At 27.4% G+C, this 52,608-nt stretch overlaps 3 protein-coding genes across 4 annotated transcripts; 1 reads left to right on the top strand and 2 right to left on the bottom strand.

Moving 5' to 3' along the window:
• Nucleotides 1-6,643: 6,643 nt before the first annotated feature.
• LOC135931881 (profilin-2-like) lies at nt 6,644-7,837 on the bottom strand. Its single transcript, XM_065469189.1, has 3 exons — nt 7,606-7,837; nt 7,390-7,564; nt 6,644-7,346 (listed from the first exon to the last, which is right to left on the bottom strand). The coding sequence occupies exons 1-3, from the start codon at nt 7,723-7,725 to the stop codon at nt 7,249-7,251; spliced, it is 393 nt and encodes a 130-aa protein (XP_065325261.1). The 5' UTR covers nt 7,726-7,837; the 3' UTR covers nt 6,644-7,248.
• A 9,935-nt stretch (nt 7,838-17,772) lies between these two features.
• Nucleotides 17,773-26,228, bottom strand: LOC135931809 (general transcription factor IIF subunit 2-like). 2 transcript variants are annotated; one of them, XM_065469106.1, is made up of 7 exons: nt 26,201-26,228; nt 20,324-20,403; nt 20,205-20,281; nt 20,081-20,165; nt 19,945-20,035; nt 19,745-19,899; nt 17,773-18,319 (listed from the first exon to the last, which is right to left on the bottom strand). In XM_065469106.1, the coding sequence occupies exons 1-7, from the start codon at nt 26,211-26,213 to the stop codon at nt 17,939-17,941; spliced, it is 882 nt and encodes a 293-aa protein (XP_065325178.1). In that variant the 5' UTR covers nt 26,214-26,228; the 3' UTR covers nt 17,773-17,938. The 2 variants fall into 2 exon arrangements, with proteins under 2 accessions (XP_065325178.1, XP_065325179.1); XM_065469107.1 differs by lacking the exon at nt 26,201-26,228 and adding an exon at nt 21,263-21,291.
• On the top strand, nt 21,043-52,031 carry LOC135931808 (serine/threonine-protein kinase OSR1-like). The gene is made up of 15 exons (XM_065469105.1): nt 21,043-21,203; nt 22,717-22,829; nt 30,241-30,349; nt 31,536-31,677; nt 31,832-31,887; nt 34,539-34,648; nt 37,730-37,831; nt 38,463-38,596; nt 40,180-40,303; nt 40,546-40,689; nt 42,365-42,526; nt 42,615-42,778; nt 43,089-43,141; nt 51,211-51,347; nt 51,452-52,031. The coding sequence occupies exons 1-15, from the start codon at nt 21,134-21,136 to the stop codon at nt 51,707-51,709; spliced, it is 1,878 nt and encodes a 625-aa protein (XP_065325177.1). The 5' UTR covers nt 21,043-21,133; the 3' UTR covers nt 51,710-52,031.
• Nucleotides 52,032-52,608: the final 577 nt, after the last annotated feature.

Below are 52,608 nucleotides of genomic sequence, written 5' to 3'. Positions count from 1 at the left end.
TAACTTTAATTAAAAATACTTTAAAATATATAAATAAAGTGCCAAATCCGATATTAAAATAATGTTTAAAGGGCGGGTTAAACAAAATCTTTAAACAAATGGGAAGGAGGGCAGATAATTTAAAAAACTAAGGGTGGGAGGGTAAATAAGTTAGAAAATTTTATAATATCAATTTGGCCCGAGTGTAAACACCCGAAGCAATAAAGAGATTTGGGGACTTCTAAATCCCTCTAAAGGCTGCGAGAATTTTATAAAAATGCGAAATTGATCTATATTCGATTGTCTTATACCGTAAGATGCTTTCTTAAGGATAAATGTTAATTTTTAAATTTCGTTATTTTTTTTATTTGCATATTTGTCAATTGTCATTTAGATTTTTATTATAAAAATAATTATAATTTTTAGGTAAGCTATACCAAAACTTATATGTTTGATAGTTGTCAACTCCCCCAATTTTCTCCCATCAAAAGGGATAGATTCATATTCCTCACCTCTTATTAAATTTGACACTATTCATAGGTTCTAGATTATTCTTTAAGTTTTCTAGAACTTTAATAGAATTTCTATATAATTATTAATTTTTAAGGTGGGGTATGGGGGGGGGGCAAGCTTTCCCCCATAAATTATATATAAATGGAGTAAAAAAAATAATTTACACTTTCAAAATAAATTAACATCTTAAAGCACCCCCTATTTTAAAAAGCTTGCGAAGCCCCGACTTTTGGATATTCACAGTCTAGGTTGAGGTTGAATTCAAAATACAGAATTTGATTCGAATACTGAGTTTACCACATTTTGATATTCAGAAGATTTTTAATTGGAATGAAAGGATATGGGAATTTTTTTAATACAATGTTTCGGCAAACCAAGTCTTGGAGTTAGGATGTTTGGATAAATGATAACTAAGTGTATCTACTATAAAGATTGAGGGCTGCAACCTCAAACCGATAAATTTGATTGGGGTGGGGGTAAACCATTTTAGAAAGACTTAACTTGAGTGATTTTAGTTTAATTTTGAGGTTTGCTAAAATATAAGAATATAAATAAACAAAACCTTTTTAAATAGGTAAATTTCATATGTACTTAATTCTTTCGTTATCAATTGGTAATCGAAGCATGTTAAACTCTTTTAATAATTATGAAATTGTCAAGTTCAGAGATGATATTTGGATTTCAACAGAATTTACATTTGTTCATATTATAAGGGACAAGTAGTCCATGATATTAATTTATGATGGCAAAACCTTAACTATTTCGTTGTAGGTGAGGTAGCGCTGAACTGGAGCCTGTTCACACTTATACAAATGGGTTTCTGTCATTTTATTCCTCCATTATGGATAAAATGCGTATATATAATATAAGGAAGTTTATCATACACAATTATTATACTCATCATACATTATAAAACATAATAAAATATCCATATATATAATCATTAGTAACTGACAATATAACACATAATATGTAAATAAAATATTACAATAAATTACTCCTTTGCTACACACACCAGTTTACCCAAATCAGTTAAGTTTTTGCAATGCTTTTCGTTAAACAACAATAATATTTCAGATTTGATTAAATCATCTAACTGTTTCCTCTTCCATTCAAAAATCGGTTATGGTATTTTAGACTTCATGATATTAATATTTTCTTACCAGACCTCAAGATTCAAACTTTAAACATTATTATCTAACTTCACATTCGTTTTCTTTCTTAAATATGAAATCAAAGCGGTTATAACCCTATTAATGTTTTTGTTAATTTGTAGGAATTATTCTTAAACAGCCAACACCATTTACAATTTTTATAATTAGTTTAAATCAACATCTATAAAAAATATCTTGAAAATTTTTTAAATTGCATTCTGTTCTAATGAGGTCATCATTATGATTGGATAATAATATATATTATCAAGAAAATTCTATATAGTGTTTATATCATGATAAAATTTTGTCAATATTATCAAACAAATTAAAAATTTCAAGATATTTTTAGGGATAAATCTATGTCATATAAATTATCATCAATCTAATAAGAATTATATGAAACGGCACTTCATTGCTAATGAGCCTGATCTCAAAATTATTAAATTAAACGATTAACTGACTTTCGAGTGGCAGCTTGTAACATTTCACCCCAAAAGAGTTTGGATAGCGTATTCTGCGTTATAAAATCATTCTCAATAAAATAAAAATTCTTCAGAAATGCCTAGGCAATTAGAACTTTACCTTTTATTGTAAATTGTAAACGTTTTTAAATCGAAATAAAATATTTATCACATAAAAAAATAATAAAACCGTTTTTATAAACGATTTATCGTTAATGGTCGGTATAGATTTATATATTTTTAAAAAACTTATAAATTTATAAGATCAGGGCTTGGGTAATTTAAATTATTTAGGAACTTATGAAAAGATAGGTGTCAAATTTGATTACAATATGAATCTATCTATTTTGATTGAAACTAATTTCCATCGTTTCCAAGAAATAAACCTAGGAGAAAGTTATCTAACACTATAAACCACATTATTAATGACTAAATTATAACCAATGCCTCCAAGTTTTAGCCATTTTGATAAAAATTAATGGGAAATTTTTGATTTCTTTATCAAACTTTTCAAGCTATTAGAGCCAATATCTTGGTTAATCAAAGGGAGAAAAAAAATCTCCTTGAAAAGAAAAAAAGATACATTTGAAATGCTTATTCGACTAATTAGTTGTATTCAAATCAAATAATTTATTAAATTATTTGATTTGAATTATTAGGAATAACAAATGTGTTTTATAATAAAATTTAATTATTTGTCATTTGATTTTCCATTGATAACCTAAAATCTAATGGGTCGAATATAGTAAATTATTCCATTTGTTTTATGTACTCTTCGATTCGTAATCGGTTTTATATAGACCTAGTTTCAAATATAACTTTCTATGGTTCCTTTTTGGGATCCCAACTAAAAAATAGTTGACCATCATATTTTATCATCCATTAATAAGTTATTTTTTTAAAATCATTATGTTTGAATTTTTTCCATCAATTTTTATACATACGTTTTTTAAGGTAAACATTTCATTTTTTCTCACTAAATTAGAATTTTTTTAAAAAAAATTTAAGAATTTTGAAAATTTTATAATTTTACATTTTTTAAATTATTTGCATTGTTTTAATTGTATTACCAGTAAAATTAATAATTAATTAAATTGCCAGTAAAATACATTCTTCTAAACCTAGTAGATTAACACCCATAATTTAATTAGGCTGAATCGAACAAATTTAAATTTATAGCCATTTCACGTAGACTAATTTTAATCCCACATATCAGGCCTAATCTTAATTTAATTTTGATAAAATAAATCATTTTTCAAATTAGCGTATATATATATATATATTTTCATAAAATTAAAAAGTAGTATAATTTTATTTTCTCCATTAAAAACACTCCTTTTTAAATAGTTTTATTAAACGGCTAGCCCAATATTTTAGCCTAAAAAATAGGCAAGAGTGAAAATTTTGCTCATAGATGGCGGAGAGGTTTGGACTTCTTTTAACGAAATCTCGAGGTTTGCGTATTATGATTTTGTTTAAATCGGATTAAATTGAGCTTTTTTAACAACACCAAAATTGTTTTCATATTTAACTCAGCAAATTAGTTGTTTACCAGTCAAAAGTTTATTTTATTTTTCGATAATTGCTGACCAGCTGATTTATTAAATACTGACCAAATAAAAATTTTGCACTGATAAGATAATAAACAGGAAATTCAAACTCAATTTTTTATGGCCAAATTATAATCAGAAATTTTTTTAACCTGCTCAAGAACAAGGTGAGCAAAAAGAAAATGACTTTTAGTTCACTTTCAGAAATGTAAATTTAATTTTCTTAAAAGTAGCATTTAAATATGCAAAAATACTAATCAATTATTTTTTTTAAATCCATTAGTGAAATTTAATTTTTTATTTTAGATAGCATTCGTTCAAGGATATATGGGACAAAAATCATTATTCAATATGGATAGGATCAGTGAAAAATTTGTGGATCGACATAACGTTAATATTTTTCAAAAAGTAGATATGGTGCTAAATTTTGGTGTTTTAAATTAGTAAAAAAAATTATCTAAAATAATTTTCAATATTATTGTCGACCTGGCTGTTGGTAGCGTGAATCAAAACTTCTGGGCCCGTTTTGTGGTTGATATATTTAAAAAAATTTTGTTGGACATTTTAGAAACATGGACTAATTTTTGGACAACTAAAAACCAACGGAATTCGGGTGGATTTGTTTGATCCCACCTGGAAAATCGTCGTCATTAATTTTTTTAACAATATTTCCTCCCAAAATCTGAACTTTGATAACAGGGATTTACTACACATAAAAATGATAATAACTATCATACTACAAATGTATATTTATAAAATAATGATTCTATTCAAAAAGGAATGGTTAGAATATCTTCAATATAGCAACATAATTTAAGTAATTTTTCTACTTTTTATTTGACTAAATCTAATTTCTAGCCAAAAATTCTCTTGGAATTTTTTTGTTAATTTAAGAAAGCAGAAATAAATTAACTTCCGTTTCAAAGCATTTATGGGCAGATGATGGAGGCTGGACTAAATTATACGATTCTTAGCCATTATAATTTCCTATAATGCACAAAAAATCAATGATTCAATAAAAGTTAATTTTTTAACAAAAAAGTTTTTAATTATCGGCCAATAACCAGTATAATACGATCTAATTTCAAACAATATGGGTTGTTGTTATTAGTATATTACAATCTTCATGGAAAATAATCTTCCAATTTTAATGCAATTTCCCCCGATCACCTAATAATTAACAAATTTTTATTGGAATATTTTCATTATCACAATCATTTTATAATTTCGCTATTTTTCGTATAGAATATCTTTATTCGCGTTTTTTAGATTTGAAATAAATAGCGTTTTATAAACGAAGTTCGTTTTTTTTAAAAATAAATAATGAACGATATCCCTTTTATTTTGGAGGAACTACGTGTTCTTTTTTTTGACGAAAGCGGTCATTCAAATTTAGAAAATCTTAATTTTATTCATTTGAAAAAAATAATTTATTAATCAAAATTTCTTAAGAAAAAAGGGTTATTTTTTAATCAGCTGTTTAATTTTATTAACCAGCCACTATTTCTGTCCTATGGTATTATAATTTGAATTTGCATCAATATCATCTGATTCCGAATTAACATTACCATTAACCAAATATAATAAATAACAGTAACTTCATATATTCAATAAACTAATTCTATCCTTACCGAATGTAAAACCAAAAATTATAATATCCGTTTAAAGATCCTTTGGACATCTATTAGCGAAATATCGAGACTTAGGCAATATTTTTCTGGCTAAAATATTGAGTTCGCCGTTTTTAAAAATCGGCTCAAATATAGTTTTGAACAAACGTGAAGGTGTTCCTTTTTTGAAGGCTAACGTTGAAGGTGTCGATTTTTTTTTAAATGTAGACAGCACTCGAAATAAGTTATTTTTGCTGTTCTTTTACATCTCTAGGAAATACTTAAATTTTCTTCAATTTTTTTTATGATAGGCTTAAAAAACCAAGTTATTATTAAAAAAACGAGAATTAAAATTTCTTAGGGATTGAGAAAGTAATTAGTAATTTTTATTACTCAATAAAAAAAATGTGTGAAATTTATATTTTCCAATTAAAAATTTTGGTCTGGAAAATTCTACAGGTTGAATTTGTAAAAAAATTTTTAATATAGGTGGCCCCTAAAAAATAAAGGTAGAAAGCAAATTTAAGACTTTTCGTCACATAAGTTTTTTTTAACAATCATCATTCAATTTTTCAACCAATTGATATTTATTTTTTAAAAATTTTTTTAGGCCCAACCTAATTTTGAAATTATATTTACTGGCTCAGCTCAAAGATGTAGTAAATGCCCTTTTCTAAGTTTAAGGATTGATACTATTTAGAGCAAAGATTTATTAAATAACAAAAGTATTGTTAAAACCAAAATAATTTGAATAAAGTTTTAAAAAAACTTCTCAAATGTATATAAATTTTTTAGCCAATAACATGACCATTTCATATTATCAAACCTGCCTCAGCCTTGAGGTAATTTTTTTTCTATCTTTAAATTTAAATAAAATTATTCATTTCGTTTTTTTTTACTTTCATCCTATTAATTAACTTTTTTTCCTAAATTATTAAAAATATAATCCAATTAAAATGTTTTAAAAAAATTCTAGAATGACTTGTTTCTGGAATATTACACTTATAATAAACAAAACAGAATCTAGATTAATTACTCTACTAATTAACTATAGTGTTTAAAAATAAATAATTTTTGTATTGTTTAGATAAATTAAATTGTAAATTTTTTTTTAAAAAAAAATACTAATTTTCTCCTTTTTTATGCAAAAAGGGGTGAAACAATTATTTTTTTTTCTAACTAATAAAAGCTTAATCAAATTCTTAAAACAGTTGCCTAATAAAAATAAAATAATATTCAATATTTATTGGCCTTGAAATAAATATAAGACATTTGTTATTTTTTAAATATGATCCTTGATATTGAAAATTATTTCAAAAAGTTAGAACATATGTAGATAATCCTTGGGTGACCTATATTTTTAAAAAATGCTATGGCAATTTATCTTCTAAATTTTTTTATTCACTGCAAATATTTAAATTTTTTATAATTGTACAAAAAATTTGGTAAAAAAAAGAAATTTATCAATATAAACAATTTATTATATAAGATTCACATTTTTGTTAAATGACTAAAGATAAATTAATATGGTGGTGTGGAGGAGCACTATATAACTTAAGGGTAAAAAAGGATATGGGCTGAAAAAATTTAACTTTAAATGATTTGTCTAAGAAAATTTTTGGTTGACAAAAGTTTTACTATATTATATACAAAAAATAAATAAATAGATTTCTAGAAGGATCTTTATTACATTAAAATTGTATAAAGAAAAATTATTAACAAATTAAATAAATATATTTATTAAATATTTTTTGGTTTAATATGAAGTTCAAAAAAATGAATTTTTTACGAACATAGAAATTGCTGCAAATTAGATAAATCAAACATACATTATTGCCAATGTGCCTTATACTATATTACAAAAGCTGGCTTAATGAATTTTAAAATTATGAGCAAAATTTTCTACAATTAATTTATATGGGCGGCAATTAAGTGACATGTTATAATATAATGGTAAAATAATTAACCAATTATCACAGTTTTAAAAATTAAGTCCTCTTAAATAATCTCCCAAATTTTCAACAGTTGTCGAACATTGTCCTGGTTGTATTGATGAATCATATGTTGCAATTATGATAGCTAATTTGACAATTTAAAATATGAAATATATCAATTAAATTACTCTTGCAAGTCTTTACTACTATAGCTCCACCACTTCCTTGTTTTAATCGAATAACACCAGGTTCATTTAAACTAATAAAAAAATATTTGACACCACATAGTTTTAAACCATTAGCAGCCAAAGCTTCAGGTGAATTAAATGCATTAACTGCTGCTTTAATTTCAGATGTATCTGGCTTTAAAATTACATAAATATGAAGAGGGTATATAGTTTTACCTTAAAATTCGAAGTTGAGGCCCAAATCGAAGCATCGTCAATACTACATATGGCTGCTTCCTTTACGGTATTTGTCCCAATTAGTTGAGTGTCAATATAAGCATCCCAACCATTAGCCATATTTTATATTATTATAATATTAAGCTGAAGAATGCACTACAGGAAATTGTTTTGTGGTAGACTAATTCACGAGCGAATGAGTATTGTAATCAATCAATTATCTTTTTGTTTCCACGAAATAAATAGCTATTGAACAAAATTGATCCAATCAAATTATATAAATTAGATAATATGAAATCTATGTTTAATCTTAAAATTAAATTTATATTTTATCTTAAAATGAAATATATATTTAAAAATTTCTTTGGAGTTTTAATTTTGAAAATAAGCTGAATACAGGTAAAGACACAGGATGTAACTACCGAATATATGAACCTTCCTTAACACATCTTAGGGTGTATTAAAAAATTTCTAATTAATTGATATCATATCTCTCAGTTGTGAGGCTTAGGATTTCTTTTCTTATTCTTTGGAATTATTTACCTCTTTCATTATGTTTCACTTCTAGAAGAGCTGTTATACCATGTCGGGGGTTAAATATTTTATGTCTTACCTTTAGCTTCTTTAGTTCAATATATTTCAAAATTAGTTTTCACAGTTTTTGGTAATTTTTCCTCATCATTTCTTATGGTAAGCTATACTTCCTCTACCTACTGTACCTTCCTGGTAGATTTATTAAGTTAATTATCTTCACGCTAAACTCGCCATTTAAAATATACTAAAAATTATGAATACATTATATTGAATGGGAGTAATTAGATTTAAAAATAAATAGACTAAACAAATAAAAGAGAATTATTAAATTCAAACTGATATTTTAACAAATCTTATTTAATATAGCAAAATATTTTAGTATAAAAATAATATACGCTGATAATATAGAAAGAAGTCTGTAATAGAAAGTATTTAATATGAAAATTGAAGAAGAAATGAGTTAGGGAGATTTTATCCTTTCATATTTATTTGAATCCTTTAAATATGAATAAGAATAAAACTACATTTTAATCATGTGTATTTTTTATTTTAAATTGTTATTAAAATGTAAATTACAAAAAATAGGAAAAAAATATAATTTTAAAACTTTAAATCTTATATTTTGTTCTTCTATAATCTCTTTTTTCTCTGCTTATATATTATGTTATAAATCGTTGTTAATCAATGATTTAATAAAAAGTAAAAGTTAATTTGATATAATAAGATTATTTTAAATCGTTAAGAAAAAAAATGCAAATTTTAAAACTTTAACATAAAATATCTTAAGGACATATAAAAAGAATGAAAAATCAAATGGATCACGTCAACAAAAATAACTTAGGCGGAATATTTAGAAACAAAGGGTCTATGATATAAAAATATTTAAAGATACAAATTCACATAATTTTTTAGTTCTTTCTTATCAAAACTAATTTTTTAAACTCGTTTTATGTAAGCGTCGTTGGCAAAGGAAAAAAACTTTATAACAGTTGCTTATGGCAGGGTTGCAATATCTAATAAAATCTAGATTTCAAAAGCGGATATCATAAATCTAACATTATTAATTTTATTCCATTTCATTTTTATTAACATTGGATTGTAAAATAGTTGAATTAAAAATAATAATAGTCAACATCGTTTATGACTTTTAATTATCAAATCGTGAATAGAGTTTATTACTTTTTTAGTTGTAAAGTTAATTGCAAATTATTTTAAAGCGTTTTAATCCATGGATTATGAATATTGTTGATAAAAGATACATTTTTAAAAGTAACTAGTTATATTACAAGAGTAGCGACAGTTACAATTAAATGTGATTTACATTGTAGAAATTTTGTTTAAAGGAATATAAAATTAAATACAGTTTAAAAAAATAAATAATACAGAAAAAAATATGCCACGTAATTAAAAATAAATATAATAGAGAAGTATTGCGCTAAAAAATATATTAATATAACATATTACTATTTATATTCCATAAAAATTTGATAATTAAAATAAAACAAATAAATTCAATTTTTAATAAAAATTGAGCTTAATAAATTGTTAAATAGTTTTCCTCTTAAAATAACGCCAGTGTGTACGAGGTTGGCTACGAATCCTTTCCAAATCTTAAGGAAAGGATGAGCACCTACCTCCGACCCCTTTCAACTTATTATAGTTATAAAAATCAAAATTTTTATTTAGTCATATACATTTTTATATTACATAGAAGATTAGAATTAAGAAGTTTTCATTTTTCATTATTTCTTAGAAATATTTATAAATCGCTGCCACTTCCTTATGTAAATTAAAGAGTGAGATTTCCTTCGAACAAGGGATAAATAACTCCATTTATTAACAGGTTTTGAGCCAACTCAAAAAATGTCAAACAGAATTTTTAAACGAAAACTATCATCTTCAACCTCAATCTAGGTTCAAACTAAAGGATAGCTCAGTTTTGAAATAAATATACTCTTGGCTCAAGATGTGAGAATTTTTTCGACTTTTAGGATTTAGCCTATTTAATAACACTACAGTCAAGAAATAGTCTATTTTAATAAAATCTTTTAAATGTTCACAAAGGAATCAGAAATTTGCAAATAAGTAGGTTGTTAGGATTAATCAATTTAATATGAATGACATAATATATTTTGATATTTGTAATCAGCTTCTTCTGCGTCCTTTTGTCAATTAATCCTTTTTTTTAATGATAGACTTTTTAAAAAAATCATTAAAAACTTTGATAATAATATAATATTATGTAGACGCGTCTACATGAAGAAAGTTTAATTAAGGCAAACCACTCCTAAATTTACTCTTACCTCCTTTAACAACCCCATGATATAAACAATTCTAATTTAACTCTTTCGACACATGATTATTTTGTAGTATAACAAATAAACATTGTTGGTGATAATAATTTATTTATTCCTAACTATATTCCAAACATTAGCTGCGAGCGTGTATAGTTTTAATATTAAAATGATATATGAGGAATATATATAGATTAATAAATTAAAAAATTTTTATCCGTTATTTTTATCCTTAATCAATAAATAGTGTTTATTTTATTTTAGCCCTACTCCCCTTTAGATACGAACCCGCTTCCATTTAAAGAAATTAAAGGAAAATCTCTCCAACCCCTCTTCACGTGTAAACGCTGTATGTAGGTAATTATTTACAGATGTCGCGATTAAAATATTCTATTATATCTAAAAATATACCACATTATAAAATATAAAAAAACTAGAATGATTAAAAATAAACCAATTTATAATTTATCATGAAAGCATCATGTAATCCCGTATGATAAATAACTTTGAAAAAGAGAATAAAATGACTTGAGTAAATTTTAATAAAACTATTATTTTTTATTTTAGAAATTCTTTTCAACATATTATCAAGATATGCGACGGACGGGCAACAAATATTTTTAAAACAATTAGGGGTTAACAAATTTATAATATTTTTTTGTAACGAAATGAGCAGAAAGACTGGAGAATTTATATTAAAAAAATGCATATTTTAAAAGTGTAAAATAGTGCCAAACCTTATTAATAAAATAATTTTTAGACAAATGAACGTGCAGAGGTCTGCATTCAAAAGCCCGCCCACCCTATGTTTAAAAAATTTTTTAACCCACCCGCCCAGCCCGCCCATAGTTTTCTAAAAAATATATACCCGCCCGCCACACCCATTTGTCTAAAATTCCTTACCCGCTCGCCCGCCCATTAGGCTAAAATTTTTTACCCACCCGCCCATTATTTATAAAAAAATTTTAACCCAAGCCCGCTTATAAAATTTAATTATGGCCATTCTTTCATTTTTTTAAACATCTAATAAAAATATTACAGAATTACACCTCTACAAAGAGTTTATTATTTAGGAAATTGATATAAGCATAAAAAAATAATCAATTTAAATTATGGACAATTTATTTGATAAAATTGTATATTTATTTATGAAAAAAATATAATTATAAAATTGATATTATATGTAATTATAATGAAAAAATAATTATGAATCGACATTTTCTGGATTCAAACTCGTTCTTTGTTCTAAAACCTTCCAGCAATGCTAAATTCTCGTTCAGAAGAAGCACTAGTTGCAGGAATTGCCAATATTTTTCTTGCTATTCTTTATAGCTTTGGCAAATCTCTTTCTTGTCGTTTCCACCAAAGTATTATATCCGTTTGAAGTATATCCTCTTCCTCAAGTGAGATCTTTAAATAAAAGTGAAACCAATAATAATAAATTTAATAAATTAATTTAAAATTTAAATCAATTGTAATATGCGGCTTAAAACTTTGCTAAATTATCCATATCAAAACTGGTTATTTAGGATTTAAATATTTTGTTATGCCATTAGGTACAATACTCTCCTCTGTAACAACCTAAATCCTCCTATGTTGGGGTTTAATTTTGATACGTATGCTATTTATTTCAAACATTGCATTTAATATAGCTATGCAATTTTATAATTTATTAATACCCTTTAATTTGATTCTCTTTGCTTTAGGGGAAACGGGTAAAATCCGATTTTCATCCACGTCGATGTCATGTACTTCGATGCAAATATAACCAACATGTTTTCAATATGTTTATTATTTCATTAATTTCCTCCGACGTCAAAATCCTCATTTGTCTGAACTTTTGTATTAAAAATGTTGAAATTTTATGAAGCATATGGATTTCAAATTTTCAATTATAATATTTTTAGCTCTTTTCTTTATTTCTATTTCTTACAATTTGTTTTTCCCATTATATCCATATTTAATTGATTATACTCATGTAGAAGAAGATTATACCTATTTTTTTTATAAATAAAGAAATAATATGCATAAATCCCAAAATATTAATTTTCATACCATATAAGAACGTTCTGTAGTGTAGGCCTGCAGTCGCGCTCAAGAACATTAGTTGCATCCTTATATGGCTCCAAATAATCTATCAGTGTTTATAAACCTTCCTTCCCCATAGATCCCATTTTTTCACTCATATAACGAGATTGTAAGAACGATAAAATCTCATCATACATTATATAAATGCTTTGTAACATCTTATGCTTTGTATTCCATCTTATATCAATATTTTGTTGTAACGTCTTTCTCAGATATTATGTGTTGCCACTTTGTTTGAAATAAGTGGTCAACGATTTTGCAGTGATCAAAATGTTATTAATCTAAGGAGCATTTTCCAAATTAAAAATTGGCTGGAATGCATTGCGAAGAATTGTGTTCAACATATGTGCTGAACAGTTTAGTCTATTAATTCTAATATTTGAAAAAATAAACGGAAAATATTATTCTCTAAATAAATTTGGCCTTCCAGCGCTTTTTTAATATTTGCTCCTTGGCCGGTAACAAAGATGAGCTTGGAAAAGTATTCCCAGGGAACATCAAGTTTTAAAATTTTTTTTAATAATTCTTTAAGAATATTTTCTCCCGTCTTTTTTTCCTCTTGAAATTGTAAAATAAAAAGAAATTTTTTTTTAATTTCCAATTTTGTATATAATGGATTGATAAAAATATCTAATCGGTTTTTGTAAAATCCTCGCACCACATATCTGTAGTACATGAGCAAATAAATTTTTTTATCATTTCTCCTATTTTACGAAATAATATTTCCTTAAGATCCTCAGTAACATTGGCTATGTGCTTGCTAACGGTTGTGGGGCAATGAATAATTATTTTGGCTTCCAATTTTCCATATGTGTCCACTAAGTCGGCAAATCTTTGTAAAATATTTACAAATCCTGGTCCTTGAATGGCTTGAAATGACCTAAAAAAGATAAAAGAATATTTTAATAAAAATAAATACCTATTATCTAGCGCAATATTCTACAAAATTGGCGATTAGACCCGATTTTATCATTTTGTTTAAATGAGAATTGTCTTTTTGAAAATATCCGGTTATTTTTTTATTATCTATCAAATCTTCATAATTTGCAGATGAACATATGTCAAAGGAAGAAGGATGTGCCACTTTTGTTATTATATATATAGATAGATTTGCAATCATTGCAGCGAATCCAATTTAGCTTTTTGTCATTTTCATCGAAAATGATTTTAAATTGTTTCCACATTAAAGATTTGAGTTTATTGTCTGATTCATTATCTTTAAACTTGTATAAATTATTTTTTTAGATATATTTTCTTTATTCATAATATAATTTTAAAATAAAAATTAAATTAAAATATATATTTTTATTAAAATATATTTTTTTATTAAAAATTATGTTATAAAAAATAAAATTTATATATTATATAATAAAATAAAAATGAAAAGATCAATTATAAAGATAAACAATTATCTAAAATAAAATAATACAATGCATATTGCAGACCCATAAAAGGAAATTTTAAGAGAACGTTTTATTACATTCCCATAAAAGGAAATTTTAAGAGAAAAGTTTTATTTCATTCCCATAAAAGGAAATTTTTAATAGACAAAAATGTTTATTTATTCTAAGAAAAAGTTTTATTGTTGTGTTTATTACATAATATAGTTAGGTAAGTGTTCTTCACTTTAAAAAAAACGATTGGTATACAATAAAAAAAGAAATATAATTATAGATCATTTAAACAATTATTTTCTTTAGTTTATTTTTGAACAAAAATTTAAAATTTCTTTAACCCGCCCGTCCATTGTTTAAATTTCTTAACCCGCCCACCCACTTAGATAGGCGGGCGTGGGCTGGCGTGGGCGGGCGTGGGCGGGCGGGCCGAAACCCCTCCCAATGCAGACCTCTAGTTTGCACATAAATTATCGCCTTTCAAACGTGTTTTTTTATATACTATATTTTGTCATCATATACGTCATATTTTGAATCTATGGAAATTCCGAATATCTTCATTTTTACTTATATGGCAATTTTTTATTTAAAACATCTAATTTGGCCAGAAATGTACATTCCTTAATGTATAACATACACTATGAATTTCAGACGTGCCATGAACTTTAATAAAAAATTTTTTAAAATTTATATTAGAAAAAATTGATAATAAACAGAGTATTTCTAAAGTTTAAGGCAAAATTGTCTGAAATTCTACAACGCTGATATTTCTGTCAAGTCAGGCATTTTAAACTTGAAAGTCATCGGATTCCATATCCTAATCCGAATAATATACATTGCTACTTTCAAAAAGAGATTCTGAGTGTCATCATAATTTTTTTTTAAATTTTTTCAACTATTAAAATTTAAATAAAATAAATAGTTTATGAAATCATTTAACCATTCAAAAAGATATATTAAGTATAATAATTATTGAACCAAGTGCTAAAAGTGTAATTGCATCGAAAGAATTTGGTTCAAGCAACGACTTATCTATTCACGAATTGATTAATTTACTATTCGGAATTATACCAATCGAATAAAAATAATACAACTTACTATTCGTACAAAAAATTCGAATACGAATATTCCTTTATTCGATTCGTAATTAAATAATTAATTTAAATGAAGAAATAAATACAAGAAACATTCCTAGAAAATTGAAAATATGAATTTCTTTAAAAGTAAAACGTAAGAAAATAAAATAGTATTGTTCGAAAACATCGTAGAAGATATTTTTTGAAAAAAAACTGCGAATTCAAGATTTTAGATAAAAAAAAATACATATCCCTCGAAATTTAGTAGAGAGATAAACCTTTCTCGTATCTATATGCGAATCCCAAGGATAAAATAATATATTTTTTTCTGAGTAAAATCTTGATTTTTATTTTTTATAAAATTGACATAAGTCAAGGTTTTAGACCACACTAAATAAAGACCAGAGTTATGGAACAAAAAAAGGCTCTAGTTCTGAATATTAAAAGAAATATTATTCTACTTCCAGTTTCCTAAAATTTTTAAAAATGTGGGCTGTTTTCATTTCTTAAATTTGACGCAGTTCGGAGGTTTCCAGTTCTTGCTCGCGGCTTTTCTGCTTTAGGCTGCATTCATAGTGGGCTCCGATCCAAAGATGTATTTTTAAAATTAAGTTATCTTTAATTCCATCAGTGATAATTTAAGAATTAATAATATTAATAAAGAAAAATTGATCTCATAAACAGATTTTAAAAATAGATCAGCTGTTATCTCACTGTGAATCAGCCTAATGAGTAAGTATAGGTACACATGAGCAGCAGAGATATTTAGACACGCCATGGCCAATTCTTGATGTTCACCGTGTATATAGCAAAAACTTGTTAAAATAGGTTTCTGGAAGTTTTAAAATGGTTGTTTCCTATAAATTTTAAAAGATGGTTCCAATTTACCTAGATTTGTCCAAGTTCATAAAAACTCTGCATAAAACCCTTAGAAAGTGTATATATTTTTCAATCAGATGAGGAAAACTAGAAGTGCATTTGCCCCCTCCTCCCATGGGCTTATATCTCAAATATCTATGTATGAAACTGTGCAGAAATATATCTGACTTCATTTTAAAGTTTTCCGTGGTGGTTAACGTAGTAGAGATAAAATCGTAAACTTTTTATTCTTGACCCTTATAAAGTCAAAATATACATACTCTGAATTTCGCTGTTATGGCGATAAACGAATAAATTAAATACTAAGGCCGTGTCCTTGTTCAATTTATTATTGAACTTCGTCGTTTAGCATAGGCTAAACAGCTTTCGGACTGGGACATCCTATTTTGATTTGTTTTAATTGTGCATTTTTTTTCTTACTTTCGATACAGCCTCCTGCTTGATGAAAATGTATCGAACTAAGACACAGCCTAAGGGAGTGTCAACCTCGGATTATTTTAATCGGTCCTAACTATGACACCCTATTTTGACTAAATTAAATAAATCTTATTTGTCATTTATATATTTTTTAGGTACAAATAAAACAGGTGATCGATCCTTGTTCCATAAATCAATATCGCCTCTTTCTTTTTTATGTTTTATTTAGACGGCTGTTTAGAAACAATCCACATTTTTTGCCACCCAAAATTTAAGATGAGGATACAATATAGTATGGGCCAGTTTTGGACATTTTAATTGATTAACATGTGAGACATCGGCATGATAATTTATACCAGAGTTGTTAAGGAGCGGTGCTACATTTCAAAAACACCTGGACCTCCTTTTTTAAATTAAGGTGCGGGAGCGTGAGCTAGCTCTTTTTAGGGTTGGAGTGAAGTAGCGCCCCACCACTTCTTTAAATTTAATGTATAAATTAAATTATTTTATAAATATTAATAATATTTGTTAATTAAAATTCAATAAATACAAATTTTATTTAAATTTATCCATTATTAAATGTTTAGCCGAGTTTTATATTGGTTTTTCATCTAATCATTTTACATAATAAACATCAAGTTTTTCTTTTTATATTGAAAATTTTTTGAAAAATCTTGTAAGTCATATTAATATTCATTTTATAGACAAACAAAAAATAGTTTTATTATGGATTTAGTGATCATAGATGAAGAAATCGAATTTCCATTTCCATCATACAAAAAATATTTTAAACTTTTAAAAGATATTAATCCAAATGATCAAACAAATTTAAGGGCAAAATGCCTTTTGTGTTTAAATAAAACTATTTAATTTTCAAAGAGCAGCTTCAATCTAAAAAAGCATCTAAAAGTAAAAAATCTTTCTTTTAAATATAAAAAGATTTAAGATTTTTTTGGATTCCATGAAATTGATCATCAGGAAGATAATATATTGGACAAATATTTTTTAAATAATAATACCAAAATTACTATTTTTGAGAATTCCATTAAATAAATATATCTTTATAAAATACAATACCTCGCTTCCCTCTAGTGCTCCTGAGGAGCGCCTATTTAGTATTACAAAAGAGGTCTTAGGAGAGAGGTGTGGATGTTTGTTAGATTCTAATTTAGAAAATATATTACTTTAAAATGCTAATAAAGGGTTTTAAATATTTTGATAGATCATTTAATATAAATAAAGCTTTTTGATAAAAAAAATATGATTTTGTTTCATACACCTTCTAAAAAAATGAAAAAAGGAGCGGTTATGGAGTGACACTCCATTACTTGGAGCGGGAGTTGCTCCTTTTAAAAATGTAGTAGCGGGAGTGGGAGCTAGCTTCTCTAGAGAAGGTAGGAGCAGGAGCGGGAGCTAGCTACTTTTAAAAAGGAGAGTTAACAACTCTGATTTATACTAATGCTGCTCAAAAATTAACAACGCTAAACAAATTTTTTTTATTATAAATATAAACAACAAACATATTCATCCATATAATATAAATATAATGTTTAATTTTTCACGATAATATGTCCAATATAATACATCGAGTTGCCACTTAGTTATAAACATCTAAATCCAACTTTTATACTATAAATGTCAAATTTTTATATCATTCGGTTGCAGCGTAATGCCGATATTCGGGTTTGAGTTCCCACATATTCTTGTGCGGATTTTTAAGGTTGTAATCGCAAATTTCTTTGAGAACTTCTTTAATGTAAGTCACGGGTTGTTCCGAAATCTTGACCAAATCCTTGAGACTATAATACTGATGTTTTTCGAAAGCGGTAAATAAAATTTCCATCAACCTCTCCTTTTCTATCCTGACTTTTTTGTAATTCGATGGAGCGTCGTTGGTTGAGGCGAAAGGGTCGCCTCCTCTAGGTCCATGCAAGGCAGTCCTCGATATGGGTTTGTAATTTTGAACGTGTTTATCTAGCTGTTTAAGCACGTGGATTGGTTGATTTTTTTGTGCAAATTGTTGCTTTTTAAGCTAAGTTAAAAAATATATTAATTAGAATATTAAAGTTGGTGATAAACAATGATTTGCAAGAACGTTTTCCAAAAAAAGAGTCTGAAAGACTGGTGGGGAATCCTTTCAACAATCTACAAAATGTTTATTTACATTATATTTAAGCCCTTCATTAAACCTTTCTTCAAGAATACTATTGTTGCGTGGACATTATGTCTTGGAAGCAATCCTAGCTCTTAAAATACTATTAGAAAGGTCCATAGCATGGAAGAGTCAACTTTTTATTGTGGATTTAGACTTCAAAAAAGCTTTCAATTCAGTCATACAAATCATTATGTGAAGATTTTTAAAGGGACTGTGATCCAAGAGAAATTGCTAACCCTACCATAATACTCCAAATCATACATGCAGGACTAAAATTATCTGTTAGAATTTATCTGAAAAGGCTGCTTTTACACTCATTGTTTCAACTTTCATTCTAAATTATATTATAAAAAAAGAAAAATAGCCTGTTTACTTTTGCCGATGATCTATGTATGACAAACATCTATTAATAATAAATAATGTAAAAATAGGGGAAGTTAGAACTTAAAATATTTAGGGGTCACCCTAGATATGAAAGGAAAGATGGACAAAGATATCAATATTAAGATGACTATGACCAGATTTAAATATAATTCCTTCATGAAGATTTGTTCTTCTAGCCCTTTCTATTGATAAGCCTCTTCAAAGCTTTGGTGCTCTCATTGTTTTACGATGGTATTGAGATGTGGAAAATGGCTAGGAACCATAACAAAAATTTCCAATTGTTTATCAATGAGTGCCTATGTCACCTAACTAAGATCTTTTATCCTAGTTCTGTGGAAGATGTAATTATCTCCCTATATATCTAATGATAAAGTATAAATAGAGCCAATTGGTCAGGTGCTAAAACAATTTAATATATCAAAAGATAAAGTACATCTGGCCAAAACTTAGTTACAACCTTCCTTATAAAAATAAAATTGGCAAGGATTGATCACTAAATTGAAGAAATGGGTCTTACATGAAATATCATCAATAATACTGTTACAAAGATACATAACTATCAAGACCACTAATAAGGAATGATTAGCTAACTATAAATAAACATTTATGGAATTAGTTTAGGGCAATTTAATATAAATTCTTCTATAATCAAAAGTAATAAATTAAATAATTTCAATTATAAGTCCCCTTGAATACTATTACACTGTCATAAAGTTATATTTTGGTTAGCTAAATAGTTGTATTAATGCATTAAATTCAGTAAAATATATATTTATTGATATTTTCAATTTTCCTCTGAACCATGTAAGATTTCAGACTGGGATTAAAATAATTTTTTTTAAAATTTGGGCAGAGCTTAAAATGTTGAGCCTAGTGCTCTAATAAATTTATTATAAGAATAAAACACAAATTACTTACATTCATATAATCTTTTGAGCTAACTGATGGTCTAAATTCAAGTCTTTGACTGACTTTTCCTTCTATTGAATATATAGAATTCATGCTATTATTATCATAATCTGTAAAAAGTTTGGTTTTATTGTTTATAGTATTTTGTCCACCATTATCTTCATCTGTTTAAAAAATAATTTAATAGGAAATTTAAATTAACAATTAACCTATCTTTTCTGTATGAGATGATATAAACATAGTATTATTTGAAACCGCATTCATCAATACCTTATGTTGAGAAGGAGTAGTGTTTAGTTTCTATAATTTTCAATTAGTTTATATTATAAATCATTTCAAAATTACATTTGATTGATTAGACTTGAGAAACTTTGGATTCGAAACGAAAGAAATCTCTGGACCTTTCGTTCTTGCGTCCTTGACATTTTTTCTTATATTTTAATTTTCAATGAATATATTAATTAATTACTTTGTTTTATCAATAGTTATTTTTCCAACTTCTTCATTTTCGCAATTAGACCAATTTTCTGTTATATATTTAGGAATCTATTTAGCAGGTAAAAAATATATTGGGAAATAATATGCAACCTTAACCAACCAAATATTCTTGTTACAGTTAGAGAAATCAATCTTGCGTCCGCTCATTTCTTTTTCAGATGGTAGACCAACTTAAATTATATTTTTATTTGATTTGAAGTTAGTACTAAACGATAACCGTTTTTATAAGCCATTCAATTCTATTAATGATAAAAATTATACACCTAAATCTATCAAAACTAGGAAATCAAATTGTCTAAAATAATATAAGGAAGTATTTAATAAATAAATAAAGAATTATTAATATGAAATAGGTAAAAATTAATTTTTGGACTGAGATTGAAGTTTTAAGGTGTGGGATAGAGGCAGATATAGATTACTTCAGTCTGAATACCCACTAACGTGTCTGATGATATAACTAGTAATATGCCTAATATAATCTTTTTATGAATCTGTCTTCAATTTTGATGTCAGAGAACAATAGAACAACGAAAACATTATCTACTATTAACAATCTTTTTTTATATAAAAATTTAAATAAAAAAATAATCATGATAAACAGATTTATATATACATATAATATATATAGAATTCTTGACTTCCATTTTTCTCTTTTTTATGTCTTTTACATATATAATAGATAACTTTGATTATAATTTTTTATCATTCTTAATCAAAGGATATTTTCATAAACACAAAAATATTTTAACTACACGTAATAGAAAAAATATTCTAAAAAATAGAAAATCTAACTATGAAACCGATAACTTTCTTTTTGAAAAAGAAAAGCTTACTACACGAGGTAAAAATTATAAATATCCATGTGATGAAATAGATTCTATCCACATTATTGCCGATATTATGACTCTCGAAGCGAAAAAAAATCCCTGGCCTAATGAACCAGATGCTTATGAATTATTGGATATTATAGGTAAATTATTTTATAACATTTAAATTTTAAAATTATATTTATGGTAATAATTCATATACACATTCAAAGTAACTTTTGTACGTCTAAATTATGAAAACTGAATACATATAAAATAACATTGATAAAAATTTTATGATTCTGCTTAACTAAACGATAGATATTAAGATAAAAAAAAATCATGTTTTTTATCTATTCAAAAAAATATTATAATGCTGATATTATATAATACATTAATTAAATTTATTTATGTTAATTACCTTAGTATTTATTCTGCAAGTTATCACTCAAAATAAATTTTAACAAATTTAATTATAAATGATGTTATATTACATAATCTTATATAAATTTTATTTTAATACATATATAGTTTTATTAATTATTTACAATCATATATTTTATGAATTTTTTTATAAAATATCTTGCATAAAATATAATCAAGTTAAAAATTTTATGGTTAGTATAATTGTTAAAATCGGGAAATTAATTATTGATTAACATATAAACATGTAAAAAAACAGAATTCATTTCAAGTTTTAACAAGATTAATTTGACATCAAGTTTGTTTATCAAAAGAGATGCACATGATAAATTAATTAATATCAATTTCAAAATTTGATTGACCAGTAGATAAGAAATGTTTAGCAATTTTTTTTAAAATGACTATATATATTCTTAATTTGTATTGTTATTAAAATCATTTTTGTTTATGCATTTTTTGTCATTTCCTATTATTTTTTTATAAATTTTTTTTTTGTAAATAGGTTTGAGGGTTATACTATAATATATTAAAATATATTAAGATTTGGTTTTTTTTAAATTTAATTTTTTTTTTTTTAACATTTTACAAATTTTATTTTAAAGCTAATAAAAATTATTCCTCACTACCTTCAAATTTAAATTAAAAAAAGTCTAAACCCAAAATATATTTTTTTTAAATATAATCTTGATTAGTGTTGTTAAGGGCTTGATTTGAGATGATTTTTAGAATAGGATAACTCAATAATGGCCTGGCTCAAACTAAACAAAAATTAACAATCTGTCAACATAAACATAAAAATATGTGAAGTGAAAAATTTATAATAAATCCATAGATATCATAAAATATCATTTTGCAAAATGTTGCCCATTTTGAATTTGCCTTTTGTTTATTTTTAATTTTTTGGAAAGTAATAAAAAGGAATTTAAAAAATAAATTTTCAAAAATAGGTGTTTTAAAATAGTGTTGTTAAGTGGCTCGATTTTTTTAAAAAATGGCTAACCCAATATTTTAGCCAAAATTACCCAAGCTTATAGACTTTTTCTCAGATGCCAGAATGGACATCATTTTGTTAAGTAAATCTCAAGGCTTGCATTAATTTTTTAGCGAAATCAAGCTGTTTAGGAACAAGAAGTTTTAAAAGAGTCACTTACATAATTGTTTTGATCATCTTTTTAAAAATCAATCATTATGTCATTCTTTAATTTTAGGTGAATAATTATTTAAAGCTAACCTAAATTGTATAAAAATCAATAGGGTATGGGGCCACGGCAACCGTTCAGGCCGCTTTCTGTAAGAGTAGAAACGAAAAATGTGCTATCAAAAGGATAAATTTAGACAAATGCAATGTGACCATGGACGAATTACTGGTAATCTTGTTTGATAATATAAGTGTATATATATATATATATATATATCATAGACCTTCAGGTCATTTTTTTTAAAAAATACTTGGGTTGGGCCGAATATTTTAAACCGTCATTATTATCTACAAAAAGTAAAAATTAATATAATATATTTTTTTTTAAATCCAAGCCTAGCCTAACAAATTTAGTTGAAAAAATAATTCGGGCTTAGCCTAAAAATATAAAACCCGAACCAGACCGAAAACTTTTTTTTAAATCTGGGTCGTACCGGGCAAATGGTACCTCTACAGGTCTCTAATATATGCACACCTTTTTATAACAACGACTAAATTTATTTTGAACCTCATAATTAATGTATGAGAAAAAATTGAATCTTCTGAAAGCTGATTTAATATGATAATAGCCCAACTCAGGAAAATTTTTTAATTGGGTGAAATATATTTAAATATAAATTAGTACTTAGACTAAAGCATTTGAGCCTATTTTTAAAAAGATAGCAATATCTTCGCCAGAAAAATACTGTCCAAGTCTTGAGATTTCTCTAATAGATGTTCAAACGTTTGTGCCATTTATGAAGAAAATCTTCAGGCTTGCGTAATATTTTTCCCGGATAAAATATTGAGTTAGCCGTTTAAACACAAAATTAAAGGTTTTAGAGAGATATGGGTTAGGATTCATTGAAGATGTATTAAAAATGCTTTTTTTCAAAATAAATTACTCATTTTCTTATTAAAAACTTTTCAAACCTGACAGGTCACGTGAGTAAAAATAATTTCCTTGTGTCGGACCATAATCAATATCTATCTATACATATATTTTTTGAATAATTCGATTTCTTTTTTTAAATTAATTAGGAAATAAATTGAATTTTGTTTCCTTTTATACATTTTTTTTATTTGATAGGAAATTAAAAATTATGGTATAAAATAAATTTAAAAAATGCTGTATATTTTTAATTAATTTATTATAGGAAAAATTAGAAATCATTTTTAAAAAAAAATATATACTGCAAAATTATGATCATAAAATAACCAAAAACAATGAAAATATCGCATAGTATCGGGTTTGAACTCAATCCGATTTTTAATAGCCGGTCGATGTCAGCCCGATTTGATTTTTAAGATCGTCACGGCCCTAATACACGTTCATTCAAAAAAGTGTTCCATTTATTTTATTGTTTCTTATAAATAATAATGTATTCATATAGGTACATCATTTTTTAACATTTTGAAATATTGGTCAAGAGAAGAGATTTAAAGAAAACAAAAAAAATATTATGATTAATAACTATAAAAAATATATACAACCTTTAGCTAACAAAAAATCGCATGTTCTCCTTATACCCGAACTCTTAAAATTTTATTCCTATAACCGAACCCTTTTGTATGTCGAAGAGTTCACATCCCTGAGACAAAAAATCTTCCAAAATGTTTATCATCATTTTTATTAATTCATAAGTTTAGAGAAGAAGGTAAAATAAAGTTATAATAGTAATGATTTCTTTAAAAATAAACCTTAACAAAAAAATAATCAATAGGAAATTCAGTGAATATATATATTAAGATATAAAATGTGTAAGATCAAGCCGCTATTCGACTCCACTAGGAGTTTGAAAAGGGGGAAGAGGGGTATCAGTGATGGGACATCATAAGAAGAATATTTTATATTTGTTATTGAACATAAAACGAAAAGTACCAGAAATCGCAATCACATTCACTCATTTCGCAAGAATTGAAGTTATTTTTTTGGTTAAATTGTAGGGTTTTTTATCTCAATTCTAAAAAAATAATACTCAATCAAAGAAATATTAAGTTCGATTTATTTTAATATAACATAGAATTGCATTAGAGCTTTAGGGATTTCAAAAGCGACGTTTTTTTTAGCCACTCGATATATTTTCAGCCAAAAGGTTAAATTATTTAGATTTTGATGGTGTGCCTCTTAGAGCTCACAATTTATGTGTGGACTTTTTTTTAAAATTATAACCGAGTTTTCTGGAAAGTTTTTTAGAGTTATTAAAATTTGGGTCATTTTAATTAATGTTGTTAATGTAACCTAAGTATCTTTTTTTGAGGAACTTTAACTAGTTACATTTTGGGAAAAAATTAACTTTAGTTTGTTACTATTGTAACTTTTTAGGCAGATTCAAAATTTCAATAAAACAGTATTCAAAATACACTAAAGCCCAAAAAATGCCTGATATTATATATCTAATTTGATAAGACACTATGTATACTTCCGCTTATACAAATATTTAGATTATAAATTATATTTAAAAATAATACAAAATACACAATAAGCAGAGTTGGCATTCGCGCGCATTTAAAATTTAATTATTCTCAAAAATTTAAAAATAGAGTTATGTATGACCTTCTAATTTATTTATGGGTTTTGGGATCTTTGAGGGTCCCTCAAGGGCAATAAAATCTAAAGGGTTTCCATGGGTCTTTCCGCCTCTGTATACAATATTTAAAAAAAATAAAAGGATAAAATAAAGAGAAATTAAGAATGGGCGGATATTTATGAAGGTTGAGATCGTAAATGCCTGAAAGTAAGGAAAAACATAACCGGAAATATAATGAATCGCCATTTTTAATACTTTTTGTAAAATACAGGAAATAATAAATGACCATTTTTAATACTTTTGTAAAACATGCCCGGAAATCTAATGAATCAAGCATTTTAAATACTTTTTTGTAAAATATAATGAATCGCCATTTTTAATACTTTTTGTAAACAGGAAATAATAATTGGCCATTTTTAATACTTTTTTTAAAATATGGCCGGAAATATAGAGTATTAATGCTTTTTTGTATTTTAAATTTTAATTTATTAATAGTTGGAACTGCGAGCCAGATCTGTCAAAATTATATAATATCATCATAAAATAATATAATTAATTTTTCAAAAACAAAATGCAATCTCGGATTTCAAATTTTTTTAAAAAATGTTATATAAATAAGATATTAAATTTGGAACTCATGTGTTAGAAAAAACAAATTAAAAATGCGTCGCGATTAAAACGCTCGAAGGTTTTAATCGCGTTAATTATTTCTTTTTTTTTATCGCTAGAAAGACAAATTTAAAAAAATATTGTCTTGTATGGAGAATGGATTATGTTAATATATTGTATTATTGATTTAAATGAATTAACTCTCGATTACATTATTTGCACCTGGTGTCTACTCGCCCCGTGTTAGGGGGGGGGGAACTAATATTAATGATTGAAGCTGATCAGAATGAAGAATTGAAGAATGCATAAGATACCATTTAATAAGGGTAATCGGAAGTGGATTCTTTAGGAAAACCCAATAGTGAGGAAAAAAAATTGAGAACGTAAAAAAAAAATTTCAACGGAATATGTCATAGCTTACAATTAAAATCCATCTTGGTCTCCAGCCTATTGTCTACGTAGAGGTAATAAGTAATTTTTGAAGGTGTGCTATGCGAAACGATTAAATATAGTGTTCATATAATACATAAGTTCCAAGGACAAGTCCGTTTTATCTATCGTAATTCATGTGCTTAAACGAAACTGTGTCTAAGTCTATTCACGCGTTACAGATTTACACGATGACTTGCTTACCTTAGTATATTCCCATGGCTATTTAAGAATTATCGTTTTTTGAAACACCCTCTCAGCAAACGATTTTGGCCCAGCCTGATTTACGATATTTTTGGTGGGTGAAAAGAAAAATTCTAAAATATATATCAATTAATCGAAACAAACGCCTCATTTATAGTAAACGCGATTGGTTCAAGTTGTGCGGTATGTAACGCTATCGAAATTACAGCTGATTCTTTGAAATATACGTCGCAACATATGTTTTTCAAATTTTATCATTGTTTTCATCGTTTCGCTCCACATTTATAAATTATACCCAATTTATTGGCCTGATTTTGTAAATACCGCACGGCCTGATCAAGTGTAATTATTCCAAATTTCTGATTTTATAATTTGACATTATGTCGGTCACCACGCCAAATAATTTTTTTGTTTGTTATAAAAATAAATATTTTCGCGAAAAATATTGAAAATTACTAACCACGATAATTATATGATCAATTTGACTATTTAAGTCAATATTTTTTTGTGTGTGTTTCATACAAATGATAATTTCAGATAGAGGTTACGAGATTCGTCTACTAATCTAGTAATGGGGAGTAAGAAAAAAATATGTATGTTTCAGATCATCCTCGTTGTAATAGTAAAAAAAAAAATCAATATTATGAAAAATAAATGTAGGATGACTGACACATTGTTAAGAAAGGAAAGAAAAAGGAACTGTTAACATTTTTAAACCAAAATTATAACTTAAAGAGGAAAAAAAAATAAAGATAGATAGAGAGATGGTTTTTAAGGTTCGGTTCTGCCCTATTTATAAATTGTTTGGAATCGGGAAAAAAGTATTTCCTTAGGTAAAAAAAATGTAATAGATGAGATAAAGGTCTGTTACGGCTTCGTTTATGATAAGCGTGGAAATACTGCGATGTCGCTTAGTCGAGACATCATTTACAAGATTACGGAATGTTAAATTATTACAGTTATAGTGATAAAATTACGCATATGCTTGAACAATATCGCGGTATTTCGCGCTTACTATTAACGGCGCCGTAAGGATAGTGGTTTTTGTGAATTCGATCATTCAAAAATAATGTTGGTTACTATTATCTTATTATTATTAATGGTTTGATTTCAATACGAATTGTCCCATAAAGTAATGCGAATTAAATGATGAATGTTTGTTTGCTATTTGCTCCCATCACACGATAATTCGGCCTAAGAACATGTTCAATTTTTAAGATAGTTGAAAATCCGCCAAGGTAAACGGTGCGATTTTTGAATTACGATTTTAAATTTCGGATTTTGGGGGCCAGCAGATTCTGGTATATATTCTCAAAAAACTGATTTTGCTCATACTTTTCGCCTTCGTTCCTCTTCAATCTCTCTTTTTTTTAAAAAATAATCATAGACATCTTTAAGCGATATTAAATATAACGAGTCTCGAAAATTTTGAGTGTTTGCTTTTTAATTTATAATATTTGAATTGCATCCATGGCCTTTATTTGATAACTACCCGAAAAGGGAACGCATTTATTTTTACAATATCGCGTCAATAAAATAATATCTATAAGGACTGCCTGCTTATATATCACCCCAGGACATTATTCTTGGTTATTATATTGATTTTTTAATTTTAATCACAATATTATTCATATTTTTATTAAAAATGATTTATTATTAGACCTGGCGCAATTATTAAAAAATCTAATAAACGGCTATAAATTTTATAAGATAAATTTTTTTTGCTTATTAATTTAAAAAAAAACAAATATATATACACTATTCTACAGATATCTCGGCATATTTTTTAATATTCATTTAATAGAAAACTTCTTATATCCAAAATCGATTTCGTAATTTAATTATCATGTATAAAAATTATTTTATTTAAATTTTTGGGACATAATGATGATCTCCTTGAATTTAACGTCAATCCAGCGGTAGGGAAAACTCTTTCACTATGTGAGGTGTGCTAGTCGCCGGAATGCAAAGAATTTTTCTGGCGAGCCTGGAAAGATTGGGAAGTTCACTCTTCTTTTCTCTCCTTAGAACGTCCATATCTTGTGAATGTCGTTTTCCAAGAAAACTTTGGCATTCTTGTTCTAAGTCACCTAACTTGGAATCATAATTTATATTTGTTGAAGGTTTATTTGCCAATTTTGTCAAATAACTTGAATTTAATAATACATCCTCATTAGCTATATTTACTACCTGATTATCATCATTCTCTATAAGTTTAAGATGTTTTATTATAAATTCTGAAGCTGAACAATTTTTCTCTATTAAATACTTTGACACAATTGTCTATTTTTAAAATCTTGGATCTAAAAGAGAAGCCAATACCTAGATAATTTTAAATAAAAAAATAAAAGAATATACTTATATAATATTACTTGCAGGTTACAAACCGGAAATCTTAATTTCAAGTTTTTTTTAGTATATTTTCCTTAAGTGAAATAATTTCAGAACTATCACTATCATTTACTTTTAAATGTGTTTCAATTTCACTTCTAAAAAGTAACGCCAAGTTTAAAGTAGGCCCTTTTTGTACTGAAAGAAATTCGATAGTTTCTTTAAATTTTGAAAGAAATGCTAACAGTTCTTCTACCAGATCAGATTCATAATTTGAGAAAGTGCTTCCCAATTCTTTTCAAAATATTATTAATTAAATTCTTATTTAATCCAGATATGCTTTCTAGCATAATTAATATACTATGCCAACGTGTTGGGAAATTTAATTTTAAGGTTTTCATATGCGTGGAATTATTGTTATTATTATCATTGGAATTGCCAATTTGAAACCGGGTATCCGGTTATGGATCAATGCTGTCAAGATCTAACATGTCTGATGTTAAATCTATTGTACTTTATCATTTTCTTTGATATTCCTCGAATTCAAATTCAACCTCTGCAGTTTTATATCTTAGAGCAGTAATAATTTCTCTAATTGTTTCGCAAAAAATTTCCAGATTATTATCCAGAGTTAGGGTACTAAAATTATTTAAATTATCAAAGTAGATGCATCCATTTTAAAAATATGTAAAATTATGGTAACTTTTGAAATTTTTGATTGATTGAATTCTATAATGACGTCAATATAATTAAGATTTTAAAATAGTAGAAAATAAAAATTCATCAAAATCCTGATTGACATTAAAAAATTACAAGAGTGATGTTGGCCAATTATTAGAATAAAAAGGTAGAAACGGCGGCGCACCGGCGTGATTTTCTTAACGGCGACGTTTTCGGCGTAATCAAAAAGGGCGGCCGGCCGACCGGCGCACAGGTCTATATATTATAAAAAAATTTAATATAACACCATCTATATTACATTTTTTTATTTAGATAAATAATAAAAATTCAAATAAAATTAAAAAAACAAAAATGGCTATCGAGATTTTTTATTAAATCGTTTAATAAAAAGGTAATAAATATTTTTAGTGAATATTAACACCCAAAAAAAATCCCTTTCTAATAATGTTAATTTTTTTATTTTCACCGGAAATAAGAAAACACTTGAAATTTTTTAATTTTTTTTAATATTTTCCAACGTAAAATTTTAAGGGCTATAAAATGATATATAATTTGTAAATCTATTTTAAGTATTATTTAAAATAACAAGATTTAATGAAATCACGCACTTCGCGATTTTGAAGGTGTATATCTTTAGATCTGGTTGAGCTAGCACTCTAAAATTTTGATTTTATTAACATTTACAACATAAATAACTAACATGCCAAGTTTCATTCATTTAAGATGGTCGGCCGAAAATCTCGTTTTTTTGGTCGATTTGACGTGGAATCACTCAAATTGCTAAATTAAAAATTCTTTTTAAATTAATCTAATTAGAAAGAAATTACCGTGATGAGCCAATGCCACCACGAGAACGTTGTCAGTTATTTTACTTCCTTCGTGGTCAAAGATGAATTGTGGTTGGTTATCGAATTGTTGAGAGGAGGTAATAGAATTTAACTCATTATTTATATTTATATTTTTTCCCTTTTCCTAAATCAATTTACACAAAAAATGTTCTATATATATTACTTACCACCCGAATCGCCCTTTAGTTTGTTTTTAAAAATTTGGCTGTTTTTAAATGAATCTAGCGGGAAGAGTTGAAGTGGGAGGGGTAGGAAGAGATTTTAAAAAGTATAAATAAAAGAAAAGAAGTAAGAAAAGAAAGAAAAAGAGTGAGAAACATTATGATTGGAGTACAACAATGAATGGTGGACATTTTAGAGATTTTGGCAGTCTTTTTATATGCTAAAGAAAGAAACGAGTGTGAAATGTCAAGCGCCAGTCTTGTCGTTTATTTTCTTAGGCAGTACGTTATAACCGGAAATAGAATTTTATTATAAAAAATGTATGTTAAAAATGAAGAAATATTATTTTAGCTGTTCATTTCTATCTTTAAAATCGAGATATAGGCCTTTTTTAGTCGTACCCTATTTTTTGTAATTAAGCCCCCTGTTAGATACGTTTCTCACGTGATACAGAGGTGTGATAATAGTCTGGCAGATTAAGTAATATAGCGTCATTCATTTAATCAGATTTCGGACAAAAAAAATGCATTTCACTCGAGCATGAATTCATTGAGGACGATGATGACAAAGAAGATTAAAACCTTAAAATGTTTGCACTAAGTTTTAAATTTGAATCTTTTATTATCATGATTTTGTTTTTACTATTATTGCCACTATTTTTTTTAAGTAGTTAATCATTATAAAATTAAGGATGATGTGGTTTTGAAAATAGATTAACCTCACTATTTAATTAAAAATTGAATGGAGAAAAAAAAACAAGCAATAAATAACAGGATTTTGTAGTTGTTAATTTAAGGTATAACACTGTTTCTTAACCAGCAACTTTAAATTTTAATCAAATATCATTTAATTCTTTCAGCTTCGGGTTATCTTACATCAAAACAATTTAAGATCAATCATTGATACCGGCTATTCCGTTAAATAATACTTTGAAAAATTCAATATTTTTATTCTTTTTAGCCTTTCACAGTTAATTGCTAATGCAGGGTAACCCCTCATCGGCAGTTAACTCGAATTCGCGGCGGAGAATTTACTTCGCCGCGAATTCGCGCTAACTATGAACGCAGGGTATAACATATTCCCCCCATATTTTGTTTTTAGGTTCCTTGCTCGACGAAATAAAGAGAATAATGAGATCTCAGGATTGCAAGAATGGGGTTTTAGAGGAAGTTCTTATAGCGACGATTATGAAGGAGGTCCTCAAGGGAATCGAATATTTTCACAATAATAATCAGATACACAGGTTTTCAATAAATTAAATAAATATGGCAATAAAATTAAAATAAACGAATTTTAAAAAATAGAAAGAAAAGAGAAAAGAACATTTAACATTTAGTTTAAAAATTAATATAAAAATATAGATATAAACCCTTCTTCCTTTTTTTTTATTCTAACAGAGATATCAAAGCGGGTAACATTTTGTTAGGCGAAGATGGTGCGGTTCAAATAGCAGGTTTATATGGGAAATCTATAAATATATATATATGTAAATAATATGGTATTTTTAATTATATCTTAAAACTTCGAAACAATTGAATACCCGTTTCTCTGCCAATCATTTTTAAATTGAATCATATATTATAAAAATTTACACTAATGAATAAAATTTTAACTTTTAGGCAGTATTCATAGCGGAGACGGATCCTACGTTGTATCCGCTCCGTCAAAAGTCAAAACTCATTAAAGATGATATAAATTTTCATTGTAGTTTCCGTTCCGATTTCCGTCTTAAAAATGGATCCCGCTAATGTTTAAAGATCGTTTTAAAACGACATATAATAATTTACTTAAAAAATATTTATAAACTTAACGATTTTATAAAATAGAGTAATGGATTTCATTTTCAGACCATTTTTAATATGGTGGACTTAAGTATCTAATTATATATTATTGAAATATTATTCGCAGAAAATAAATTTAATGAATTTAAATCGATAAAGGATTTTAAATACATTCATGATAATAAATAAGGAAGATTACAATGATTCTGGCAAGAAATCAGTATTCTGGAAAAAGGTTTACAGGTTGGTCAAACATTCAGACGATGTATATGTATCTAGATCCATATAATAGGCAACTTTTTATAACTATATTTTTGATGCTTTAATACGTAATGAACCAAGCTGTAAACCAAGATTTTTAAATCACTTAACTTTATCGATGAAATTCATTAAATTTATTTTTTGTGAATAATATTTCAATATTATACAATTAAATATTTACGTCTACTATGTTAAAAATTGGTTTGAAAATTAAATTTATTACTCTATTTTATAAACGTTTAGAAATATTTTAATTGTCCTTGATTTTTCATAAAAAGGACATGCGGTCAATAAGTCATTCGTACTTTTATGTAAAAATTTTAATATTTTTGCAAACGGTTATGTATATGAAAGCGTTAATAAATTCGCTCAGTTTTCAGCACTTATAAAATAGTATGCAGCTCATGTATACACCAGTTTTTAATTAAGAAATTTTATATTCAGTTTATTTAATTTCCCTGATAAACAATTTTCGGTTATAACAATGATTATTTTTATTACCTGGTATATTTTTTTAATCCCTCACTTCTAACTTAAAGGGGCTATTTCGACAGCCATTTTAGTTTATTTGTCTTTTAAAATATTTTTTTTAAATATTAGATCTTACCGGGCCCAAACCTCAAATAATATAACAAAAAAATAATTAATATCACATTTTTTAGCTACTTCTTTCTTTTTAAATAATTCGATTTTTTTATAAACATTAAAAATAAATTCATTTTTGACTCATTTATTTATTATTGTTAGGAAATTAACAAAGTGTGTATAAATTGAAAAATATTATATATAATTATAAATATAATCATAAAATAATGATAATATTGGATCGGTTTTTTAATATATATAGCATAAGAGAAGAAGTAAATCACTGGCAGAATTGAAATACTGACATATATTTGCTGGAAATTTTATACAGAACTTTAAGATACTGAAAAACAGGGACAACTACTTGAGGGGGAGGGGAGGATATATAATTATAACAATGGTATCGTCATTTATAAAATTTGAGGAGATAGTTTTGGTGTAGATTTCTATTTTTTTTGCTCTTTGAATTTCGTATTTTGCTATTTTAATTGATAAGGGAGGCTAAAATTTGGAGAAGAGTAGGGAGTAAAATTTAAGTGAGAGTGGGGTAAGAGGATAAATTTTAAAATGGTAAGCAGTAAAATCTTTTGGGAAGGGTTGTAAATTACATTGATGATATATCATTTTTACATAAGGTTTAAATATTCATATATTATATATTTTTTGATAATAAAAATGATAAAAAATTTATTTTTAATATTTAAATATATCAATGATAAAACAATTGAAAAAAGAAGTTATATGGATTATTTGGCAAGGATGATGACCCCACGCGCCAAAAACCCATTATAACCCACATTGAGTGAACCCAAATATATTTTGACACATATTTTTACCCATAATTTTTAATCTATTTTAAAAAAATATTTATACATCGAAATGCCTATATAATATCAAGTAATAGCATTTTAAATTATTTTGGATATTCATAAACCTCACCTGGACTAGGGTTTGGTTTAACTAATCTCACATCGCGCGAAATAGAGTACCTATACCTAATAACTACTATGTTAGTAACTGCACCAAAGTCATCACGTAAAACTGGCGACGAAGAAATAGTTATATTTATGTCAGCAAAATATGCTAACGAATAAGGCCTAGGACCGAATCAGACCCTAATGCAATTTCTCCTATTTTTTTTCCTCTAACGCTCCGAAGTTGACTGACATCTCTAAGCTGAGATATCTTTATTCCTCCTACTTTTTCAGTTTATATGAATAAACGTCGTATAATCAATTTCACTCAAAAATATTGATATTAAATTGGAGTGACAAAACTGCCACTAAAAAAAACATCTTATATATCTGACGTCAAATGTTAAATCTTACTTTTTTTTCTAGCTCTTGTATATTTTAGATGCAAATGCTCTAAACAGTGTCAGTGTCATAAAAAAATAAATTGAATCTAACGAAATGTAAGAGAAGTATTGTTAAAAATGAAGGATATTAAAAAATAAATTTTTAAATTAAATTCTAAGATTTTGGGGTCAGTTCATGGATCAACACTGGCGGTAATTTGGATAGAAGAAACATAAGGCACACATTTGTGGGTACGCCTTGCTGGATGGCCCCGGAGGTTATGGAACAGGTTTGTTTTTTTATAGCTTAGATTACTTTATTTTGGGGTAAAATAAACCAGTTAATATTTAACCCTAGTTTCTTTTCCATATGAAATCAATCCATGCTGGTTATAAAATAGCGGGATAGTACTGGGAAAAATTGGGAAGATTTTAAATCTGGTAACGGCAGTGTCAAATGATGACTGCCAATTTTATCAATAATGAATTAGGCTTATAATTCTAATGGTTTTTTTTGATGGTTAGTAATATTTCGACGATCAAATGAAGAACCTATGCATATGATTCAGTTTATCGATAAAGAAAACTCAACAATTTTAGTTTCCGAGATATTTAGCGCTTTATTTCTAGGGTATGTCTACAAAGGAAACGCTTATATTTGGGGTGGGGCGTTTGGCATCCTATTTGTATTCCCATATATTATTTTTTTGTTAAAATTTGGCATGACATTTATATATTTTGAAGTTAATAATAGGTTAGTATTCAAAAAGGTTAAAATGAATTCCATAAACCCGAGTGTTTTATTATCATATTTTTATATATATAACGAGTACACACTATTATTGCCTTTTAAATAAAAATAAAATAATAATTGTCGAACATTAACAACAATACTCATCATATGCTGTATTTCATAATGACAACAAAACAATAAACAAATATTTATTATCTACACTAAAAAAATACAAACATCACAAAATTTCTGAGACCAGGAGCGATATCTGCGATTAAGGAAGTCCGATCTCAACAGCCAATTTACGCTGAGCCGATACCACGAACCCAGTTGGGAGATTTGACTGAGGAAGCGGTTTCATTATAGCCCGGTGTAGGATTGTGAATCAATACACAATTTTATTTAAAAAAAACAAAAAAAAATATTATAAAAAGAAAATATATTCCAAAAAAGTAAACATAATTATCACAAAAAATTGAGTTTATACTACATTATAATACGATTAAAATGATCTGAAGATGTATTTATTAAATATATATTTAAATTAAAATTTTAGTATGTAATGTATTTCATTCCATTTTTACAATATATAATGATTGGCGTTTGGAAAAATATGGCAGATGCTACTCAAATTCATCCGCCCACATTCCAAGTTGATGTTTTTGTATCAACTAAATGTTTGATTATGTCTTTCATCATGAAATCACTAAAAATGTCATTATGCATCATATAAGTGATAATAGATCCCCTTATAAATTGCATGATGATCCTCGTTGCCTGCGATCTCTTTTCTCAAGCAGCGATAATTACAATTTCCGTCACCAAGAACTGCCTCAAATTTAGGAGGATAACTTAAATTCTTAGTTTTACCATGGCTTTTTGTTCTTGATAACGAATGAGGGATGCTTAACCTCTGAGCATGATATTTCTTCCATGCATAATTCGTGGCAAGGTAGGGTAACGGGGAAATATCTATTTATATAATATTATTTTAATATCGGTAGAATTTTCTTTTTCTACTTCCCCGATATTAGATTTTTGGATGTAGGGCTTGAGTTACACTTGTTATACTTTCGCTTTAATAGAGTATTATCTTTATTACACACACTATAAAGATCGTTGTCATATACTTTATCAATTATATATGGACCAAGCCAGGGATCAGACATTTTTCCACCCTTTCGTCCGAACGTCGGGAGTTCCAGACCAGGACCTGTTGTCCGACTTCATTCCGAATTTTATTCTTTTGCCTTTTTTGATAATCTCTTTATTGTCTATCTTGGGCAACAAGTATATTTTCTTTAGCCTTTTCCCATACGACTGACATGCTCATTAGCATCCCTCGCCGTGGTAAAATTAAGAATTTAAGTTATCCACCTAAATTTGAGACAGTTCTTGGCGATGGAAATTGTTATTATCGCTTGAGCAATGAGATCACAGGCAACGAGGATCATCATGCAATTATAAGGGGATTTATTATCTCTTATATGATGCATTTGGAAAATAATGATATTTTTAGTGATTTTATGGGGAAAGGCACAATAAAACATTTGGTTGATACAAAAAACATCAACCGAATGAATTAGATATCGTACATCTCTCACTTTTTCCAAACGCCAACCATTATATATTGTAAAAATGGTAGTGAAATGAAATACATTACATACTCCACATTATCAAAAATGTATCATAAAAAATTTTAATTTAAATATATATTTAATAAATCCATCTTCAGATCATTTTAATCATATTATATATACTCACATTTTTGAAATAATTATGTTTTTTTGGGATATATTTTCTTTTCATAATATTTTTCTTGTTTTTTGAAATAATATTATGTTTATCCTTTTATTGATTGAGTGAGAAATCTATAAAATTTTGTGATGGTTATTTTATAAAATTTTGTGATGTGCTCTATAAGTGTTTATACAAAATTTTATAAATTATATAATAAATTCAAATAAATTAAATGTACCTTATGGATTGAATGAGAAATCTATAAAATTATGTGATGTGCTAAATAATTGCCGATTCATCTATAAATGTCGATTCACAGATTTGTAAATTGTATTTTAAAATTTATTCTTTAAAGTTGAGGTTCGATCATATTATCAATATGGTATTGATTTTACAATATTGTAGAATCAACACCATATTGATTTTAGATGGTATTGATTTTACAATACTACACCTATTGATTTTACAATACTACACCTGGATAGAGATAGGCCACGCGATTTGTATTTGTAATTGATATAATGGAAGAAGCCATTTTATTGATTTTTTTGGCACAAAATAGGAAATAATACTCATTATTATATATAGCACCTTGTTTTTGTTCATAGCAGCGCCATTATTATTTAAATATGCTTCGCATGGCTTAATGGAGAGGAATACATATGATGTTTGTATTTTAGTCTAGATAATAATATTATTTCTCATTGTTTATGGTCATTTATGAATATTACATATATTATGAGTATATATTGTTGTTATTGATGTTTGGCAATTTTCAATAATGTTGTGTACTCAATATTTAGAGAAAGAAATATGATGTAAAATAAAAAATACTGGAACTCCCATCATCGAAATTATTTTGTTTATATTTTATTTTGATATATACGCACATGTCTAGGTCAGTGGTTACAACGCTAAGGCGGATATATGGAGTTTCGGGATAACGGCTATCGAATTAGCCACCGGAACTGCTCCATATTACAAATATCCTCCTATGAAAGTATTTAATTCTTATAATTTTATTTAGCCGATGCTCTAACTTTGGTTGTTTTTTGTTTTTACTCATAATGTATTTAGATTTAATTGTTTAAATCAATTCTCCATTTTTTCTACCAGATATACTTTTTAGGTATGAAAATAACTTAACTTTTGGAAAGCTTAATCACTAAACTTCAATTTATTTGATCAATTAGGCCTTGTTTTATAGTGATCGCGATTATCGCTGTATCGACGCATAATTCATTGCTAAACCACAGCATAGTTGTATTATTTAATATTATGTATTTTGTAATTTATCCGCATATCGCCTGAGCGACATCGCGGTATTTTGCGCTTATTATAAGTGAGGCCTTATAATTAATATATATTCTACCACTTCAAATAAGGCGGTTAATTTACACTTTTGATTCTATAAGTAAGAAGAAAAACAAAATAAAAAAGAAATTAGGTGTGGATAGTAGCCCTATAATAAAGATTAGGAATTATCATAGTTTTTTTTTAATCAAATGACCAAAAGTACCTTTATTAGAGGACTAAAATGATTTGGACATATTTTATACAAAATAGACTGGTATTATATTCGCGTGTCAAAATATATTTCTCTTTCATTATTTAATCCCAATATATACGAGGTATTGATGTTAACTCTTTCCAACGACCCTCCTAACCTCGAAACGGCTGCCGATGATAAGGATCAATACAAAAATTACAGCAAAGTGTTCAGGAAAATGGTTGCGGATTGTTTGCAAAAGGACCCAGAAAAAAGGTTGAGCGATTTTAGAATAACACTAAGAACCCCGCGAAGGTGTAAACCCATTTACAGGTCCAGAGTGGGCTTTGTATTTTACGGCTCAATCCAGTTCTCGGACCGATCCTGCTAATCTCTAATTTTAAACATTTTTTTTAATTTATACCAAGTTTACTACCATTCTTGTCGGTTCATTTATTTCTTAACTAGTCCTATTTCCGCGATCTCATTCTGGCGTTTTGTTATGAGTCTTCTAATGTATAAGTGCCATTGGCGTCGACAAGGGGAGGAGTATGGGGTTGCCCCACCCCTATTACTTTGAATAATATGGATAGGTAAAAATTTGTATTTTCATAATACTTTTATATTGATATATTAGACGAAAATTTGGTTTCATTTCTTTCAAAAATTGATAAAAAAAATTGCCCATTATGCAATAATCTCTGAAAAGACTTTTTTTTCTATTGAATAAGGTGGGGTGAAACTCTATGACTTTAATTTTTTTAATCAAATTTTCCATAAAAAATATTGTTACAAATTATATTGCAAAAAAATTGAAAAAACAGGATCAAAGACGTTTATAATATGTATGAAATCTACGTTTGACCTTTTTAATTCCCATTTATAAAAGACGCACCCATAGTATTAGTTTTCTAAACAATCGCTCAACATAAGCGCTTGGGGGTAAAAAAAAATTCATCTATTGTAATCCTTTTAAATTTCACCATAACCTATCCATACTTTATTTTGTTTTCACATTTTCCAAAGTTTTCTCAAGTTTATTTAACTTTTTTTTACACTACCAATGCTAAATTATAAATGTATCAATGCTGCTGCCTGACATCAAGTCCCATTTTAAAATACGATAAAAAGAAGGTTTATTTCATTACCTTAATTTTTTTAACTTGCCCGTCACCAGGTCAATGTTGCAAATATTTTAGAAAACCCGACGACAAAAATATAACAATTATAGGTTCAAATTTATTTTGATGTTAGTTTTTCCTCGTTGTGTTAAATAATAAAATTTGATAAATGATTTTTATAATAAAATAATTAAAGTAAAACGCATAAGTTCCTAATATATACGGTTGTCTAAACTTTTAAAACAAGTACCTTTACTCAGTATAGAACGTCTTAACATGAGATTCTTATTCTTATCATTGGAAATATAACTCGGTTCAAAATATAATTCGATTTTATATATTTTATTTTTATATCCATTAAATAAACCTAAAAGAGCAAATGGTGTCTTCTATAAAGTAATAGAATCATAAAAAAATTTTAAAAATTGGGACTCTTCGTTTTATTTAAAAAATAACGCGATCTTGAAGAATCGAGTATATATATTGAAATTCTCCCCGCATTTATTTACCTAATATTTTTAACAGCAACAGGTTATCATCAGTATTTTTTGGCCTTGGATTAATCCCTTCCACCAAATCTTTCCAGTGAGTTTTAGTTACTCTTTATAGGTTGGAGGATTATGATTAGTGATTACTTTTGTGAATGCCGCTAGGTGTTTATACAAACGTGTCGTCAACATTTAAATTATATGGATTAATCTTTCTTCCGTTTTTACATTCCATAAAAAAAATCTTAAGACCAACTGCTACCGAACTGTTGAAACATCCTTTTTTCAAAAAAGCTAAAGACAAAAAGTACATCTACCAGACCCTAATCTGCGACAGGCATTGCTCAAGACCACCACCTCAAGTCGTTGTCAAAGTACGTTTTCTTTCCTTCCTTCTTTCTTTCTTTGATGATAGTTATTGGTTTATTTTTCTAATCAAATATTTATGCTTTAAAATCGTTAAACAGACAAGGATATTTCCTAATAATTAATTGGCTAAAATAATTTCTATAATTCGCGTACATTAAAATTATACCTTGAATCTCTTAATTGGGGGGAAAAAATTCCGAATGAATTTATTCCCCTTCACTCTTTGTCTCTCGTAAACTTTAAAAAGAAGTCGACACCATCTCTAACCTACGGCCGACTCCACCGCACCGAAACTGGCGAGTGGGAATGGTCCGGGGAGGACGATAACAACGACACCGAGCAGTCCAAATCTATGTTAACCACTCCTAAATCTATTCCTAAAGCTGCCCAAGTTAAATATATTTATATTTTCTTAAAATCTATAAAAGAGAGGGGTGTGAGGGGGATTTAAAATCAACGTCATGAATTGATATTTTTCGTTGGTAATTTTGATGTAGTTAGATTTTTTTACGACACGTCAATTATAAAATTATTTTTAGATGATATATCAATTTAAAAATAATTTTATTTCGACCTTTAGCGGGTGTTGTGAGTTGGTTCTTTTTTTATTATTCATTTTACGCGAATAATTTTGGTTTGTAACAATGGCCGGAATTCGATTTTTGATTATACCTGAATAATTTTCTTTAGTAAATATTCAAAACTTTTTTAAGGTTTTATTTTCTAAGACAAAATGTAATAATAATATTGGGTTTTTTAAGTTTTATTTTCTAAGACAAAAAAATGAAATAATCTCAATTTTAGGCAAATTATAGCTTTTTATAGGGTGAATGCAAATAAATAAAAATAATACAATAATAATCAAAATAATATTGATACATAATTCTTCAAAATAATATAACGGCCATAATCAATGAAATCAAAAATAAAATTCCCGCGCCTTTGTCACAAAATAAAATTATTGCACATAAAAAAAGAATAAAAAAAAGAACCAACTCACGACATCTCCACCCTTCCCAAGCTCCTTGATGGGGGGGCGCCGCGCCATAAGACTCGAATAGCTCCTCAAGTTCCTGGGCATCCACTCCCAGGTCCAGGAAATCATTATGAGCCATCACCTGTCTCCCCGGAGCCCCCATCCCTTGTTCTCTTCGTGGCTCTGCTCCCTATACCTCCAATACCTCCACGATGCCTTACCCCCCCCCCCCCAAGTGGGATTGACACTGAGGATAGCTGAGAATATAGTTGGCACCAGGAATGAAGGGCAAGATATCATGGAGGTTCCGGAAGCCTAGCTACGAAGACATCAAGGGATGGAGGCTCCGGTGGCTTATGATGAATTCCTGGACCTTGGAGTGAATGTCCAGAAACTAGAGGAGCTATTTCGGCCTTATTGTGTGGTGATCCCCTCCCCCATCAAAGAGCTTGAGGATGGTGGAGATGTCGTAAGTTGTTTTTTTTTACACCAATAATTTTGTTTTGTAACAATGACGCGGAAATTTGATTTTTGATTATAAGACTTTACCATATAAAAGCCTGAAATTATTAATTTCATTTTTATTTTGAAAATAAAACTTAAAAAAAACTATTATTATTACATTTTGTCTTAGAAAATAAAACTTAAAAAAAACTATTATTATTACATTTTGTCTTAGAAAATAAAACTTAAATAAAGTATAGAATATTTACTAAAAATAAAGATAATTATTAAATTTGTTGTAAATTTAATTAATAAACCGCACATTGTAAAAGGTGAAACCGAGAAATGATTTTATTTTAAAAATAGGATATGATAATGCGTGTTTCTCCAGAATTCTTGAAAAACTATTATTTATCTATAAATCGATCATTCAAATTTACTTTTAAACTATTCGAATCGAATAAATATTTTAGTATGAACAATTTTTTTAAAAAAAATGGTCATCTCTATTTTATTGCAAAAGGAAGTATTAATAATTATTTATGCCATTTTTTAAAAAATAAAAATGATAGAAATAAAATAAATTTAAAAATCAACAAATTTATATATACATTATTTTTTTACATATTCATTTTTTAAAATTAAGCGAGAAATAGATGATAAGCAAGCCACTATATCATCTTCTGGGTCTTCTCGTCCCTTTGTCCAATCGGATGATCGAGAAGATTACGATAGCGGTGAAGGACTCTCGGAAGGAGGGCAAGAAACCAGAAAGTCCAACGTAGCCGAGGCCAGACGGGGAAACGAGGTAAATAGAACGAAACAGACACTAATTTAAAGTTTTATGAAGAAAAGGGAAAAATAATTTTTTTTAAAAAAATGTTTTTTTGTTACAGTCAATCCGAGCTCAATTTTTCAAAACTCCTTCTTCACCGCCGACCTCCTCTATCAATTCGGACGGTTCCTCGTTGCCTACTAATAACAGTAGTGATAGAGGCGGCTGCCACGTAGCCTTCCAAGAACAGCAACAACTCACACTATACCTAGCCCTACGTATAAGGTTTTTTTTAAAAAAATTGGATTCTTCACATATCAGAGCTTAAGTATCAGAATCTGGAACCTTGGGAACCGCTTCAAATCTGATAACTAGACACCTCATTTCCCGCTAGAGGGCCCAAACTCATTTTACCTTTCCCATGGTTAGTAAAAATATTTTGGACCACGTCGACTTGAAAGCTCTCAGGCAGGTCTTCTTATTTGGGAGAATCCGTGATGTGCATCTCTACCTTATATAAATTCTTTCATATATTTTTTTAGCAATTGTTTTCTTTTTCATTATTATTACATTTATTTATTTTTTTACTTATAAGAAATTCCAAAAAAGAACTCAACGATATCAAATTCGATTTCACACCTTGTTCAGGTTTACTATTTTTTTTGTTATTCAAAACTTGTTTAATATAACCGGAAGGACACAAGATTTTAAATGATGCTTTAATTTAGGTGGTAGATATGCTTAAGATTTTGAATGATATCCTTTGTTTTCTTTCTCTTGGATATACTCCTTTTTTTAAAAAAATAGATCAAAATTGAAATTATATTTTTGAAAATTTTTCAACTCCATATTTTTGGCCAATAATATAAAATATTTGACTTTTTCGGTAGTACCCCGATTTTACGAATCTAATCAATATTATCCACCAATATCGATTCGGGTTATTCGTTTTCGATTAATTATTATTCGATTCGTTCATGCTAACATTAATTTGAACGAATAATTTTCACTAACGAACCAACCCTGCAAGACTTTTAAACCGGAATTGAAATACGTCCGTTGCTATCAATCATTTATACCAATACTCCTGTAATATTTTGGCGTACCAGCTGTCTTACCAATATTAGTGCCAAGTTTCTAATATTCACAGAATGTCCTCTCTATTAGGGTATCAAAAAAATGTCTCTAATTGAAAAAAAAACTTAAAAACATGCAACTACTTGTAATATATAGAAAGGGCAAAGATGAACTATTACTGATTTTTTATATTAGAAAAAAACAGATATGAAATTGTATCGAAAAAACGAATAAGTGAGTTTATATACAAATTTATGTTAATTTTTAATCTACTTAGTTACTAAAATTAATTTATTCTCACCAGAAACACCCTATGTTTGTTTTTTTAAGTATGATATATTCTTTATTAGTTAATTAAGCTAGTCAATATCATAAAAATTTAAAGCATGGCAAAAATTAAATTTAATATAATTTTCATAAAAACATAATGTAAAGGTAATGTTAAAAATAACAAACTAACTTTGAAAAGATTTTATTTGAAAAATTAGCATTTATATTATTATTTTTAGATTTTTTTTTACTAATCGCAAAAAAAATCAAATTATTCAAATTCGTTAGGAGCACTATATTACAGCAAAGTCAATACGAGTATAATCCTACTATCCGTAGGCCACTTGACCGCAGAATGGGGGGGGGGGGGTACTAGAGGTCTGCAATGGGCGGGTTTTAGTCCGCACACTCACGTTCGCTCATACTTCGACGGGCATGGTCTGTTTTCTAAAATATTTTTAACATTAAGCCGGTGACGGGCGGGTTAAAAAAATAAAATATTTTTAAAGTAATGGGCGAGTGTGGGCGCATGAATTTTTAATATTTATCAGGCAAAATGGGTAGAACAGACTACAATTTATTAAAAATAATAGTTTTATTTCATAATATTGCATATTATATATATCTAATAAGAAATACATTAAAATAAATTTTAAAAAATCCAAACCAGCCATTAAAATAATTTTTAAACATTAGGCTGGCGCGCTGGCTAAAAAAAATTAATTCAAAGCAACGAGCGAGCTATTTGGCTAAACCCCCTTTGCAGACTTTTAGGAGGTACCGTCAGAGCGCATAGTGTTATCAGGTAGGCTACTGGCTAGAGAATTGGCGAAAATATTAACATAGCGCCAGGCGCGTACACAGGAATTTGCTTTGGGGGGGGGGGGATAATTAAAAATTTTTTAAATAAATTTTTGTTATTTAAAATTATGTAAATTTATTAGGACTAATAACTATTTCTAATACACAATTTTAAATTAATGTGAATTATAAAAATTAAATATATAAACCGGCATATGAAAAACTTTAAAATATATAAACCGGTACATAAAAAACTTTAAAATATAAAAACCACCGGCATATAAAAAACTTTAAAATATATAAATAGGCATATAAAAAACTTTAAAATATATAAACCGGCATATAAAAAACTTTAAAATAAATGTGAATTAAAAAAATATTAAACGGATATAATTGGCGGCATATGAATAACTATAAAATAAATGTAGAAATTTTTTGTGCCTTTAAAATTTATATATAAAGTATAAAAAATATAAATGTTGTAAATATAAATAAGTTTATTAGGTATTATTGTATTTTGTGAATGAACTATTTTTAATTCATAGGGCAGCACTTAACAACTGCTCCCAACCTTTTTTGGATCCCAAAAAAATGCTATGGATGCTTTGCATCAATTCGAACATATTTTAAATTAAAATTATAAAATTGCAAAAAAATATTAAAAGCATATAATATATTTATAAGGTAAAATCCAATCTTCGTTGGGATAGAGCTATTTTTTCAATTATCTCATCCGTGTTTGGCGTCAAATGCCTATGAATATTTAATAGGGCCAAACCATTCAATCTACTTTCAGAAGTTGTACTTCTTAGGTAGGTTTTTATTCTTCTCAAAGAAGAGAATGTTCTCTCATTAGTTGCAGTACTAATGGGAATAGTTGCTAATATGTATAATAATTTTAATATATTAGGAAAATAATCTAAAATATGTTTGAATTGATGCAAAGCATCCATAGCATTTTTTGGGACTATACCAACCATAGTTAATCTTTTATACCATAGTTGGCATTCAGCTAATAACATAAGATACTTGAACATCTTCATGATAAAAATCTGCTAAATATTTTATTTTATTTCTATCACCATCTGAAAAAGGTTGGGAAGGTTTTTGTGGTAATAATATCTGCAGATTGCTAAATGCTGCCCTATGAATTAAAAACCGTTCATTTATATGTGTTATAAATGTATCTAAAAGAGGGATAAATAGATTTATTTTATAATATTCTTCTATTGACCCTATATTAATGTTTGGGCGATGAGCTTGCCTTGCCGCAAGTCGTGGGAGACAAATATTAAACTCATATTGTTGTGCTTTTGACTCAACAATAACATATAAAATATGAAATTCTTCATCAACATTAGCTCTAATTTCTTTGAGTTCTAATAAAATTATCTCTGCTATTCTCATCATCTCAATCAAATCAATATCAGGTTTTTGAAAAGTATTACATAAAATAGTTGTAAAATTAAATAATTTATTAATACATTCTAATGCGAAAAAAAAATTTGGTATAAGTATTCAATCCAGTAACTTGCTTGCTTCTGTAGAAATGTCTCTCTCAGACCATTGTGAGATTTCGGTAAGAGCATTAATAATTGGCTCTTCTAACTCCATAAAAGAAGTCACAGCTTGATGGCGAAGGCTCCATCTTGTAGGACAAGCTTTTTGTAATTTTTTCCTCCTTGTTGGACAAGGAGTTTCAGAAATAATTCTGCTCAATATATTTTGTCACTTGGGATATCTAAACATCTCATAGATGCTAGATATTTTTCCTGATATAAATATAAGAAATTTAATTGAAATAAATAAAATTATACCTAAGCATTTCGATATCAATGGCAAAGAACATGCATCAGATATAGCCAGGTTGAGGGAATGAGCAGCACAATGAACATATATGGCTGTTGGGCATTTTTTTTTTATAAATGCCTGAAGCCCATTGAATTGCCCACTCATTGCACGAGCTCCATCATACCCTTGCCCACGTATCAAATTTATATTAAGCTATATTTTTGAAAAAAATAATTTTATAATGTGATTAATTATTACTTTGAATTTTTCAAGATTGTTAAATATTACATCAGCTAAGGCAGACCCAGTCATGCTTGAAACTGGGATAAATTGAAGAAACATCTCTTTTATAATGTTATTTTGAGTGTCTATATATCGTGCGCAAAGTGACATCTGCTCAATGCCAGCAATGTCTGTGGTCTCATCTGCCAAAATTGAGAAGCATGGGGCAGAATTGATTTCAGTAATCAATTTTTCTAGAATGATATTATTGCAAACATCAATTATTTCATTTTGGATCCTAGGACTAAGATATGTAGCATTTTTATTACTACTATTAATGCTCTCCATTAATGCAGAATCTCCTAATGCTTTAAATTTTATAAGGCCACGAAAATTACCTTCGTTATCATTATTATTGAAATTCAGGCTTCCTGAATCTAAATGGCCACGTAATGCTAATCCCTGCAACCCACAATATAGAATAGCCTCAATAGTTAGTCTTATCTTGCATCTATTTTCTTTTACAATAGTAATCCTACTTTTATCAATATGTGATGATATGGGAATCATATCCCCACTTTGAATTGATTCTTTTGAGGAAATCATCAGTTCACAACTTTTGTGATAATTTGTTTTTTGATGATTATCAAAAATTTCTCCACCATCTTTGTATTTGTTAAATGGAGTCTTAACAAGGCTATTAAGCTTAACCAAATTTCTTCCAGCATATCTTGGACCAAACAGGACACATATCTTACAATAAGCTCCATTGTCACGGATAGAGTATGCTAGCCATAACCATCTAGTAAAATAGCTGTTTTGAAATTTTAACTTTCTATTAGCACATACAGTTTGTGGATATTGAAAATTGAGGGGTGGAATATAAATCTATTATTAAATTAAATAAATTATTTATCATAGGTATCTTATCTTTATTACCTTTTTAAGAAGTAAATGTCTTTCTTCTAGGCTAATATTATCTTTATCCAAATAATTGGCTATATCATATGGATGATCATTGTACTCTAGTTATGAGTACATTGGCGTACGCAGCGGGGGGGGGGCAAATCCCCCCAAAGCCAAAATGCAGATGCCGGACATATTTTTCAAAAATATTATTTTTTATATTTTATTATAATTATTCATATCTATTTTTTTTTAAATTTTTATATTATTACCTTTTTCATTTACTAATTTACTTTATCAATTAATTTCATTTTCAAGTTTTCCTTGTGGCGTAATATTTATCTATTATTTTTAAATTTCCTGGTATTATAATTTTCTAATTTCTAGTCATGGATATTAGACTTTTTTTAAAAAACGCTGAAGGTGAAAATCATGCCAAAAAGCAAAAAAGTATAGTATGATAATTTAATAAACAAAAGCTGTGAACTGATGATTTCCTCAGAAGAATCAATTCAAAAGGGGGATATGATTCCCATTTCATCAATAATTGATAAAAATAGGGTTAAAATTGCAAAAGAAAATAGAGGCAAGATAAAATTAACTATTGAGGCTATTTTATATTGTGGCTTGCAAGGCCTAGCACTTCGGCCACAAGGATCCAGGAAGCTTATATTTTAATAATAATGATAACGAAGGTAATTTCCGTGGACTTTTAAAATTTAAAGCATTAGGAGACCTGTAATGGAGAGCCTCATTAGTACCAATAAAAATGCTACTTATCTCAGCCCTAGGATATAAAATGAGATAATTGATATTTGCAACAATATCATTTTAGAAAAATTGATTGTTGAAATCAATTCTGCCCCATGCTTCTCAATTTTGGCAGATGAGACCACCAACATTGCTGGCATTGAGCAGATGTCGTTGTGTGCGCGATATGTAGATACTCATAAAAACATTATCAAGGAAATGTTTCTCCAATTTATTCCTGTTTCAAGCATGACTGGGTCTGCTTTAGCTGATGTAATATTTGTGAATCTTAAAAAATTAAAAGTAATAATTAATCTTATTATATAATTATTTAAGAAAATATAGCTAAATATAAATATGATACGTGGGCAAGGGTATGATGGAGCACGTGCAATGAGTGGACAATTCAATGGGCTTCAGGCATTTATTAAAAAAAAATGCCCAACAGCTATATATGTCCACTGTGCTGCCCATTCACTCAACTTAGCAATATCGGATTCATGTTCTTTACCATTGATATCAAATTGCTTAGGTTTTTAATTATTAAATTAAATTTTTTATATTTATATCAGGTAAAATATCTATCATCTATGAGATGTTTAGATACCCCAAGCGTCAAAATATTTTGAACAGAATTATATCTGAAACTCCTTGCCCAACAAGGAGAAAAAAATTACAAAAAGCTTGTCCAACATGGAGTCTTCGACATCAAGCAGTAACAGCTTTTATCGAGTTAGAAGAGCCGATTATTAATGCTCTTATAGAAATATCACAATGTCTGAAAAAGATATTTCTTCAGAAGCAAGCAAGTTACTGGATTCAATACTTATACCAAATTTTTTTTTCGCATTAGAATGTATTAATAAATTATTTAATTATACAACTTATGTAATACTTTTCAAAAACCTGATATTGATTTGATTGAGATGATGAGAATAGCAGAGACAATTTTATTAGGACTCAAAGAAAATAGAGCTAATGCTGATGAGGAATTTCATATTTTATATGTTAATGTTGAATCAAAAGCAGAGCTATAAGAGTTCAATATTTGTCTCCCTCGACTTACAGTAAGGCAAACTTATCGTCCAAATATTAATATAGGGTCAATAGAAGAATATTAAAAATAAATGTCTTTATACCTCTTTTGGATACATTTATAACCCAAGTAAATGAAATTTTTTTAATATATCAAGAAACACTTATCAATCTGCAGATATTACTTCCGCAAAAGCCCTCTGAACCTTTTTCAGATGGTGATAGAAAAAAATTAAAATATTTGGAAGATTTTTATCATGAAGACATTAATGTATCATGATGCTTTATTAGCTGAATGCCAACTATGGTATAAAAGATTAACTATGGTTGATATAGTCCTAAAAAATGCTATGATGCTTTGCATCATTTCAAACATCTTTTAGATTATTTTCCCAATATATTGAAATTATTATATATATTAGCAACTCTTCCCATTAGTACTGCAACTAATGAGAGAACATTCTCTTCTTTAAGAAGATTAAAAACGTACCTAAGAAGTACAACTTCTGAAAGTAGGTTGAGTGGTCTGGCCCTTTTGAATATTCATAGGCATTTGACGCCAAACACTGATGAGATAATTGAAAAATTAGCTCCCTCCCAACGAAGATTGGATTTTACATTATAAAAATATAATGTTTCTATAATATTTTTTGTGCTATCATATTTTAATGTCTTATATATTTTTCTTTTACATAAAAAATATAATTATTCATATTTCCAACATTTAGATTTTTTATACTTTATATATAAATTTTAAAAGCTTAAAAAAATTTAAATTTCTATTATGGATTATTTATTTTATAGTCATCATATCCTGGTTATATCCACTTAATATTTTATAATTCAGATTTATTTAAAGTATTTATATGCCGCCGGTTATATTCGTTTAATATTTTTTAAATCAAATTTATTTTTATATATCGGTTTATATATTTAATTTTTTATTATTTATATTAATTTAAATTTGTATATTAGAAATAGTTATTAGTCCTAATAAATTTATGCTTGATATTTTTAAATAACAATAATTTTATTTTAAAAAATTTTAATTATCCCCCCCCCCCCACATCAAATTCCTGCGTACGCTACTGTATGAGTATAATTCATTAAAATTATTTTTAAAAAGCCAAAATCTTTATTTAGAATAACCTTTTGATGGCTTTGGCTCTATATCCTGACTCTCAATTATTCTTCCAACAATTATTTCATTATTTGTATTTATTATGGCAGGGGTTTTAATTACTAAAAGTAAATAATAAAAATATGTTATAAAATTATTCATACCTTTTTGCTTTTTTATAAGATGAAGATGACTAGAATTTTTATCATCATTCGTGTTTTTAAAAAAATTTCTTATGTCCATAATTATTATTTGACTAGAAAAAAATGGTAGATAAATATTTTGCCGGTAAAAATTTGAAAATAGGAGATAAATATTACCAAGGAAAACTTGAAATTGAAATTAATTGATAAAATAACTTCGTAAATGATTGTGATAAATAAATGTAATTAAATATATATTTGAACGAAAGATATATGAATAAAGATAATAAAAATAATATTAATATATAGACAATAATTTTTTTGAAAAATATATCCGGCAGCATTTTTTGGCTTTGGGGGGGGGGGGGGATTTGTCTTCCTGCCCCCCCCCCGCTGCGTACGCCAATGTATAGCGCGAACTAATATAGAAAAAGATTCAGTAATATAAATGCCTCAACTGGTCAAAAAATTTTGTTCATTATAGGATATATTGAAATAATAATAGAAAACTATATTATTTTTAATCTTGATCCTTCCGAACTCTTATATATTTTTTATAAATCGATCCTTTAAATATTTTATTATTTTTATTTTTACACAAGATACCGACGAAGGAGTCGCCCAAGAATTATTAGGTGCCGGTTTAATAGAAGAGGCGGACGTTGAAACAGTAGCCGAAAATTTGAGCAAAGTTACACGTACCCCTTATCAAGAAGGTGCTTCTTTAGTATTTTCCTTGGTGAGTCATCGTTTTTTCTTAAATGAAAGAATGATAAGAAAAAATTTACTTTTATGTTTCATGTAACAATCATTTTTATTATTCATTCCTCTCCCGCTCCGCAGAATAGTGCTATCACAGAATCCCCGGATAAAAAATCTTTGATAGGGTTCGCCCAGCTGACACTTATAAGTGTCTCATCCGCCGGTGAACGAGAAAAGATTATCCCTTTGGAACGATTGAACGAGGTTGAAACAGACGAGTCAAATCACCACCACCATTACAGAAATCGTTACTTGGCAAGTAATTCTATAGAAACTCGGAGCGAGAGCTCCGGGCCCGACGTGAAGCTCGAAAATTACGCTGGCGATAATCGCGCGTGATTTATAAGTGGGCAATCATTGCGATGGGGAAAATATACGTGTTCGAATACCATTAAACGGAACTAACCAAAGATGGCGTTAAACTACTATATATTTTTTTTTATAAACGACACTACAAAAATTGGTAATAAAATCGTTCATGCGTAAATCGGCTCCTCTTGGAAAATGGGAATTTTTTTTTTAAATTTATTATATTTTTTTATAAATCATCCAATAACTAATCTATTTGTAATAATTTTTTTTTTATAAAATATATTTATTATTATATACAATTTCATTTTTCTTTGTGTGATAAAGTTCAATTAGATAAATAATAATTAACACATATATTGTATACTTTATATTGTATTTTTTTTTAAAAAAAAATAATTAATCCCAGTTATTCATTATTATCTTTTTATAATCTTAAAACTAATTATTTTTACAACAAAAAATACAAACACAAAAACTATGGGTAAATGTTTTTTTTACTGTCCAAGAACCCCACCTTTGGTTAGAGAGAAAATTGCAATTGAAGGAGAGTTTTTTTAAAATTGGATAGAAATATAATTAAAATTAAACCGATATCCGAACTATAGAGGTAGGATATAAAGGTTTGAAAGATATGGGATTTAATGTCAAATAAAGGTTTGAGAGAGATGAGTTACGGTTAAGATATATTAGAAAAATAGGGGTGTACCGTTATTTTTTATCGAATCAGACCGGGCCGATATTTCATCATTTTAAAATATCGGTTATCGACCGTTATTATAAAAATTTTCCGATCGTATAAAATGGGTTCATAATTTTTTCAAAAATTTATTTTAAATTTCATAAACATTTGTTTATTACTTATTATGTAAATAGATTAATGTTAATATATAAATAAGTGATTTATCAATAAAAATTTTTATATACTT

Source organism: Gordionus sp. m RMFG-2023, chromosome 1 (genome assembly GCF_954871325.1).
Source record: "Gordionus sp. m RMFG-2023 chromosome 1, tfGorSpeb1-WG-v2, whole genome shotgun sequence".
Classification (NCBI taxonomy): domain Eukaryota; kingdom Metazoa; phylum Nematomorpha; class Gordioida; order Chordodea; family Parachordodidae; genus Gordionus; species Gordionus sp. m RMFG-2023.
The sequence above is the reverse complement of the archived record's forward strand: the minus strand, read 5'-3'. Positions and strand labels throughout refer to the sequence as shown.

Coding starts and splice junctions, on each gene's coding strand:
- LOC135931881 (XM_065469189.1), bottom strand. CDS start 7,725: ATGGCTAATGGTTGGGATGCTTATATTGACACTCAACTAATTGGGACA. Junction 7,565..7,605: donor CCTCAACTTCGAATTTTAAG/GTAAAACTATAT, acceptor GTAATTTTAAAG/CCAGATACATCTGAAATTAA. Junction 7,347..7,389: donor AGTAGTAAAGACTTGCAAGA/GTAATTTAATTG, acceptor TTGTCAAATTAG/CTATCATAATTGCAACATAT.
- LOC135931808 (XM_065469105.1), top strand. CDS start 21,134: ATGACTCTCGAAGCGAAAAAAAATCCCTGGCCTAATGAACCAGATGCT. Junction 30,350..31,535: donor TATCGAATTGTTGAGAGGAG/GTAATAGAATTT, acceptor TTTTGTTTTTAG/GTTCCTTGCTCGACGAAATA. Junction 42,779..43,088: donor TACCTAGCCCTACGTATAAG/GTTTTTTTTAAA, acceptor TTTACTTATAAG/AAATTCCAAAAAAGAACTCA.
- LOC135931809 (XM_065469106.1), bottom strand. Junction 20,036..20,080: donor TCAAGTCTAATCAATCAAAT/GTAATTTTGAAA, acceptor TGAAAATTATAG/AAACTAAACACTACTCCTTC. Junction 19,900..19,944: donor ATCTCATACAGAAAAGATAG/GTTAATTGTTAA, acceptor TTTTTTAAACAG/ATGAAGATAATGGTGGACAA.